This window comes from Cavia porcellus, unplaced genomic scaffold (genome assembly GCF_034190915.1).
Source record: "Cavia porcellus strain 051 isolate PalLab524CR breed Dunkin Hartley unplaced genomic scaffold, mCavPor4.1 scaffold_15, whole genome shotgun sequence".
In the NCBI taxonomy this organism is placed as follows: Eukaryota; Metazoa; Chordata; class Mammalia; order Rodentia; family Caviidae; genus Cavia; species Cavia porcellus.
The window spans coordinates 31,173,481-31,245,569 of NW_026947498.1; positions in this window are offsets into that span (position 1 = coordinate 31,173,481).

A 72,089-nucleotide genomic window follows, 5' to 3' on the forward strand; every position below is an offset into this window, starting at 1 on the left:
ATATATTTCACTGATGACACATGCCCTGTTTCCTCTGTATCCTTCACTTCAGCCAAGGCTGTCTGTGACTAGGAGAAAGAAATACTTCACAGCAGCCCAAAAATGGCAGGCTGCTGACAAGGACCATTAACTAATTTAGATTTAAGTTTCTGTGGAATTTGTGGCTGAAACTACCATATAAGTGCCATGGAGTAATAACGGTTTGCTTTTCTCAGTCTCCACTTCTGTCTATGCCTCATATTTGTTCTGTATGGGACTTAATGCAGTGGAAAATTTGTGTGTGTGTGTGTGTGTGTGTGTGTGTGTGTGTGTGTGTGTGTGTTTATTGCTTTTGAGAACACATGATATGGCTTGAATAAAATATAGGTTTTATATTATGCAGCAAGGAGAATGTTGTATTACATTTACAGCATTAAAAAATCAGGAAAAATGTGTTATTATTGGTTACATGGTTCTTCTATGATATTATTTGGTGTGATGCTATTCACATGAATTGCTCTGACAGTTTTTATATCTTGTCATTGCATGCTGATGGCAGTGTGCAAATAGGTTTGCCACATAGGAATTACCTGTCCCACAAGTTCATTTTCAATGGCATTCTAAAAATCAACCATCCTTGCAGGAGTTAAGAAAGATTTATAGAACCATTGCAATGCAAATCTTCAGAAGTAAAGTTGAAAAACACTGACAGTGTTTTACAAAGTACTCTCTCTCTCTCTCTCTCTCTCTCTCTCTATATATATATATATATATATATATGACATATATATATATATATGACCAATAGAATATAATTGAATTTTAGATTAAAGAATTATACATAAAAATATGAAAATACTCTTATGATGAAATAAAATTTTAAATTATATTCATATATTTTTAGATCAAAGTACTGGAGCAATCATGATAAGCTTCTAAATTTGAAATAAAGCAAGATTTTTTTCCCATGGTGTAAATACCAACATATTATTCAACAGAAAATACTTAAAAGTATCTGAATGTGGATTACTTAAAAAAAAAAAAAGGAAAACAAATAATGAAACTTCAGCATCACTAAGCCCACATTTGTTTGGTTATCAATAATAAAAACTGTATCTGAAGGAAAATTAAAGTTAATACTGTGATTGAACATGAAGATACTATGGAATATGATATGTATATACATTGTTATAAATTCAGCATTCCTTATCCACAGATTCTGTATCATCAAGTTTAACCCAACATGGTTAGAAAATATTTGGAAATAAGTGTAACATATTGAATAGGTACATAGCTTTTATATTATTATTCTCCTAACAATACAATATAGTTATTTGCATAACATGTATAGCAATCTAAAAAGCTTTCGAATGGGAACATCTAGATTTGTTAATTAAAAATGAAACATTAAATTTCATTAGGGATATAATTTGAGATCAGCACTTTATAATTTCTAACAGACTGTTAGTCTTGTGAGTGTTGTCCCTAGTTTTAATGTATTTTCTGCACATAATGATAATTTGAATAAAGAATTCAGAAAGTTTCAAAAAACGAGTTAATTCCAAACTTTAAAAAACATTTCCTGTTATTTCTTTTCACAGAACATGTGTAATGATTTTAATTCTTCACCTTCCTGCCATTTCTGTCCTAAACTCATACTGAAAGAATTATAGGCTCCATATCTGAAAATCATTTTGTTATAATATCCAAGTCATGATACTACTTTTTTTCTTAATCTTTGCAGATTAGTTATTTTGAAGAGCAATTTAAAAACTTTGCAGAACTTTATGTTGCCTCGAGGAAAAATTTAAATTTCTTTTTTTTTTAAAGGTTATTATGAATAAAATTTTTGTGTTCATTTTCTCTTTTGAGCACCTGTGATCTGGTCTCGGTTAATCTCTTTTACTTTTTATCAACACTCTAATTCTTAATATATTGAACATTTATTTACTATTATGTGACCCACACTATACAAAGACAAAATCATGTGAATTCAAGTAAAACTCCGTTTCTATTTACTTTGTATATTTATTCAGGTCATATTTTATTTTATTCTTTTCACTTTCAGACTAGGAAAATGTAATATAATTTTCATAAATGTTTTTGGAAGCCATTTTTGAACATCAAATTAAGAAATTAATAATGTTTTCTTTGAATTTCCAGAACATTTTCCCAGAACATTGATATAATCCTAATTATCATGAGATGTAGTTAGCTCCATGTATTCATTATCTTTAATTTTGATGTCATTTAAATCAGTGATCAAATTTTGTTCTACTTGTATTAACAGATAAAATTTAGTTTTCTTACTTTGTAACATATTCAGTAATTGATTAAATTAAATTTCATTTAAGTACTATAACCACGCTTGCTTATGATTTAATTAATGTCTCCCCTGGGGCGGTGAAAATTGTAAAATATTAAGGTATGTACATGTGTTATGTGTGTTAGGTACATGTATCAACACACCAAGAGGGATATTATCATTATGTGTTAAACACAGGTACTAATCTCACGTTTTATAAAAAATAACTTCCATTAGATGGAAATATAGATAGATATCTCTTTTCACTCATAAAAAGGTTTGGAAACGTATATCTAACCAAGAATTTAGCTTTATATTTGTTTAATAATAACCTTACCTTTTATAAAATATCTATACATTAAATGCATACAGGAGATAACTTAGTTATAAAAACCATCCTCAAATACAATTATTTATTAAACATAATTAATAAATCAAAATAGATATAATAGTAGGGGGAACAGAGTTGCCAACCAACACAGTGCCCTTAGCACTGAAAAGACCAATAGCCAGAGCTGATGTGTTACTCTACCACAGAAACTGAGTCACAGACAGCTTTGGAAATCAGTGTTGGAGAGACTGAAATTAAATTGAGATCCACTGGGAAACACATATCAGACCAAAAAGATCGCAGTGTCTGTTTCGACAGAAAAGGTTCGAACGTTTTATTTATCACAATAGGCAGTCCACAATAAGAAGACATCTCATCTAGTGATATATTTGAGCTCTAGCACTGCTGTCTATGTTTAGCATAAATTAGTGGTTTGAAGAAGTTTAGGTCAATATTCATCTGCACTAAAACATTATCTTCTTTGTTTTGGCCAAAGAATTTCTCGAGTGATTTTAGAGAGTAATCATATGACATTTGATGTTACCATTGTTGCTGAACTTACCACTATAGCCAATGTAAGCTAGTAGTGGCTGACAATTTGGCCTTCTCTCTGTCAATATCTGGGTTTGTTGGTGTCCCAGGATCAAGGGAAAGCAAGGCAACAGTAGAACACTGTGGCCTTTCAACTCTTTTAAGGCAAATCAAAGAGCCACACGTGGTAGAGAATGAAATACTACGTAGTGGAAATCTATAAAAAGATAGTAGAGACATTAAGAATCCATATGAATACTAAGAGGAAATGATCCAAAATTTTACAGAAATATAATTCAAAATGCCCTGAGTGGATTTGGAAATAAGTGAAAAACCAAAACAAAATTGTTCAACAAACAAATGACAAATTCATCAAATATACAGAGACATGAAAAAGTACATATGGGCAGAAAACCTCCCCAACAAAAACTGTATAAAATTCATGAAGTGAAGATATAATCAATGTAAAGGCAGAGTATCAAACACTGAGCATTATGAAATAAGAGTTATGAAAATGGTAAATTATGAAGTACTCAAACACCACACACAAACATAAAAGAAAAAGATGATCCAGCAGATACTAATAAACTCAAATATGCTATATGTGATGAAACTAGAAAATTAAAACTCAAGTGCACTGAAAACATCAAGCAAATCCAATCTGTACACAATGAAACATGACAGAAAGCAAAAAAAGAAAAAGAAACAACTGAAACAATAAACAATTAGCACATCTGAGTAATATGTCTGAATGTTAATAGTCTCTACCCTCCATTTTAAAAACAAAAAGTTTATAGACAATTAAAAAAATGAATCAAATTTGTTAATTTAAAGAAACTCATCTAATCCAAATGACATTTGTAGACTAAAAATCAAAGCTAGGAAAATAATAAACCATGCATAAGGAACACTAAAGCAAACAAGAGTAGTGATTTTAATGTTAAATAGGATAAACTTCAAGTTACAACTAATTAAAAGTTACAAAGAACACCATCACTACATTTTAGCAATTAGAACACCCCAAGAAGAAATAATACTGAAACATATTTATGCACCAAAAACTAGAGCACATATTTTCAAAAAATAAATATTCTTAACATAGAATATCAAATAAATTCTGACACAATCATACTGGTGATTATAAAAGTCCACTCTCATGAGAAGATCAATTAAGCAAAATAATCAATAAAGAACTATCAGAGCTGAATCACACACTTTGAAATAATAGATACCTACAAAATATTCTGCCTCAGTACAACAGAGTATACATTCCTTTCTAGAGCACATAGTACCTTCCATTAAATAGAACTCACACTGAATATAAAAGAATTGAAATCACTCACATGTACTTTCAGACCACTGTGAATGAAAATATATATCAATGACAGAAGATATCATGGAAAATATAAAAACTTCTACAAAAGTAATAACAAATTCCTGAACAACACAGATTATAGAAGAAATCAAGGAAGGCTTTTAATTTTTTTTCTGTAAGTTAATTAAAATGATTGTAATATTGGCTAATTTCTCTGGGAAGGTATAAAAGCAGTCCTAAGAGGCATGTTCAATGCAATTAATTCTCACATAGAGACAACAGAGTGAGCTGTAATAAAGCACCTTATAAGGAATAATAAAGTACTTGAGAAATAATAACAATTCTGGACAAAACTGAAATTAAAGAGAAAAAGTATAAAGATTAGAGAATAAATCAATGATATTCAAATTAAAATAAGACACAAATAATCAGTGCATTTAGGTAAAATGAAATAGATAAACCCTTAGCCAAACTGACTAAGAAAAAGAAAGACTCAGGGAAATTCAATTAGAAATGAAAAAAAAAACATGAAACCACAAAAGACATTGTGAAATATAGAAGATAGTAACTATTATGAAAAACCATATTCCAACAGAGTAAAACATTTTGAAGAAATGAGCAGGTTCCTGGACTCCCACAAATTACCAAAACTAACTCAAGAGGACAAAATGCTGAGCAAACCAAAAACAAGCAATGAACTTAGAAAGTGATAAAGAATCTACTAATTGTAAAAGCCCAGGACCTGATGCAAAGACTGCTGAATTTTACAAACTTTTAACAGTGGCATAACATCCATATTTCTTAAGCTTTTCAAAGAAATTGAAAAAGATGGCATTGCATCTAAATCCACTGGAAGCTAACATCTCTCCAAGTCTTAATCAGCATATGGTCTAACTAAAGGAAAATATTATAGATAAAATTTCTTAATGATCATAGATGTCAAAATCCTAAGAAAGCCTTAGTGATAAGAATGTAATATCTCATCATGGCCTTGTAGTTTTCATCACAGAGACTCAAAAATTGTTCAAATACGCCAATGAATAAATGCAATAACTCACAAAAACAGAAGAAAGGTCAAAAGGCACATGATCATACCATTAGATACAAAAATACTTTTGACAAAATCCAACAGCCTTTCATGATAAAGAAGTCTGAAGAAAATAAACGTAGAAGGCTCATCTATGAATTGATATAAGCTATTTTCAATAAACCAATAGGCAAAATTATGTTAGATGAGCCAAACTAAAAACATGCATTCTAAAACCAGGCACAATATGAGAAACCCCAATATCAAAACTTCTATTCAACGAAGTACTCAATGTTTTAACGAGTAATTAGGCAAGAGAAATAAATATAAGAGGTACATATAGGAAAAAATAAGTCAAATCATCATTATTTGCTATCATGACATGATACTCTACATGAAAACTGAAATAATTGCATTTCTAAAATAGCACTATTAGTAACCAAATTCAGCAATGTAGCACACAATCAACACAGAAGAATCAGTAGCATTTTCTGTATACCAATAACAAATTCGATGAGAAGAAAATTATGAAAGCAACACCATACATGGTAGCATCAAGAAAAATGAAATACTTTACAATTAGTTTAACCTAGGTAGAGAAGGGCCTATACCAAAAAACTGCAGTATTCTGAAAAAGGAGATTAAAGGCCATCAAAAGATCGGAAGACATCTCCTGCTCATAGATAGGCAGAACTAATATTAACAAAACGATTGTACTCTGAATTTTTTTTTACAGATTCAAGCAGTCCCAATTAAAATGCCACCAGTGTTCTTCAAAGATCTAGAGACATTAACTCTAAAATTCATATAAAACTAGAGTCGATCCAAATATGAAAAATGTTCTTGAGAAACCAGAGCAAAGCAGGCAGGATGCATCACACTGCCTGAACTTCATGCTATACTACACAGCAACAGTTATAAACACAGCATGTTACTGGAACAGAAACAGATATATGGATCATTGGAGTAGCCTAGAGGAAATGGAAACATTCCTGGACAAATTCAGCTTTTTGATCCTTTACAAAGGTGCCAAAAGCTCATGTTGTGGTAAAGATAATCAATTCAAAAATGGTTCTGGGAAACCTGGATATCTCTTTGCAGGTCAAAACTGGACCCATATCTTTCACCATCTATTAAACTAAATCCATATGGATCAAAGATCTAAACATTAAAACAGAAACAGTGATATTGCTACAAGAAAATAGACAAAACACTTGAAGGCATGGGTGTACAAAATGATTTCCTAAGCAGAACGTCTACTGAACAAGTATAATAGCATGAATCAACAAATTTATTTTTTTACTTATTTTTTACAACAGATTTATTTTTTACTTATTTTTGAAGCAGAGCCTCACCATGCAGTTAGGCTGGCCTTGAGCGCACTTGGTAGTCCAGGTTGGTCTTAAACTCACCACAATCCCCCTGCTTCAACCTTCCAAGTCTGGGATTACAGGTGTGTGCCACCATGCCCAGCAAAAAAAAGAGATTAATCAAATAAATATCATTTTAAAGCAAAGGAAGCAATTAGAAGAGTGAAGAGGAAACCTATAGAGTAGGAAAACTTTTTTCTAGCTACTCCTCAGACAGAATAATGTTTTCAAGAATTTATACACAACCCTGCAAAATTATACTACGTCAAATAAGACTCAATCAAGAAATAAACAGGTGAAATTAACAGATACTTCTCAAACGAAGAAATACAAATGGCCAACAAAGATGTGAAAAAGTGATCAAAATCTTTGGACCTTACAGAAATGAAAATTCAAATAAAGTAAGATTCCACCTTACGCCTGAAAGAATGGATGTGATCAAGAAATTATAAAATAACAAATGCTGGCACTACTGAGGTGTAAAAGGCACTCTCCCACGTTGTTGGTAGGAATGTAAACTGGCACAACCATTAGGAAAATGACTACAGAGAGTCCTCAAACAACCAGTTAGAACTTTCACATGTTCCTGGCTAAATTCCTTCTAGTTATCTTCTCCAAAGATCTACAAACGTCATACTACGGCAATATGTACATGCTAATGTTTACTGCACCACAACTCGTAATAGCTAAGTATTGAAGGATGCCTGAATACCCATCAACAGATGTTTGGATAAAGAAAATGTGATTTCTATGACTAATGAAACGCTATTCAGCTACAAAGTACAAATTTGAAACATTTATAGGAAAGTAGATGCACCTGTAAAATACAATGTTGAGGTAAATTTAATGTCGAGGTAAAGTTTGCATATTGTATGCTCTCATTTGAGCCAGCAAAGTAATAAAATCACAGTAAAACAAATAGAGACAAGAAGGGTAAAAATAGAAAAATGGAAAGGGATTATGGATACTGAGGGAAACAGGAGGTCAAAGGGAGGTGAAAAAAAGTGGAAAAATACATCATGTGCAAAAGTTTAACAATTTCAATTGGAATACTTTATTACATAAATGTAAGTATAATAACATGTAAGCAAAATGGGAAAACTGGGTTTAGAGGAGCTGGGTGTGAAGGGGATTAAAAATAATTCAGATGTATTACATGCATGTACTTTTCCCCTACATAGTTGTAAATTACATTTACTACAAATGGCATTAATTAATATTAAAAAAATAATCAATTCACTATATTTATTTCTAGTTGTAGTTCTGACATCGCTCTTTTCCTCCTCTGTTTTATTCATTCTTCTACCAATACCACTGATTTTCTGTAGCCAACACTACAGCTTACCATAATCAGCTTTTTTAGCAATTAATATATAAAAAGTTAATCTTATTTTACTTACAGGTTTGTATTATTGCAATGCTGTCATTTTTATAATGATGAATAAATTTTTGGATGAAAATTCTCTTCAAGTTTCTCTTAACCTATATATTCTATGTACATGATACTTGCAGGTATCCCAAGATAAATAATGACAATTTTCCCTCCTAATTAAAACTCACACGCACAAAAGATAGGAAAAGAGATAGTAAGAGAGGGAAAGAAGAAAAAAGAAACTTGGATAACAATTAGAATAGTTCAGAATTGAATATAGTTCATAATTAAATTTAAAATTTTCAATGCTAGCTAGAGAAAACTATGAAAAATCAGAAGGAAATTAAAAAATATTCAATTGATAACTGCGAAGAAAACATGACCAGTGAAGAGTTAGAGGAGCAACTAATATGGTCTACAGAATTCACTGATCAACACAAAAGAATTCTACCAATTATCAATAATTGAATGTACACTTGAGGTTAATATTGACTATGTATAATTTTTATTTTTCTGTTCAACATCAAAATCATACACTGTGTGATAAACCCTGCAGTGAAAATAATTTAAATACAAAATTTCATGTAATTTATGTATTGTTTTCCATATACATGGCAGTGATTTAGGTCCTCAAGGTTTATAAAAAAGTTAGGGAATATCATATCTATCCAAGATCTTGGTGCTGTTGGGGAGAGATAAATAAACAATAAACAAATACATATAATTAATTGCTCGGCTTATGCATAAGTTGTAAAGAAAGCAGAAGTGAATGATAGTTTGTACTGATAAAGTGTTGCTTTACCTGTACAACTTAGGGAAAACTTTTCAAAGTATACTCAACAAATAGGAAGTTGCCAGTAAATGGCAAATTGAAAACATAACAGATATAAATGCAGTGATAGAACTGATTGCCATAGTAAGAAATAAGAATCAAGACAGTGTGATTGAATTGGTGTGATATTCATATCAGGTGAAAATGGTAGGCACACAGGCTAAGAGTTCACCTGTGAGGGATGTGGGGCTTCCTAATACATCTTTGATTTTTTGAAGGTTCAATGGGAAGATTTTGGAAGATCAGAAACCAAAGACCAACTTTACAGTGTAAAAAAACAAAATTGACTTATTTTTCAGTAAAGAAGAATGACTAAAGAGACAAAGTTAGAATTGTTCACCATGTATGAAGAGCTCTTGTGGTACAGGTGGGACTGTGGACATAAAAGGAAGAAGTCATTAATCATGAGTTTAATAAGGAGGAACATATGAAGGAAGAAATTAAAAAATAAATATTTGGAAGTCGGTTCAGAAAAATAAATGAATAAAAGATTTTCTATAAGACACAAGAATTAGATATTAGAATACACTGATAAATTTAGCATTATGTTCTCAAGTTGCACCTATTTACTTAAGAATTCCTCAACTTTGTCTTTGTTTATGACATAGTAGAACTCAGCTGCATAAAATGCCACAGTTTCCTTATCTGTTCACATGGTGACATATGCTGGCAGATATGCTGTTTTATGATGCACCAAATATAAATTGTGCTGCAATCAACATGGATATACACATAACCACACAATATAATAATTTAAACCTTTTGGGAACAAATCTAGAGGGGGGATAATATACAAATGTAATTATTGCATTTTTTTAAATATGAAAAACTAAAGTATATACAAATAAAGAATGACATGGATGATAGTAAGAGGAGAGAGAGTCAAATGTTTTCCAAAATTATCTATTCAGTTTTTTCAAAAATATTGAAAATATATTTGCTAATTTATTTCACTAGTTTCTCTTAGCTCATTGAAAAACATGTTTTGAACTAACATTTGCTTGATTCTTTTTATAAGAATATTTTTCTGCTCCTGTCTTGTATTCTGAGAAATTATTAACTATTATTATTCTCTTATTATTTTTTCGGAAATAAAATAAGAGACACACAAAAGAATAAGTTGATTCAAATGAAAAACTGGAAATAAGAAAATTATTCTTTGAAATAACACAATGTTATTCCTTAAACGCTATTATAATTAAGAGATTTGAAGTATATAAAGCATTGGGGTTGTTTGCTGGCCTCTTGCAAGTAATTATCAAATATGTTATTATAACATATGAATTTTATTTATTACAGTATTTAAAATTTTCAAATCTTTACACTGTTATTTTTACTTGTATGTAGGTCAATGCATCTTTTACCCTTCTTTTAGCATCATAATATCAAAATGTTTAATTTCATCCATTACTAAATTGGTTCTTTTTCAAAAAAATTTAAGTATGGTTTTGTTAGTTATCAGCTTTTCTGAAAATATGTTTATTTTTTAATAATTAGGGTATGAGTTTTAACCCATCTTTGATTGCTATAGCTGAATACAAGTATCATAGATTAATTTACAAAACAAAATACAAGACTTTGCCCTTTAAACTGAAAAGTTCAAGTTCAAAGACTGATTCTGGTGAAGGCTTACTTGCAACAGGAAATTCTTTGTAGATTTCTCAAGTAGAGCATGGTACAGGCCTACATGTTAATACACAGAGATATACTGGATTTTATTAAAGACTCAGGCTGGAGATAATCCATTATTTCATTATTCTATGAACAAAATAAATTATTCATGAAACTAAAGCCTATTCACTGCTTAAAACCCCTACTTTTCTTCACTTTTTAAAACATCACCAGGGAAATTACAGTTTATCATCATTTTTGGTGGTGATATTCAAATCATAAAATATGTCCATTAGAGTTCTCCAGGTTTCAATTCCAAATTTATTATTGTGTATTACATTAATTACTATTATTAATATATTATTATTTCCTTTCAAGATTTCCTAATTCTAGTCATTCCAACTTTTATATTTAATGCTATATTAAATATTGAAGAATTACCTATTTGCTTGATAACTTCAGAGTTCATTACAGCTCTTTGAAAGTCTGATTTTGATGTTTGATTGGCTTGAATAATTTTTCCTGAAGATTTTTATGTCATTTTAAATGGAAAGGTCGTATGAAGGAATGTCATTCTATTGTACAAAAATATTCATTTATCTTTGATGAAATGTGGCTATTTAGTCAGTGGTACCTTACGTATTTAGCTTGCACAGTTTATTTAATCGTCTATGACACATGGCAACTGGAAAGCCTGACTGAATAAATTCACTTCCTTCCTTATAGACAGTTTAATTTGTTCTCTATATTGGAGCACTCCTCAGCAGCTTGTACTGTGACTTTAACCATGCAAATATGAAGCTATTCAGCTAACTTACAAACAGGTATTCTAGAAGTGTAAGTGCTCCAGAAGTTAGTACCTGGCAGCAAAGCTACTTTGGTGAGGAAGAAAGAAGTTGTGGAGGTCAATCAGTTTCAGAACAGGGAAAAGGTGGTGCAAGGAGAGAGGTTCAGGGTCACAAAGCAGTGTCCCATCAGCTGACACTCAGTGGACTTGCAGTTAGAGTATCATTTACAGAAAAACAAAGGAGATGAGAGGAAAGCAACACATTTCAGGTGGACAGAAAAAACATCAGTAGGTGTAGTTTTCATATTTGCCATTCAGAAATGTGATTGAGCTCTTTTTTACTTATTTGATGAGTTTGATCAAGTTCTAGGTTCTTAACACAGAAAAGCAGGGTCACATGTGATTGTGGAAATGGCTGTACATGCACAGTTTATTATAGTTTTAAGCCTGAACTGATTGAGTCACCTGATAAATTCTATGGTGTAAAGTTTCATATTAAGGTTAGTAAATACTGATGTGATCACAGCAGAGATTGCCAAGATTTTATATTAGATGATACTACACGTGGTTAACTGAAAAATACTGCCTACTGTTTTGGAAGATTTGTACATTAAGGTGGTTCTCATACCTAGGAACTGTAAAGTTAAATCTAAACATGTGGTCATTAGTAATAATTTTAATTTTAGAGTATGCATAATCCTTTTCTGGAAAAAAAGGAAATTTGTTCTGGGAACATTGTGATATGAAAGGTTTATGAAACTTCATTCTACTTCTTCAAAACAGGAAGATAAAATTTGATTCTTCACTGATTGTAAAAGAGGTTAGTTTCTTTAGTAGTCATTATTATCATTTGTTGTTAATTTTTTGAGCCACGAGTCAAGTGGCTCAAATTGTGTCAAGTTCAAGAAATTGTGCTTTTGCTTTACTGAAGGTTTAAATATTACTTTAGCCTTGTTTGTTTTCACAATATAATGAAAACAAAAAGCAAACAACAGTAACAACAAAAATAGTTTAAAAGTTATATATGCATATCTGAGAAACATTTTGATTTACCATCTCACACCTTGTGGGTGCTGGCCTATGGGATCAGCCACAGACACAAGTTTATGAGTGGCATGACTTTTATAATACTCCCAGGACAGGAAAACATCAGCTCAAGGCTGAAAACCAGCAACAAAAAAATTACACATCTGGGTGTAAAATTGTTATGTTTCTTGCTATTTATTTATAATGTCTTGAATCATGGATTGTGTTATTGCTACACTGGCTTGCTGTACTAATAAATACAGAACTTTCCAGTTTCCCAGCACTTTTTCCTTCTTGTGGGAGAATCCCCATTTCCTCTTGCTTAGAAATTCTTTTTTATTGTTCATCATACCTCATACATCAGTTTGCAGGTGAGCTCTTGAAAAGCTCATCAATTACTACTACCCCACCACTTCCACAAACCTATGCTACTTTTAAACTTTTTATTTTGGAATAAATTATTTAGTCAGATGAGTTATAAGAACTACTGTAGAGAGCTAACATATCTTTTATTTAGATTCCTACAGCATAGCTGTAGGAGTTATATTTAATTGTTAATGTGATTGACTTAAGAGTCACCTATGAGATGACTAAAGCACACTTCTGTGTTTATTAGTGATCCAGGACCCTGGTCTATATGGCTGGTTCCTGGCTCCTGCCTCTCTGCTGCTGTGTTTCTAACCCTCATGGAGTGAGCAGCTTTGCATTATTATACCCTTCACCCATGATGGATTTTTTGTTTTTGTTTTTGTTTTTTTTTTTTGTTGTTGTTGTTGTTGTTTTGTTTCTTTTTGCTCAGGTGACTATGGATGAAACTTCAGAAACCACAAGTAAAATAAACCATTTTATCCTTTAAATTGATCCGTCAGGCAGTATCTTACTAAATGTATTTCATCATCAGAACTAGCATATTGACACAAAGCAATTCATTGATGTTAAATACACTATTAAATACAAATTTTGCTTGTATTTAATATTGTTTTATATGTTGCCTTACACAATTTATTACATTTGTGTGTTTGAGCAATGACTACAGTAAAAGTATTGTGATTAGCACGTTTCATTCTCTTGTGTTGTCCTTTTACATTCACAGCCATCTTATTCTCTCTTTACATTTTTTTATTCTGAGCTACATTCCTAGAATATATATTATTTTTCACTTGACAATGTCTTGCTACATCCCTAGTCAGACTCAACTGAAAGTTGTGATTCTTCGTTTTCACCCTTGCACCGTGCTGTGATTATAGTCCTGAGCCACCAGGCAGAGCTCTGTTACTAGGCCTACATCACTAAAGGCTACTAATTTTGTATAAGCCACTAATTTTGTATAAGTTTCTGAAAATCTGTCATTTCCAACATATTATACAAGTATCAAATCTGTTGGGATTAATAGCCACTCTTTATCATGCAAAAAACAATCACACTCGAGATTTACTTACATTTTTGTGTAATTCCTTTTCTTTGCTTGGTAGTATTCAATGTTTTCAAGCATAGATAGTATGGGGATGATAGGTGAATCCTGTGGGAAGAGATGGATCACTGGGGGTGATATAGAACATGCTCTTCTGTGACAAAGATTTTCTTCTTCTATGAGTTTATATTTATAGATACATTTAACATATATCCAGTCATTGAAAAATTTTTATTGAAAGCATTGGAATAAGGCAGTTTGTGAGAACTTTGTTAGTAATGAGACTATAGGTTTACTGGCTTAGTGCATTTTTTAACAATAACCTCTTCTGATCTTTACGGTATCTCCAAAATCTACAATGCATTATTTTGTACCACTATATTTTAACATGTACTATTAACATTATTTTTTGAAAAATTTTGCTAGACTATTTTTTTTTCAAATAAATAATTTCTCAGTTAAAAAAAAACTATTTTTAATTTCTATATATAAGCAAAATTCAATGCTATAGGCTGAGGTCTACAGGTTTAAAGCTTTGTTTTTTTCTGTTTTATGAATATAATGCTAAATTTTTTCTAAGCACTATTTTACATGTGATCCATGACATTGATATGTCATGATTTCTAATTAGTTAAAAATCTTTTCCTTTGTGCAGTTAATTTTAGGATCATTTCATAGTCTCTGAAAATTTCTCTATTTTTATTTGATCGTTATTGTTACTTTTCTTATCCAAGTAATTAAAAATATACAAATTTGCATTTTCAAAATGTTTGAGAATATATCATAGGTCAAATCTTAGCTCTAGAGTCAAGGACAACATTTTAAACAACTATATTATAAGAGTAAAAAAGAATTTAATAAATTTTAATAGATAATTTAAAAATTAATAAGAAAATATTACTTAATCCACAGTCCCTATTTGTGACACATCAAATATCTGAACAGCATCTAGTCCTAATCAACATTTATGCTAAAAAGATAAAGTGAAGATCTTGTGTTGACTTGTAATTATTTTCAACCTGAAAAAATCACTAGCCTTCTACTGGAATTTACTACTTGTTTTTTGCTGTTGTTGTTGTTGTTTTTTGTTTGTTTGTTTACTTGATTCTTGTTTTGTTAGTTTTATGTTTTGTATTTAAGTATCCCCCCAAATCCTCATACAGTCATGGAGGAGACTAAATCCAAAATTTGTGATTAGTTTGTTGTCTATCGCTGGGATTGGCAATGTAAGCACTGCATACACACAGGGGTGGGTAGCTGACACACAATATAAGAGAAGGAAGGAGGAGTGCATTTCTCTTTTTTCCCTTTTTGCTGCTGTCACTTGTGGTCACCATGAACTTCTACCCCATAGCTATGCCACCTTGCCTTGCACCTAGCTGAGTATACACCAAAATCTCCAAAAACTTAAAGCTAAATAAACATTTGTTTCCTTCAGTTTGGGTCTTTACGTATTTTGTCTCAGTAAGGAAAGAAAAATAACCAGGAAACATAGGAAAATTTATTTGCAGGCCATTCTCATATTTGTCATATCATTTAGGTTTAAATCTCTACAATTTATCAGGAATGCTAAAGAAATGATATCAAGTGTAAAATTAATCAACACAAAAGCTCATCAAGATGGATTACATTAAATTCATTCATTAAAGTATGATGTAATTATGGTAAAATACTATTTTATCTTTATAATTAATTAGAAGGTCATGTGAAAAATTGTAAATATGCCATCTCATCCGACTTGCACAAAACATTTTCAAACTATTGATGGAATTATGAGCTAATTATTAAGCAACTTTGCTAAAAGAGGTGACTTACATCATGGTTTAACTTATTCTATGATTAATAGTAGAATTTTACCATTTAGTCTCTCTGTAGTTGTATTATATCAATTTATATCTATGGATCTATTGTAACTACAGTAGGTAGTCTTATAATCACTACCTCATAGAAACATTTTTTATTCAAAGAGTTGTAATGCTTTATTATTAACCAAATTCAGTTTTGTGGGCAGAATTTTTCCAAATAAAAATTCACTCTAATTTCAGACTTTTTTTTTTTTTTTATTTTTCCGGTTGTCTATAAAATCAACCAAGAACTTTTTCTTCTGGTATAACAAAACATGTTAGAATCATCTTGCCTGTCTTTGTCCTACCTTTGAATTCAATTGTGTGGTGCTTAATTTAATAAGATCACTTGGTTGAGCTGTAGTTTTCAGTTTTCCTTCTCAAGGGTTAGTAAAGTAGTTGCTAAAAATGTGTTTTAAAAATGTGATCAACGTTTACTTCCGCCCACTTGAAGTAAAGTCTTTTATTCTCCATGAAATGAGTGAGTGTTCACCAATCAACTTAAATTTTGTCTCCCTTATTGCCTTTAGACTAAAAACTACAAGAGAACATATCTTGATCTCTATCTGCTGTGAAAACTTTAAGCAATTCATTTCTAACAATTATGAGTCAATTTCTTAAACATATATTGCCATATCTGAATCTGTTTGTCAATGTATTTATGTATGCATTTGCATCTGTATGTCTGTCAGAATTTGTATATTTTATTTCTCTTAGTAGTCTCGATTAATACAAGTTCCTTTTCAAGGTTTTTATTCATTTTAGTTAAAATTGTTAGCTAAAAATCAATATCTGTGTGCTAGGTATTGTTACTACAGTTTTTAATATTACTTATCTTTTCATGTGTCAGAATAAGTATAAATATATATATATATAGTTATTTAATATACCAGCACACACATTTATATAATTCCCGTTCAACATTTTGAGATTTATTTTTCTTGGATAAAAGACCTTGATTTCTGCTATTTCCAATTGTCATGTTTTTCTTCAGTGTTAAAAGCCGCAATAGTACATTCAAAATGCTAGCCCACGTTTAGCATTGTTACATAACATTAATGCAAAATAAAATATAATTGAATAACTATAATAAAAGTTTGTATAAATTTTTATCATGTTTACCTTTAGGATATGTAAGTAGGATAAAACTTGTCTTACATTGGTTTTTGGCCTTCAGTGTGACTATAGTCAATTGATGTTTGAACTGTTTTTCCTCAGTCATTGCCTGTTCTTTATAAATGTTGAATATGAATCCATTGTGCTTTCTCTTTTAGAATTATTTAAAAATGTCTTCAGAATTTTTGTGTATTCTTCAAGTGAAAAAAAAAAACTAATAGATGTGTCTTTATGGCTCTCAATTTCCATTGATTTTTCTTTGTACTAACAAAATATTGAGTCACAATGAGAAAATACTTCCCTAGTTTAGGTTATATAAGGATTTACCAATGTTGGTTCAATTCCCTAACAATTTTACTTTAAATAATATATATATATATATATTTAGCTGATTATAGTGTCACACACATATAATCCCAACACTTGGGAGGTTGAGACAGGAGGATCATTACAACTTTGAGGCCAATATGAGACACAAAATGAGTACAAGACAAGCTTGAATTTCATAGAAAAACAATCCTGTCACTGAAAGACAAAAATACACACTTTTAAAAACTTTTTTTTGTAATTTATTGTTGTGCATAGTGTATGGATTCTTTAAATTTTTAAAGTGTCAGACTGGCTACCATACCACAATTATGGAAAATTTCCTTTCATGAAATTATTTTCAGTGATATTTTTACATAATGAAAATTCTGTATATAATTGCAATCTATTTTTAAATTTATGTTTTACTGTCTATTCATGTACCAATATTTTACTTATAATACAAAACATACTCTAACATATGAAAATAATTTAAAACATTTCTTATGTATTATCTTTTTAATAATTATTGTTGTCTTCTTGTATTAGTATAAACGTGTTAGGCCCACAAAATAACAGGCAATTATTTTTAATGGAATTGTTATAAATCTATAGTGTAGTTAGTACAGACATCATTTTACAATTGAGTAGTCTAACAAAAATATTTTCTATTAATTCTAAAACTTTGAGAGTTTTTAAAGATCTTCCTCTTAAATATTTTCCATATTTTGGGTTTTACTTTATATATTTATTGTCTATCTATATTCATCTGCTCTTTCTAGTTCTAGTGTAATTGAGCTTTCCCTACTATTATGTTTTATAAAAGATTATTTCTGTATGTTAATGTTATACTCTGCCATAATAACAAATGTTTTGTTTTTAGAAAAAAATATTGAGGCTTGGGATATAGCTCAGCAACGAGTGTGTTTCTGGAAAGCGCTAGGTCCTGAGTTTGATTCCCAGAACAACACCAACAAGAACAACAACAACAAGTGAAATTGTTTAGGTGGTAATTTTAATTTATCACATTATTATAGGCTCGGACAAAATTCATGCAGTTAGTTAATGCCTAATTATTTGATTGTCCTTAAAATATATTTAATAATATTATGAGCATTAAATCTTCCTCTGTAGTTTCAGTCTTTCAGTAGATAGGCTTATACTTTGGAAGGAAATACAAACTAAATTAGGTTTTAGATAAATATTGTTAGAACAAATAGTTATTTAAAAACTGAAAAGCCTATCAATACCAACGAGTAAAAGTACATAAAACATTTTCAGTGAAGACAGACTTTCTTAGAAATCACATTAAAAATGTAAAGTTTAACCCCTAATGAATATCTACCATTGCATTCAGTACTTTTAATAAATGCTTTAAAATTATGTATTTCTAGAATTCTTAGGCACAGAGAATGGAGGATTTTTAACAAAGATGAGAATGGAAAATATGGATTAAAGTATTCCACCAGCTGAACTGAGTTTTCTTTGTAGAATATTAAAATCAATACTTATTGAACAACAAAAAGAAGGCATTGCTTCTACCTATGATACCAAAAAATGAAAAACTCCATCAAACCAGTCTAGTATTAAAAACAAAAACAAAAACAAAAAAAAAAAAAAACAAAAAACTACTTCTGTACCTTCTCTGTACAATTTGAGAACACAACTCTTTTTCCACATTTTAGATAGATCAATGACTCACTTACTCAAATGTCTTTCTGAGATTAAACAGAAAATCTAACCAAAACCCATTATTGACTCCAGAAACAAGTCATGTTGTCTGAGTAGGAACCATCTGAGAAATGTGGCAAAAATCCATGCATGTAATTAAATCATTGCATTATTGGTGATTAAGATATATTAGTGTCACACATTTTTTTCATATTCACTGGACCTGGATATAGATTGATAAGTGCTGCTTTTATGATCTGACATATTTATGAGTTTTATGCTATGTTCAAAATTATGTGGATAGCCACAGATTGTTTGTCAGTCTTTTACAGGAAATAGTTGACAATTAAAACTGTATTCGGTAAAAGTCACAGTTGTGGGTCTCATTATAACCATGGTGTCTATGCATGGAAGGAATTTAATAAGTAATCCAATTATGATATTTCTTGTTTATCTTGATAAGTAATATGATGAATATTTTATTCTCAAAACAATATAATTAAAGAAACTGAAATAAGATAGCATGTGATATATAGATGATTGTGTTTTCATGAAGAAATTGATATTGAAATTGAATGAAACTGTTAATTTGATACATTGTCGGTGATTATAGGTCAGACAACAGAAAATCTTCAGGGAAACAGAATATGTCACTCCAAAATAGAATATTTGAGCATAAATATTATTTTGTACTGAAGACAATGAAGAAAAACCACATAAAGTCTATTGTGCCTTTGTGATTGGTTCATTATATACTGCTTGGATTGATGGTGTCCGTGCTACACCTACATAGGGGTGGAGCCAGGATGTGATGTAATGGCAGGAAGAAGGTGTGTCTTGCTCTCTTTGCAATTTCTGCCTTGCTGTTTGCAGCTGCCATGAATTGTGGTTCCTCCATGCCACCCTTCCTTGGTGACAACTGAGTATGGGCTGAAACCTCAAAAAAACTGTAAGAAATAAACCTTTCCTTTCCCAACTTGGTGCATCAGGTGTTTTGACTCAGAGATGAATAAAAAGTAATTAAGTATATAAGCATAGTTTTATATTAAATATTAGTGTATACAGTATATTGATTTTTCCTTATGACTACAATTTCCAAATGTAATTATTAATATGTAGATTTTCTTGTTTTATTTTTCTTCATCAAGGTCACCTAAAAATACAGGTATTTTAGACTTGGTAACTATAATTATACATATGTAAAGAAACCATCACTATGCTATATGCACAATATAGATCAAAATGAAAACCATAAAGATTCAGTAAATCTACTTGCTGCATTTACTTTCATAGAGTTAATAAAATCTTGTAGTAAGACTATCAATCAAGGTGGATGTTGTAGTGTTTCCACAATTGTTAATTTCATGTACAAATGATTCAACCTCAAATTAGCTGTAAAATCTATGCCCTGTTTAGATGGTCTAGAATTCTGTCCTTTGGTTGCTAACAGATATTATGAAATTGGAAAAGACTCAGTTGCTCTAAAAATACTTTTGAGGAATCTGTATACTGATTTCCATAGTGGTTGACCATTCTACACTCCCACCAACAGTGGAGAAGGGCTCCTTTTTCCCCAAGCCATCTATTTCCATTCTGAATATTTTCCAAAAGGAATTTTAAAAACATCTTACTACAGCAATATATGTGCACTCATGTTTATAGCATCAAAAATTACAATAGCTAAATCTTGGAAACAACTCAAATGTCCATCAACCATGGAATAAAAAAAAAAAAAGTGTGGTATATTAATACAACAAATACTACTCAGCTATACAATAGGGTCTGACCTAGATCCTCAGTCTCCCAAACAAGTGTATGGTGAAGGCTTAAATAAATGAGACAAGTGGTATGATTTTAGGGCTCTAGGAAGTCAAAATCCTTTTGCTGGGCTTGAGACTCTGAGGGCTAAGAAAAAGACTTCTCTGGACCTCCAATTTTAATTAGGTCCAACAACATAGGGCAGGGATCCTGAGGAAAGCGCAGGCAATGAGCAGGATTTTGGGAGTCCCTTCAAGGATGTCTCCAAGTAATAAATCATGTCAATTTATTAGAACTATCTTATCATGAAGACGTGGTAGAAGTGAGACTTGTAGGAGTAATTCCTGCAGCTGCAGTCTCTATGTACTTTATTGAAGTTTGAGCCAAGTGTCCACAGCTGTGGCCTTTTCTTGCCTTTGAAGTATCTCTGGCTTCACAGGCCACTACAGGCCTCAGCCAGGACCAGTGATTCATACAGGTTCACTTACTATGAATCAGCTCCCATTGCCAGGCAGGGGGCCGAGGCCTAGGACAGACTCACAGGTAAACATAGAAAGCCAATTAGTTAATTTTAAATCCTGCTTAGATCCACTTCATAGTGGTCTCCAACACTATAAGAATAAACTAGAGGTTTTTATAGGCAAATAGATTCATTTTGAGACTGTACTCATAAGTGAAATAAATCAGACTCACATATATAACCACTGTATTTTCTCTCAAGGTTAAGAAATAAAAGAGTAACTAAGTTCCACAGTGAAAAATAGCTATTGTGAAATGGGGAGAAAGTACTGAAAAGGAAAGAACATCTGGGATGAGGAAAGGAGAAAAGAATATATATCCTAAAATATTTATGCTATCAATTTGTTTTAGTTCATTGAAAAGAATGACTTGTGCTTACATTGTTTCATCAATTTTTATGCCTCGCTCTTAGTAACTACTTTGAAGATAATTTATCATATAATTAACAACTGTTGTTAATCTTGTATTATTTTATAAATCCATATTCTTATTTTTTTTTCTTTTTTTTTTTTACAAGTTATACAGATTTACAGAATAAAAAAATGCGCAGTAGGAAATCACTAGTTAATGGATTACATATTGCCATCTTAGAAATAATTGTTCAAGTCACAAAATTAAAGCTTGTAGAGTGGACATTCCACCAATGATACTGCAAACAGTTCTGTTCAATGATCCAATAAAACTCTGTGATATCATTTTCTCTCTTGTATTTTTAAATATACATGCAGTTATATAGTTTAGAGCACTTTCTTTTCCTCTCTTTTGTACAGTGACTATTACACATTTTGGGTTTCATTGCTCCCACGGTTCTTGTGCTGGATAGTATCAGGTTCGAAAGTTTAGGCATCAGCTGAGAAGATAATGAGATTCATTATAACGCCCATTCTCGTTGACTTTTATCTACTTTTGAAGACCTACAATGTCTCCAATGTTTTGGTTTTGTCGGTTTTATTCTTTACGGTTTTTTTTCTTTTTAAAATAAAATGTTTTATTTAGACAAAACAAGAGGCTGTGGAAATCTTTTTAACTTTTTCTTCCATGATATTATGGCACATTAAGTTTATAATTTAAATTGCAGTTGTCATCTCAAAATTTTATATTTGGAAAATATTATACATTAAAATGTACTGTGGAGTGTTACTTAGTTGTGAATTCCAACATTTATAAGGTGACAGAGCTCTCACCTCCATCTCCTTGAGAGAAGAATGAAAGTTGAAAACAATACTAGTCTCCTTGAGTTTCTAACAAAGAAAGAACAATACAGCTTTGAGAAAGGAATGATGAGAGTCCAAGTCAAAAATGTGAAAAGCATCCATCCATTTTATGAAACTCCTCCAACTACTATTGGAACACATTTAAAATTCATTGTCTACTAGGAAAGGCTATAGAAATCAATGTAAAAACCTAAAACTTACAGACAAGATTGATCGCAGTTGAAATCTCATCCAGATCGTTTCTCGTGGCATATAAAATGTTCCTATAATGTAGCTTGTTTACTTTATTTAATGGTATTTATTTCTTATCCTCATGTGAGGTTTTGAAAAGTTATTTTTTATGTACACAGCATTAAGGAATATCATAATATAAAGTGAAATAAATCAGACACATTAACTTAAATATAGCATGGTTTCTCTTGTATGATGTAATACACATCTTAAATGAAAAGCAAACTGAAAGATAATGATAAGAAGGCCGATAGGTCTGCATTAAAAAAGAATGAAACCAAGGATGGAGAAAGGAGAAGGAAATGAGATGATAAAAGGAATTAAGATACGTTATGTACATGTTTCAACTTCCCACTAAGAAATGTAAATATTGTGTAGTGAAAACATGTGGTAATAAAAATAATGTTGTATAATATTTGAGGATTTTTATAAATAAGTAGTACTGATTCCAAATAGAATCCTATTGCCAGTGGACGTGATGACTTCATTATGAAATATGTATTTATGCACTTCATGGGAGAAAAAAGTGGCATCTTATAAATCCTCTAACATATATTGATGTGATATTTTCCTAGGTACCTTTCTTTTATGGAACTCAAGGTTACCCTAAACTATGTTGCACCAGAAATTTTTCCTATGTACAGATTTGAAATTGAAATTTATTAATTAAGACAAACAAACAATAAAAATCATGTATTCACAGGGACAAACAATATAAAAGTTTAAAAGTTTTCAAAAACAGAATGAGAAACAATTTGGGAAATTTTCTTGACTTGTAAGCAAGAAAATAAAATACATTGGCACTTGGGTCCCATCCACACATGAAAATATTCTGAGAGCTCAGATTTCATTCTTGGAGAAACTAAAAATAAATTGATTTCAAAAGAGACAAATGCAAAATATGATCTGTTATTTATACCAAATTTCAGGGAAAATTAATATGAAAAAGAAGTTATTTTGCTTCTCATGAATACAGGGCAATCTTCATTACTAAAACAATATATGCATCCCCAATGAAAACAATTTATATATTTTTAGATATAATTCATGTTTCTATATGGTACAAGAAACTAAATGACAACAATTCAACAAATTATAGAAACATTGTGTATGTCATTTTATGTGATTATAAAATGTTATATTTTTATCACTGTAAACTATTTTTCTAACATTTTCAAATGTAAAATTGTATTACCCTATCACTCCAATTTTGCAAACTGATTATAAACCAGCATGAAAAAAACTTGTATTTTAAAAATAAAAATAATAATAAATTAGATCTTTGAATTCTTCATAAGATCAAATTTAATGCAATTAATTTTAGAATTACTAGGTATTAAGTACAGTCTCTTAGGCTTTTCTAAGGTGTAAATATAATGAAACAACAACTCTGCGGGATTCTTTTTATTCAAGATTGTTATATAGTTGTTGCATTTAAAACTGAATGCTGCATTTGCTTTCTTTAATAAATTTGTACTCTTTTGGTGTCTGTTTTCAAAGAATGCAATGATTTAATTATCCAATTGTTAATTTTCAAGCATTTGCCCAAATAAAAATCAACTACAATTATACAAGAACAAGTGCATACATATTCAAAGAGCAAGAGAGAATTTTAAATATTCATCTACAAATTGTAATCAAAGATTGTATAAAATTTGGCCAAGGGAGTAAAAGTATGGATTTTTAATAAAATCATAATATCCAAAGGTGATTTCTGATAATTACTCAATGTTTAAGAGATACACTCCAAGGCAGCAGATTTCTACTCAGAAGTATAACATACAATTATAAAAGCCATTGCATATTTCACAATTCCATAATGTTTTTATAAATAAGGTAACTTTTCATAAGCTTGACTTTGAAAGGAGGAAATTTATTTATGTACATTGATGTAAAAATCTTTCTATGATCTCTTCCTCTTTCTTTCCTTCACCCTTCATTCTTCTTTTCTTGTTGTTCTTCACTCATTGTGGCTTCTTAAAGAAGCAAAGCCAATACAATGGGTCTTTCTTTCCAGAGTTTTTGTTATGGTTGAGAAAAATCATGTTATGTGATTTATATCCTAAATATTTATTTTGATGAAATAAACTTTACAGATAAAATAGAATAAAATATGTTAATTAATAATAGTATTGGTTTTTTATGTTAACTCAAAATGAATACATAATGTATCAAAGTACATCTGACACATAGTAGACATTTTAGAGTATTATGTATACATATGATACATAATATGTATCATATATATTTTGGGTTGAATATTTTTGGGTTGAATATTTTCTTGTTGCTATATATATACATTTGTAGAGACTTTCACTTATTTTAGTCTTTAGTGTAACCTCCCTGAGTTGTACAAAGTTCCTGAAATGCAAATATTTCTATTGTATTTGAAATTTCCTAGCCATTAAGGCTTAATTTTTTTGCCCTGCATTAAATTGGTTTAAATTCTTCCCTGCTTAGTTAATATCTATTAGAGTTGTAGAGAAATTAATAAGTTTTAATTATAACACACAAAGTAGCATTTTATATGCAGCAGTTGCCCAAAGTATATATGGGTAAGTAAATAAATGAATATAAGATATTTTGTATTTAATAGTACATAAAGACACTAATAATGAGAAATGTTTTCTATATCTTTCCAGAAAATTGTAATAGAAATAAAATTGTGCATGTGAAATAGACTTTTACAATCAAAGAGTCAGGATATCAACTGTGCTTCAATTTCATTATCTTTTTGGCTGACTTTTTTTTTTTTTAACTTTCAATGTCACTGAATTTTATATTGTCATTTTTTGTAAGAATGGGACCAATTTTAACATTGTAAGTGGAACCGATTTTAATGTAATATCCACTTTCTGGTAGTTATATTTATTCTCTTGTTTTTCTTCTTTATTTGAAAAAATGATTGTGTGAGTCATATATATTCTTAAGAATTGAAATTTTCAACACTGAAATTGTTCATGTAGTTGTAAATGTGATTGTTTCTAAAGTATACTCAATTGAAGTTTAAATCAAATGCACTCTGTTGGGTATATAATATTACTACCCCTTACAGTAGAATATAAAATTTGTGAAACATTATGTGACTTAAACAGTATCAAACTCAGTTCCACAGAAATCAATTGGTAAGTAATCATATAGATTTCACTCATGTGATGAATTTAAAACTTTAGTTTGATACAAGTAAAACTTGAATAATTTTATGTCCACAAATGAACTCATATTTATAATATTGACAAGGTGTTATTTTTAATCCAAATGTTTTACATCTCCAAATATGAAATATTCAGTAGTATAAAATGAAATTTCTCTGTCACATCCCTATGGGGAACTGATGCAAATACCCTGTTGGTACAATTATAAATTCTGGAAATTTAGTCTACTATTTGAAGTGATACCTTAAGATGAAATTTACGTTTTATATGTGTGTATGTTATAAATATTTGTAAAAAGTGCAAGTGTAAGAGATTAGCAGTATGAAAAATTGATAAACTACTATTAGACAAGAAAAGCTATGATTTACAATGTCTGACCATTTTTCTGAGAGATTTAGATGTTTTGCTATGAAGCCTAAATTGTTGTATTTTTAGGTTAAACTTATTATAGAAACATTTAATGGCTACATAAAATCTACTGAATATACTCCTGCTGGCTTAAGCCACCAGTAGTACAACGATGACTGTTTCATTCAGTGGTTTGTACTATTGGTGACAAAAACAGATCTATTTGCTTTTATTAATCTTTTTACTAATAAAGTTATTAAAATTCTACAAATAGACCTTATCTAATTAGTTGCTGGTATGTGAATAATTATTGCCAAAATATAATAATTCTGAATTTGAATTATTTATACTATACATAGCCATTAAAATAATCATCATAATAACCAAAAAATTCATTTCATTAAATTAAAAGAAATTTACTTATATTTTTGAGTAGTTTATTCTGAAGTTTAAGTTGAATTTTAACATGGAAACCCTACAAGTAACTTTTTTGCTTGTGTATACAATACACACTTGCAGATGCTGTACAAAAATTTATCTGTGTTACATTTTTTGTATGCAATTTACATGGCTTTTTAAAGGAACTACTGTATGATGATCTCTGCTCTTTTAAATTAAAGGGTTTCTTTGCATCATTGTAATCAAAGATCCTCTGAAAAGTGGTACAAGCTGCAGATGCCACAGACTTACATGAAACACAGGTGGTTCAAGTCTGCAGGAATAATGAATCCAAATCAGAGAAGCCCCGTAATGAGGTTATGCATGCTTTTACTTAATTTGTATAATTAAATGGAACTACCTAATACATTGTTTTAAGCCATCTGGAAACTATATACTCTTTTATATTTTACTTTGAATACAAAAATAGTTATTTATGAAATAAGTCAGTCTAATAAGAAACCTATATGAAAGAAAATATTAGTTGATTCTTCACTAGTTATGAATTAAATGCAATAAAATGTAGCATAAGATTTAAGTTCAATTATGCCTATTTAAATAATAAAAATGAAATATTGGCAGAAAGAGACTTGTATCATCTATAACACTGGCAATTATCAAATGAATTTAAAAATATTAAGTAGTTTATTCTAACACATAATTAGAGAATGCAATTATATCTCTTTTAAATACTTAATTCCTAACAATTATTTTTACTGATTTTGCAACATGTCCTATATTTTTAGGTTTTCAGTAGTTGTCATTTGACTAATAATAGTGCAAGTCATGGAAATATTTGAAGCTATAGTATATGAAGTTTTATCCAAATATTTCAAGGAAAAAGACAGACACTATGGTAACTACTATTAAGTTGGATTATTTGGTGGTGAAGCACTAGGTTGCTGAAACAGTCATGCTTTGACCTGTATTGTTATACTGTTATGTCCTGTTTTATCTCAATCTCTCCCTTATTCTTTAAAAAAATTATTTAGTTATTTCTTATGTTTGTTTTAATTAAGGGGAAAAATTTAAAAAATTAGCAGGATATATAATAGTAACTTTTTTATTTCCTATTAACTTGTTTTGAAGTCCTGTAATACTCCCACGATCTTGTTTTGACTGATTAGACTCTGTTCCATTCTGTATGATAGTATCAAGTTTGAGGGTATAGGCAACTACTTTGAAGGCAATAAGATTCACTAAGATGCCCATTCTGGTTTGACTATTGTCTCCTTTGGAAGTCCTGTAATGTTTACAATGCCTAAGTTTTATTGGTCTTGTTCTCTACTGTTTTGTTCAACTTTATAATATCTAATGAGATAGACAATTCTTTTTAAGGAAACAAGAGACATCGTTGATAACCATTGTTGATAACCTTGTACTCTGTTCTACATCATGTGCTATGTCTATCCTTGGTTTTGACTGACAGCTTTGTTTTGCCATATTTGACATTATTCTCTCCCCCCCAAAAAAGTAATAAGAACTAAGGAGTAATAAAATCCAAAATGTGTAAATTTTGTTGTAAAAGAAGAGAGGGGAAAAATAAGAGCTCTAACGGATATAACAGCAAGTGTGTTTAGGGGTGTTAAATAGCTGACTATATTAATGTTTTTGGATCATTGAACACAGCTGTTTGCAGTCTCACTGTTTGAATGTCCACTTTGTATTCATTGATACTGTGATTTGAGCAACTATTTCTAAGATGATAATATGTAATCTATTAACAGGTGATTTCTTACTGTTTTTTTTTTTTTTTGTAGTTCTGTATTACGTGTACCCTTACACCGCTTTGTTTTGTTTTGTGTTTTTCTCTTTTTCCTTTTAAATAAAATAAAAAAAAGAAAAGAAAAGAAACTCATGCTCCATGCTGATGATAATATTGAAATTATTTTGGTACTTTCCTATTTAAAAAACAGTTGTAGAATATGTAGTTCATTAGAAAAAAAAAAACTGAATTACTTCTCAGATTTTGACTAAGATCAAGTTCATTATAAAAGCTTAAGGAAATATTACCCACAATATTCTTTAAAACTACTTCAGGGGCCTGGGGATTTAGCTCAGCAACATAAGCGGCTGCCTTGCAAACAGGCAGTCCTGAGTTCGATCCCCGGTACCGATAAAAAGAAAAAAGACAAAAACAAAACAAAACAAAACAAAACAAAACAAACAAACCAAAAAAAACCTACTTCAGAAGAGTCAGTATATATATTTTCTCCCCAAATTATCAGTATCATTGAAGATGTTTGAATAATTAATTTATTTTAACTTTGTATTTTCCTCTATATTTAAAGAAAAGTTTCATTAATTTTTCATATTTTTCTATATATTTCTTTTTAAAAATATATTAGCAATATCTCTAGCAGTGGGGTTTAGGTAACTATATACAATATATGTAACACCATTGCTGTTCTTTCCTTGTCATTTAAAAAATGTATAACATGTTAAATATAACACATTCTATTTACTATAGCCATGTTTCTTTTAGCAGGTTAAAAAGTTAACTTTATGTATGTGTTTTATGCAATACAAATTACGTATTCCTATATTATTGTGGATGAAATGATCAGATGTAAAGGTCAAAAACAATAGTACAATCTAGACTAAAGTAAGCATTATTTTGTGAAAGCCTATGAAATACTAAGTAATATTTCAAATCAAATAAGTTTTTAAGTGATTATATTACAAAATGTACAATCCTAAACATGTTCTTTAAAATTGACAGAAACAGAAGGGAACTTTTCATAGGGTCAGTATTATAAAGTTAATTCCTCTTTCATTTCCTGAAAAGTAATAATAATTACATTTGAGTTAATCTGTATGGAATATAATTAGCAGTCTAACATTTCAGATAATCACTTGAATCTGTAAATAAACAAAATTATTTACTATTAGATTAATGGGGTCAAATTGTCTTCTACCAATGTGTCTGAAGAATATCATTGAATTACATGCTACTTTTATTTATAACCTCAATCAGTAATACACAGAAATGATGATTTTGTTATTTTCATATTCATATATAAAATATGTATGAATATTTGCCCATAAGTGTCAATGTATCATCATTAAATAAAACCTAAGCCTAAACCTAATAAAATATTAATAAAATTCATAAAAAAACAGAGATTGTATACGCACATAAAGTATGTGGAAAGTATAATATTTGTGAAATAAATTACAAGGTATTAACAGAAAGCAATAACTTTTAATAACTGAATTTTAGTAGATGTTAATAAAATTTGTTGCATAATCTTGACAGACTCTGGTGTCTAATTTTTCAGATGCACAAAAGAAATTTCATTAATAAATAGTTTAATTGCAACTTCTCTATAAAAATTTTGTAATTTACTCTATTTGAGATTTATTTTAGTAAAGTTTTTAGTTTGGTATCACAAATATTATTAGGTTTAAGTATTTTTTAAATTCATAATTCAGTTTTATTTTGTTTAATATTTTCTTTGCTCTACATTATTTTTTGAAGAGTAACTATAAATATCTCCATTTATTTACTTGGCACTTTCATCCCTTATATATAATTAAAAAGTGAATAATAAATAATTTTCTGTAAAGACATCACAAAAGAAAATAGTTAAGTTGTGGTTTACATTTATTGCTCTCCCACCCTCAAAGTCTCCACTGTTCCTGTGTAGGCTTTTGCAGTGACACTGGGTAATGTGGGATTATAGCTGACTAGCTGTTAGTGAATGGGAGCTTCAAAAGCGAGTCACTGAAGGATGACCTGGAAGGGGTCATTTGGGAGCCAAAAGTGGGAGATGGGCCACCAATGAAAGCCACTTTCCACTTCTGTCCCACTTAGTTTGCCAACACTCATGTAAGTCTCTGAATACACTTTGACAGATGATCCAAAAATACACCTGAATACACTAATAATACACTAATACTTCTGATGTCTCCTGATTTCATTAAGTTGATAGTTGGTAATTATCCATTACAAAGTTTACCATAACCTCAAATAAATTTTAAAAATGGTAATTTTAAATCTTTGTAAATGTATGCATTATTGAAAGAATAACACCTATACTAAGAAAGAAACAGGAAGTGGTTAATTTTAGTTTAGAGCATTTGAATGCTAGAAGTAAATTATGTAACTGCTACTTGAAATTTTAACCTGATACTTTTTATACTAATTTTTAAGGAAATATAATATATTTGAATGGTACTCTACTAAAAGGACTCACTACAAATAATTAAGATATACTCAAAAACTGAAACCTCATACTAAAATTATTAATAAAATATTTTAACTCCCTGGTCAAACTCTGGAGTGTTTAAATTTGAAGCAAGAAGATTGAATATCTATTGCCAATTTCCCCAACACATATTTTTATATGTGATTTTTTTTAAAAAATTGAGAATATTTGGCCATAAATAAAGTCAATTCTACCAATTGATTATGTATTTAAGTAAACTAATTAACTGGAAAAATGTTTTATTTTTATTACATTTTATTACACAGTTTAATGCAGACATTTAATTGATGCATAATCATTATGCATACTTATGGAGAATACTGTGATATTTTGATATGTATGTACAATATATAATGATCGAATTTGAATAACATACCTGCCAACTCAAATATTTATCATTAATTTTAACATAATGCTATGGATTAAAAACTGGTGGTCACCTTAACACTGGTGGAATTAAATCATCATGCTGCTGAGCATAAATGTTTCACCTGAGGAAATTTGCCAGCATAAATAGAGATATGCAGAAGGAGAAGGTAGGTGTTAATGCATTGAGGAATTGAGGTATTGAGGCATTGTGGGTTCTCCTAGAGATCTGGTCCTCACATTGAGCATTGCTTTCTGGCTCCAGAGGAGAAGACCTGTGTCACTTGCTCTCCAGGATGAACTTGCCACATTGGCTTCCTGGCATGTACTCAACTGTGTTTGTCATCTGAGAAGCTTGGGGCCTCGATTTCGCGGGATGGTTGTGGTGCTTTTCAGGACAGCCCTGGCCTTTGCTGTAAGTCTGATATCTTGGCTCCAGTGTAGGACCCTCAGTCCACCAGCATAGCTCATTCACCCTGCTGGCATGGACTTTCTGGCTTCCACTGATGACCTTTGGGCTTTTCCATCACGGATCTGTAAAAGAGAGTGTCGTGAGTCCTTCTTTTGATCATGGACCTCCAGTTGAACTTATGGGAGGCATTTTCATGGGCTCTGGTTTTTCATCTGGACTCATGTGGGACATTGTTGTGGGATTCAGCCCTTGGCTGAATATTCTATGTTTTTGTTGTTGTGGATAAATTTCCTGAATTTTCTTGTGTTAACTCTACGTGACTATCATAAAAGTAGTATTATAAACTCCATGTCTTGATTCTAATTGTTTTCTGCACAACCCCTGATTACAACACATACGATCCTTCAGTTTAGTCCATGTTGCCTCAAATAACAGAATTTCATTTTATGATATATATATATATATATATATATATATATACATATACATATATATGTATAGTTATACATGTTCCATTTTCGTAATACATTCATCAGACAATAAACACTTCAGTTGATTCCAAATCTTGGTTACTGTAAATAGCTCTGTAGTAAACAAGCATGTAAGTGTAGCATCTTCTTTTGCAGACTGAATTACTTCTGTTTAGTCCTACATTGAGGACTGGGATTTCAGGATCCTATAGAAGTTGCATTTTCATTTCTTTGAGAAAATTTAACCCCGTTTTATGTAACAGCTATTATAATTTATATTTCCACATCATATAAATATTCTGTTTATCTTCATCCTCACCAGAATATTTAGATAATAAACATTGTAACTGCGGTGAGATAATATCTCATCTCATAGTTTTCATTACCATTTTCATCATTGTTCATGATGTTGAGCACTGTTTTTTATACTTGATGATTATTTCTGTGTCTTCCTTTGATATTTAGATCATTTATCAATTTAAAATATAATTATTTGGTTTTGGTTCTACAGTTGAATTGTTGAGTTTCTTATGTCTTCCTGATGTTAATCTTTTTCAGATTAATAGTTTGCAAACATTTCCTGTTGTGTAGGTTGTCATTTTCCTCTGCGTAATATTTTTTAATGTGTAGAAAATTTTTAGTTCTATCAATGGATACGTTTTTATGAAAAATATTTAATTTTGACAAATGATAGACAAACCTATTGCCTTTGTATGTTAAAATTCACTTTTTTTCTGTTAGTATTTTGTAGAACATGTCATTTGATGGAAGAAGTTTTAACAGCGAGTGTATTACACAGTACATTGAAATCAAAATCATGGAATAACGTGGGTATGCAAACACATTTCATTCTAGAGAGTAATTTTGGTATTTTTATATAAATGATAATATCACAAGAATACTGTGGAGGATATAGTATAAATAAAGGAGAGAAAAAGAATGCAAAACATATTGTTTATTAAATGATCCTAAACCATGCAGGAACCACTGTCAAGTCTTTTAGAAAAGAATAAAATGATTCAAACAAATAGTTTTTGAGAGAAATAGCATATTGTGAAGCAAGTTGCAAGGGCCAGGGTTTTAGCTCCGCAATATAAGCGCCTGCCTTGAAAGCATATGATCTTGACTTTGAATCCACGGTACAAAAAAAAAAAAAAAGTACCCTATGAAACAAGTAGCAGTTTCAGAAAATAACTAGCTGTATTAGGTCTAACTACAAACAACACACTATGTTAGAGTGAAGTAATTTGAATGGTTTTAATTATTCACATTTTCTTGTCATGTTTATGGTTTTATGTTACTTTTACTCTATATTTATTTGATTTACTTACTCATAAGCACAAAAAAATCTGTTGCCCTACTTAGCAGGCTAAAGCCATTTGTGATTTATGGGACAAAAGGGGAGGTTTATTATTATCTTTTGCTCACGCACTTTCACCTCCCTTGGCACTTGATTCATTAGATACCTGTATGGCCTTGAAAATTACTTTCAAATCTTTCAAAGTTAATTGAGCTCTGACCTAAAGTCCCAAGCATCTGTACTTTTGTTCTTTACTGAAATCAAATATAAAACAGTGAATCGTATTGTCTTCTCTACTGTTAATAGGCTTTGAAATCTGCTATATAATTACTACACTGTATATGAGGATAAAATTAACTTGACGGAAAACATTTTTTTGTTTTGATGAAAATAGACTATATTTTATTTAAAAAGATAAAAGCATAAGACAACAACTGAGAAAAACACAGAACATGGTAATTATATAAAGATGTAAACCATTTCCTCAGAGAATAAATGGATATCTTTTCAGATAAAATAATTAAAAATAGAAAAGCATCAGGTGTACAGCAGTAAAAAGAGAGTAACAAACAAAGCACTGAGTGAGTCAAATGTACTTTGCAATTTTATACAAATAAATTAGAAATTCTAGAAAATCAGTGATAGTCATAAAAAAGAATTTTACAAAGAATAAGTAACTTTAAAAAATCTAAACATAACTATCAATACCAAAACATAAATATCAGCAATAGTCAGATATCATCAACTATTAATTTACAGAAAGAGGATATAACTAATTAGGGCTTAAAAAGGTTAATGAAAATTATGATATAAAAAATTCACTGAGATATGTCAAGTTATTTTGGCTTTCAAAGGATGTATAATAAGATGGCTGGAATTATACTACATTTACATGTATAATAAAGGAATCTAATCAATAACTATAATAAATATTTAGAATATTATGATATAATGTAATAAAGACAAATAATCAATTGCTATTATTTCAATGAAACAATATTATCTGTTTAATAATGATCTATTTTTAAATTCATTATGAAATATTTTCCTGCAAAATTTAAAAATATTACAATTTACCAGTATTAAACACAATAGAAATAAGTTAATAAAGTTGTGTAATAAAACTGAATATAAGAATATTTTATGCAAATTTTTTATGATTTAGTGGTATACACGTTTCTATAGTAAACTATTGATTACAATTGAAACTGTGTTTCATGTAATATAGGAAATTCATATAATGTAGACTGTATTGATGTGAATCTCATGTATAATCCAATTTCTGGAATAAAATACACTAAATTTAAGAGTATTTAAATATGAAATAGCTGTTACAAAGTATTAGAAATTAATCAGGACCCCTACAATGAACAGTTTTAAATATTTCTAAGAGTATCAATGAAATAAATAAGGTGAATTACATGGCTACAAATAAGAATTTAAACTCATATATATGCCATATTACTCTGAAAAGCTCTAAAAAATCAAACACTGAAGAGTGATTCTAAAAATCTTGAAGATTTATTGAGCTAGTACAAAAAAATGAATAAAGTATTCTAAAGTTTTAAATAAAATAGTAATCATAATTTTTTAAAAATCATAGAAAATGTGGAAAAAGTTATTCTTAAAAATCACTTCTTTGAATTTTAAATTATATAACTAAAACAATTACTTGTAGTAGGCCAATTAGGGGAACACAAAAGCTAAAAATAAAGTAAAATGTATGTAACACAGTATTCTATTGAAGTTCTACTAATAACTGATTAGTAAAGATTAGTAATTTTTAATTCAAATATGGGAAAGTTTAAAATGTGGACATATCTCAATAACTTAGGGTAAAGCATTAAATTATTTAAATATTGGCTATTTCACTAAGATCTGAAAATATATGAGCAAAGAACAATGTGTAAGACATTGATATATTAAAGAAATCAAGTTGTCTTAAAATAAAGGATGTTTATTTTTATGTACATTACAACAAAATAGACTGAGAAAAACAAAACCTTAAAGAATAATAAAAAAATGCATTACAAAACAAAAAAAGTTTAAGACTCATAAAGAAGAGTAAAGATAATTGCTTTAATATCTGAAAACCTCCTAGTGTCAGTATGAAAAATGTTTACAATCTTGAAGTGAAATTAATTCAAACTAGGAGTGGAGAAAGTAAAATATAAATGTCTCACAAATATGAAAAATGTCATATTGAGAAGTCAAAGGAAGCTTGAATTCACAAATATGAAAACAGTATTTCATCTTTAAAATTTGCAAATATTAAGTGGTTGACAAATCATTTGGTTGGAGTAGGTTTCATGTAGCTTAACTTCAATATTATTGAGGAAAAAGAAATTATACACAGATATGGAAATTTTTAGAAATATTTATCAAATTTGTAATTATAACTAGGGAATTTTCTTACCAAAATGATCATTGACGGACTTCCGGAGAACATGGCAGACAGATAGCAGCAGCTACAGAGGCTCTCTGAAAGACCCAGCTTAGAATTCAGGAATGGTGCTGAGTAAGGAATCATAAGCAAGAGAAGATATGCCCTGGTGACCCAAGAATGAACTGGGCTGAGAGAAACCAACTGGGAATGCAATCCTGGTGCTATAACAGGAACAGATAAAGCTTCAGCATGGAAGCTGGAGCCCACGCCATTGGAAGCCGCAATTTGGGTTTCCCGCCGCTGCGGCTGCGTGTGCATCGGCTCGACAGGGAGAGAGACACGCGGAAGCTCTGAGAACAGGAATCGGTGAACAGAGTTGAGAGCAGGATGGGCTGGGAGCCATGCATCCACCTCTGGTGAGTGAGGGAAAACTGGGACTCTACCACGGTCTAGGAGACTCCAACATAGGACATTCTGGGACCAGGCAGACTTGCGGGAACAGGGCGCTGCAGTGACTTGAGTCACCAATACCCCTCTCAAGCGGGATTGGTGAGCAGTACCTAGCCCTCCTGACGCTGCTGGCTGAGACCCAGTAGGCTAGTACAGCCCACTTACCAGCACCTGAAGGTGACCTGGAGGGGCGGGCCTGCATAGGCTGCCTGGTCTGCAACTTCCTGGTGTGCTGTAGTGGGCGAGAACATCTAGCTGGGGCAATTCAATCAGACTGTGACTGACAGGGAAGGAAGCTGGGCCTCCTATATACACTTGCATATATAAGGAACAAAGAATATGGGAAGAGGCAGCAGCAAGAAAGGGTCCTCGGCCCCCAATCCTGAGAAAGAGGCAACAGCAGACACAGCACCAATAGACATACAGCGCTATCTCGAGAGCCTTATAGACAAGTTCAGAAATGAAGTTATGAATGACCTGAAGCTAGACATAAGCAGAATAGTTAGAGAAATGCCAAGCACCACCCAAGAAAAAACAGATGGTGAAATGGAAGAACAGAAAAAGAGGGGAGAATTGTTTAATGGAGAAAATAGAGAAAGCATAGAATACGTGAAGCAGGTTCAAAGAGATTACCAAGAAACTAAAAAGTCTATCCAAAACTGGCATAACAGCTTGAACTGGAGGGCAGATTTGTAATATGGGAGCATGAAATGAAAAACTTTTTAAAAATAACAAAGAAACAAACAGCAATAATACAAAGACTGTATTAGACTGTAGAAGACGATAAGAGGGTCTGTAACTTAAGAATTAAGAACATAAAAGAAGAAGTAGGGACACAAACAAATGAACTACAAAAGCTACTTACAGAAATAATCCAGGAGAATTTTCCTAATTTAGCAAAAGGTAAAGATACTCAGTTGTATGAAGCATACAGGACCCCAGCCACAACCCAAACAGAGCAACACCCAGGCATATAATAATTAAAATTCCAGAAATCCAATACAAGAACAGAATACTAAAAGCTGTCAGGGACAAGAAACAGATCACTTACAAGGGAACACCCATCAGAATTACAGCAGACTTCTAGGTAGAAACCATCAAATCACGAAGAGCGTGGGGGGAAATAATTCAAGCTTTGAAAGATAATAATCCCCAGCCAAGATTGACATATCCTGCACAACTATCCCTGGAAATTGATAGAAAAACAAGGTGCTTCCAGGATAAAGAAGAACTAGGGGAATATGCAACCACCAATTCAACTCTACAGAGAATAGTGCAAGATATTCTAAAAAAGAAAAAAACGAAGAATCCAGAAGTAGAGACAGAGAGGCCACAATGAATGGAACAGAAAACAAAATGAAGAAGACAAACTGACAACTAATGACAGAAAAAGAGCTCAACAGAAATGAGGCAGAGAAGATTGGATGATAGGAAAGGCTATTTTGGAGAAATGACGTCTTAAGAGGTAATACTGATTTAGTGTCATCTTGTTTTGAAGTCTCATCAAGCTTTTGTTCTTCTGTCTCCATTGTTCTAAACAGGTGGTATCTTATTGGATTTTATTATATATGATAGTATAAGCAAAACCTTTTATAGACAAGGAGATTATACAGAAACCATTGTTCATTTTCTGTTAGTTGATTCTAAATACCCTGTAATACTGTCATTCTCTTAAATGGTTTTACATTATTTTGATATACTTGATGCTGCAGTATACGAAGTTATACTCAAAGATTTCAAGGAAAGAGACATAATGGTAACTACTTTTATGTCGGGATAATCTTGTGGTGAAACACTATTTTGCTTAAATGGTTTATTTTTGATCTGCGCTGATTTGCTGTTATGCCCTCTTTTATCTCAATCTCCATTTTATTATATATTTTTTATCCTTTTAATTAAGGGAAAATAAATTTAAAAATAGCAGGATATATTATAGTAACCCACTTTGACTTTCCATTATCTTGATTTAAAGCCCTATGTTGCTCTCACCATCTTGTTTTGACTGATGTTCCTCTATTCTGTTTTGCCTGATAGTACCAGGTTCGAAAGTTTAGGCAACAGCTGTGAAGATAGTGGGATTCATTATGACGTCCATTCTGGTTGACTATTATCTCCTTTTGAAGACCTATAATGTCTCCAATGTTTTTGTTTTGTTGGTTTTGTTCTTTACTGCTTTGTTCAATTTTATTATAACTAATGATATAGGCAATTCTATTAGAGATAGCGGGAGGCATTATGGTAACCATTGTTGATCACCTAGTATTATGCTTTTACATTATCTATTACGTCCACACTTTTGATTTGACTGACTGTTCTGTTATGTCACATTTGGTTCTACTCTCTTTCAAAAAAATAATAAGAACTGTGGGAGCAACAAAACCCAAAATGTGTAATTGTCATTGTACACAAGAGAGGAAAAGAAAGTGCTCTAAATGATATAACTGCATGTATATTTAAGTGTATAAGATAGATAATGATATTACTGAGTTTTGTTGAATCATGGAACAGAACTGTTTGCAGTCTCACTGTTAGAATGTCCACTTTATAAGCTTTAATTTTGTAACTTGAACAATTATTTCTAAGATGACAAAATGTAATCCATTAACTAGTGATTTCCTACTGTTTATTTCTTTCTGTAAATCTGTATAACTTGTACCCTTTCTCTGTTTTTTTTTCTTTTTCTCCTTAAATAAAAAGAAAAAAAAAAAAGAAAAAAAATGATTATTGAGTTAAAATTGTTACCTGGGTCATGACACTAGTTTAGGGTGGTATTTACACATGATTTTCCATTGGTGTTTATAATTACTGCAGGCCTGTGAGTGCAGGCAATAGCAGTTTTGTGATCTAAACTGGTTCTTTTAGAAAGCTTGTTTATTTCACATTCTTGGAAAATAGAAATGAGATCTTCTAAAGAAAATGTATTTTGTTACAAAGTCAATTATCTCACCTTATTCCTGGCAAGACCCCTAGTAGAAGACAGAAACATCAGAAAATATTGAACACTGTATATACTGTGCTTCATCCTATATATTCCTGCCTATGGTAGAGCTTAATTCATACAGTAGGAGTTTCAGGAGGCTAACAACAATGAACAATAAAATAATCAAAATAGTATTATTAACAATAACAAAATTTTGTGAATGTGTTCTCTCTCAAAATATCTCGTTGGACTGAATGCTTACTTCCTGTGATGATAGGAGATGCTACAATGTTTGCACAATGAGATACATTGAGATAAATGATGTAGGCACTGTAATACAGTCATAGCATTAGATGACTATGATTCTTCTGACATTAGGTCACAAGGTGAATTTTCTGCTTTGATTGAATTTGGACACTATATATATATATATATATATATAGAAAGGATACATTACAGCAAAAGACAAATTGCTATAAATCTCCCTCAAAATGATCTACCTCTTTTGGACATCTTTCCCATTGCTCTTTCCACCTTCTAAAGAAGTTTTATAAGCAGTTCCTGCCAGTGATTACAATGTCTTGGCTTCAAAAATGTCACTAGTTGTTTCAAAGAGTTGACTTTTAGTAGCCATTGTGATTTGGCAATGAATTAGAAGTCACATGATGTAAGATGGAGTAAATAAGTGAGTGGAATTTTCATGGTTTGTCAGTGGCCTCTAGGCCTCATGCATTTGCAATGTGCATTTGTGATTGGTTCATTTTCTAGCACTTGGATTGATGGTGTCAATGCTACGCCCATTAGGGGCAGAGATAGCATACAATGTAATGGTAGAAAGAAGGTGTGTCTCTTTCTCTTGCCATTTCCACTTTGCTGTTTTCAGCCACAATGAACTGTAGCCCTACCATGCCACCCTGCCTTGGAGCCAACTGAGTATGGACAAAAACCTTCAAAAACTATAAGAAATAAAACTTTCCTTTCCCAACTTTGGGCATCAGGTATTTTGTATCCACAACAAGTTAAAAGTAACTAACACAGAATTATACCATGATGATTCTATGAATCTATATTTTTGGGGATGATAGAATTCACCAGTTTGTGATTTTACATCTTAGAGACAATCACAAAACAGAACTTCTAAAACTATTTCAGCAAATGACAAGAATAATGGAATAAATGTGATTGAATAAAAAGGGTGCATTTGGATAGAGATTAATGGCAACATATCTATTGTATTAATGATATTTTGCTCATGTATATTTCATCTAATTTTGGATGTATGCATTTATTACATTAATATGATTCAGCGTAAATTTTGTTATGCATGCATTTACTGTAGAATGATTATTCAAACCACTATTAATTTAGCCCATTACCTATCTTTGTCCTTAGCAGAAGCATATTATATACATTACTAGGATCTACAAAATGGTGGCATGATAAATTATAAATCAGGAAGTAAAGTGAATTTGAAAGTAGTAGTAAAGTCATTGACTTGTTTGCAATGTAAAATTCTATATAGGCCTAAATGCAAGCACTAGATATAAAATAAGTTAATTAAGATATGTCCAAAATTTTAATAATGTTGTTGCAAAGAAAGATAGAGCTATATTTGCATATATATATATATATATATATATATATATATATATATATATAAAGGGGTTTGTTTATAAACTGTTTTAAATAGGGTCTTGCCATCTACTGCAGGAGAGTCTTGAACTCCCTATATTTCTGTATAAAATCTGTGATTCTCCTGGATCAATTTCAAGAGAGCTGGAATTACAGGGATGCCTCACTCTACTAAGATCCCCAAAATACATACTTCTATTTTAAAAAGTAACACAAAACATGTATAAACTTTGATGCAATGTATGCAAATTAGAAAAGAGAAAAATATACATGTAGTAAAAGCAGCTAAAATTGCTATTATATGTTCTATTATATTTTCCTAGGACATGATTGCTTACTACTTTTTAAATATTGTGCAGTGTTTATTTAAACCAAAACAAAGTAGTAAATTAATAAATGAAAACTAATTTTACATTCCTTTATCTGGCAACCTTCCCATTACTGCAATAAAATACCCAACCTCTACTAAGTAAAGGAGGAATGATTTGATTTGTCTCCATTTCTTAAGATTCAGTACATTGCTGTATGTTTCCAACATAGAAACATCATAGTGGGCAAGCAGAGCTGTGCAATTCGTGATGGCTAGGAAGAAATTTCAGAGAAAGAGTGCCAGGGAAAAAAGGACAAAGAACCAGATATAGATTCCAAGATTCTTTATTACCAAAGAATGTGCTTTACTAATCTATGTGGCTCCAAAGTTGACCATCACAATCACAATTAGCATACTAGACTACCAATTATTCAGTTATTAAGTTTAACCATTATAGTTAACCTATCAGAAAAATACTAATTATGCTCTTCTTTACTTCTCACTCTTAGATTTATTAAAAACTATGCATTGTACTATATATGCATAGTACTATTCATGAATGCACAATTTTTTGGCACACAATTTGAATCACCAATAAAAGTGTTTGGCAAAATTTTAGCTTCATTTGTAAACTCTGCCCTGAGTGACAAACATGACCATGGTCATATTTTTTGCACAAAAACAAACATGGATATCTTTTTCAAAATTTGAAAAAAAATTTTTTTTTCAATTGAAATTGTATGTGTAGTCTTTTGTGGGGAAATTTTAACAATTAGGAAGGGAAGGATACATTTATCAATATATTCAAACCTTATATATACTTAATAGTGGCTGTCATAAACTCATGAAAAATAAGTAAAGTATTTTTATTATGTTAGCATTATACTGGATTAGTTTGAATACAAGCATACTTTAGATAAAACATATTATTCACAAAGATATTCCTGAACCAACACAGAAACCTAACCCATCTAGGTGTAAATGATATAATAGAGATACATGAGACTTGCTTATTATCTAAGTGATCAGATATAATAATACAAGTTCACAGAACGAAGGACGCTTTGTAAATGTGAGAAAAGAAGATTTTCTAACACTTGTGGATGAGTAAAATATATGTCAAAATCCTTTAGAAATAGACAAAAGTAAATAAATTGAATAGACTTTGAAGACACAGCTGTTGTATTTATAAGGAGACTTGAGATGAGTACAGTTTCCATGCATGAATCTCTCATTGTATAATTGAATTTTTGGATGGATGAAGAACTAAAGAAGACAATAGATGCAAGAAGAAATGAAGAGAGGACATTTGATGGTTAAACTGTTAGCAAAAAATGACATGTGACTTGTTTCTATGATAAGAGCCAAAATGAGTTTGTTATAAATCTAAAAGCAACTAAAATCAAAACCAAAAACCAACAAACAAAACATTACTCAGCCATTGAATCTTAAAAAAGTTAAGTTAGAAAACACAGAGAAGGACTGGCAATAGAATGGTTTCAAGTTATTTTTGAGCAGTGGTTTTTCCCCCTAAACCTCAGCATATCCATACAACTGTGTACAACAAAGAACATTTTCTCTGTACAAGGTGAAAGAAAAGGTGTATTTTTAAAATTTTTTCTAGCTACTTCTTGACGTTACTAACATTAATGCATGAAAGATTTCAGCATTATATTTTAAGAAGACAAAATGTTCAATTTGTCTAGTGTTTTTTATTTACAAAACAAGAATCAATCAATGATATTATATCAATTAAATGTTTCTTCACAGCCAAGACAGCAGCTAATAGAAGGAAGAGACAAACTCAAGAGGGAAAAATTTATACTACTCCTTAGAGGATAAATATCTAGAATATACAAAAAAACTCAAACAAAACAAAACACTAGATCACACAGAAACAAAATTCCTAACCAAAACAATAGGCTTTTGAAATTAACAGACATTTCTCAAAAGAGGAAGTAATATATGGCAATAAGTAGATGAAAAAACATACTCTTTTTGGCCATTAGAGAAATGCAAATCAAAACACAGAGACACTTGCTTACTCTAGTTACAATGGCTATTATCATGGAGTGGAAAACACCAGACATTGATAAGGTTGTACGAACAAAAGGAAAGATCCCTTCTACAGTGAGATGGATAGAACTGTACAAAGAACTCTGAGTCCCAAAATATAAATAATTTAAAGAGAAAAAAGTAACTGCTAGGGAATGAAGTTGGACTCTGCAGAGATGGGAAGGAGAATATGGGGGAGAAGGAGCTGGGGGCTTGTAGAAATTATAAGGATAAACCAAGTACATATTGTATCAAAATCACATATTAATGAAAAGAAATGAACTACAGTGGCTTGTCAAATCATATACGCTTTACAAAAGTTTTGAGTTTTTACAATATTTTATACATTTGTGGTATTAGATGTTTAATAGTTCTAAAATTTCTTCAAAGTTTAAGTAATATTAAGTTTATAAATGTATTTATATCAACCAATTAAAATAGAGCTTTGAAAAGAGACATGATGAGCTACCTTGAGAACTCAATTTGACAACAAAAAATATACATAAAATAAATTTTAAACACATACATTTACACAAATACTGAAACACATAAAAATAAACACAACTTACAAAACTTATAGCTCTAATTAAAAATTAGTTAAGTCTGGCATAAACTCATAAATGCAAAAATGATAGCATGGTGTAATAGACTTTTTTCTTGTCTCTTCCCCAGTTTTGGATTTTTCATTGGTATTGGTTTTTGTCAATTAGACTAAGTTACAGTTATCGACCAGTATTTGCAGAGAAGAGTTTTAATGTTCTTTGGTCAGGTGTATGATCTAATGGAGGATTTCAATAGTGTCACACAGCCATTCGAACAGTTCCAAAATTTATTAGAGTAGTGCAGTCTATATAAAATGAACATTTTCAGTATGACCATTTGGAAGCTCCAATAGACCCCCAAGACTTTTCAGGAGTGATTAGGCTTTTGTTCCAGTTACTGGGAATTTTTTTTTTTTTTTTTGGTTACTAAGGATTTGATGACCTGGATTGGGAAAGGCAGTCTATTGATTAAATAAAGGGCTACAGGAAGTAGGAGCATTGTAGAGAAAAACATAGCAAAGATTAAAGGAAGTTAAAGGAAAAGTCAAAGGAAGTAAAGACAAACAAAAAAATAACAAAATTATAAAACAAATACAGAGAATAGAGGTGATGGGAAAAGAGGGATATATAATTAACCAGCTTTGAAAATACTCAAATTTCTTAAACAGACTATTCAAGTCTCAAAATAACCTGCATAATTTACCAAAAAAAAAAAAATGTTAGTATAAAGTCAGAGCATGCTGTTACATCAGTAAGGAAGGAGAAAGTTACTGCTGAGTTGAATTGAAAGACATCTGGAAAAGATGGATTAAGTAGAAAAATGACGGAATGGGGCAAAAGTTTTGTTTGAAAGTGTGTTGTAAAGTCCTTGCTTGGTCCCCAAAGGAGATTCTCACACAATACTCTGTCAAGAACTAAGCACTTCCTCTGACCTGTAACCATGAAGTCACGTAAAAGAAGGCAGCCTCCTATTGTGAAAGGGTTGGCAGGGAAAAGTTGAGGGGAAAAAGATCAGAGCTAAGAGTTAACACAACAAATACTTGGGGAAATAAATGCATCAAGTATAAACTCGTCTCCCAGGACATATTTTAGGCTCTACTCTCTTAGTTTTCCATGTTTCTAAGTTTTCTAAATTTTCATCAACTTCCAAAACTGCCATCAAATTATAAATGTTTAATGAATTAATCCACTGATGAAATTAGATTTCTCACAATCAAATCACTTTACTCCAGCTCATCAGTCAGTAACGAAGTTTTGCAGATGATTTTTTGCAGACATTTTAAATCCAGAGCATAACACCATGCGTACATGCTTCCGGAGTGTGCCTACTTAATGCTAAGACTTGGCTCATGCAAAAATGATGTAACGAATATGGAAAAACTTGAACACAGTATATCACGGAATATATCATATTTGACACACAAAGGCAGGAAAGAAACATATTTAAAATATTAATTGAACAGATTTGAATTGAACAGTTTAGAAAATATCACATATTTTTGGTGAGGTCCAATATTTCAAAAGTATACATTTTGTTTCATGACTGAAATAACAAGAAATAAAATGTATTGACTTAAAGCTGTTAATTGTACAGATTAAAAAAAGTCCGTGAGTTACAGTGTTAAAGGACGAATAAATCTTATGTTCCATTTTTCCAAATACCATGTTGGATAATTTCACAAAGTACCTTTATGCGTGTTTCATGATCATCAATTTAATCACTTATACATTTCTCCAGAATTTTGTTAGTTTTAAGTTTTAAGAGGGGATAGGGGCTGGGGATTTAGCTCAGTGGCATAAGCGCCTGCCTTGCAAGCAGGCAGTCATAAGTTTGATCCCTGGTACCGATAAAAACAAAAAAGACAAAAAAAAAAAAAAAAAAAAAAAAAAAGTTTGAAGAGGGGGAGAAAGTGCCAGTGACTAATTTATTTCTGGCATTACGGGCATATCCTGGATAGGAAGGAATTAGATCACTTACTGGGGGTCTGTTTCTGGCTGACTGCCTCTGCTATTGACTGCCACAGTCTCAGGAACTTGATAGCAATACTTTTTCTTTATGGATTCAGCCACGCCCATTATCTTCTCTTAGGAAATCCTCTCAGGAGACATGACCATAACATTTTTCAAACTCTCTAGAATCATTAGCACACTATCTCTTTCACCTCTCTCTTATTTCCTAGCTTCAGAAATTCAATTCACTTTTCTGTAAGATGTTAAAACTCTGAGAATGTGGTTAGTTCTCAGTACTTCCTCTTTCTGAATGTTTTTGTGGCATAACAGAATCTACCCATTAGCTTCTAATTTCTTTACATAGTAAAGGAATTCCGGATAATATTCATTATTCATACAGTAGGAATAAAGGACCTCTTATGTAACTTTTTAGGAAATATTTATCCAGTGACTAATCAGATGCGTAATGCCAATTTAAATATACAGAATTCTATAAATTACACCTTATTGTTCACATAAATGGAAACCTAAAATTTTAGGTACTTAGTTTTAACATGAAATGTTTTAGTTATGTAATGAATGAGATGATTAAGATGGCTTGATTGTGACTGAAGATTTTTGGAAATAGAAACAACTTGACAATTTAAGAAATTAGTTTAGCATGAAAAGAAAAAATCAAAACAACAAATAAAGTTCCTCCTCCAATTATTCTGAATACTACCTACTCTCTTTCCAAATATAATTTTCATAAAGAACATTTCATGCAATGAATCTGCAAAAACTTATTACCAGTTTTTCTTTCCTTTTGTAGAAGTAGTTATATTTGTATAAAAATTATAATGGAAAAATAATGTAATCTATATCAATATTGTCAATTCTCTATGATTACCATCAAACTTTAATAATCTATTATTAATGTAAAACAAACATTTCTATAAAGTTTGAAAACAAAATTTTACAAGAGTTAAAAATTTACTACAAAGTTTGTGCAGTCTGCTGATTAATGGCAATTTATAATAAATGGTCATAATTTTCAATCATAAAAATAAGAAAAACAAGTTAAATAGGGCACTAATTAGTTATAAGATAATAGAGTAGTAAAACTACTCTTATTAGAATATGTATAGTTTTACATTGTTTAAACTGAACTATTCAAGTATTCTAGATGTGTTCCTATTAAAAGGTGACTTTCTCAAATGTTATGATTTGTGGAATCTTCAAAAAGTTGGCCATTGACTACACAAATATGTTGAAATTTAAGAAAAACAGAAAAATGTATAAATTACCTCCAGTCTAACAATAGTAGAAATAGAAATATTCTCATTCCAAAACATGAAAAATATATCTATAATGTAAACTTATTAAGAATAATACTGTGGTCCTTATACAGGAAGAATTCAACACATAAATAACAAATTAGCAAGCAGTCACTTAAGAAAATAAATATGCTGACTTTGATTACCTTCCTCTTCTGGTGTTTTACAGAATAAGACTGATTGAATCCAAAAGGCAGTAATACGATAAAAAAATTCATTGATATATCTCGTGATGATTTTCCTATTTGGTAATGTAAAGATAAATTATTATGGATCATTCTGTAAATACAAATATTTTAATTTATTTTAGAAAGCAGCTAAAATTTCCCCTCTGCTTGATTAATTGTAGATACTCTATATGACTAAAGTCTCCTGAACTTTTATAGAGCAATTGCTAAAATCTGAAATTATAAATTCATTCTCTGCATCTTTAAGATATAAATATTTTCAAAATCTTTTTGTGAACTTTAGAACACATGGATGTCTTTCTTAAGGAACTGGAAGCCATTCGTTTAAAACTGTACCATACATATATATGATTGATATATGTGATATATAGAAATTTTAAATTATATATAAAATTACCAACAAAATAATTTATAATGATATATTAAATTATAATATATACACATATTATATGTGTCTTAATTTTTTATAAAATTAAATATAAGGAATTCTTTAAAAATAAGTGACTAATAGTATCTCTACTCCTAGTAATACTTAATGTGTGTGATTTTCCAGCCCCTCAAAGTGGCATAATAGTTTTGCTACCTGTGAAAAATCATTTTTAAGGATAAGAATATACTAATACTTTAATTACAATTATACCATTAATCATATCATTTTTCTCCACTGCTGCAACAGACTCTTCATATACTACAATGCCAAATATCATGTGTTTAATGTTTTTAATTATCAGTCAGCAGACTTTACAGAAAACATCTCAAGTTTATTATATATCAGTACTATTGTCAAATTTTCTTATTAATTTTTTAAAGCTTTGGAAGATGTGCTTCACTAGAATGTGCCTTTATATAATATTCATTAATGTTTTAGCAATTTTCATATAAAACATATAGTAGATAAATGTTTTCTTTACAGAACACTTATACAAAGACAGAAATTAATATTCTACAATCTGTCTTTTGTACTGATGCATACTTTTGCTTCTTTGTGCTATATTTAAACCATCCCACTCGCTTACTCTTTAAATTCAGAGACAGGTATTTACCCAGGATTCTAAAGCAGCATTCCCATTGAAAATTTCAAAAAAAAAAAAAAAAAAAGTTTAAGAGGGTTTTAAATTAAAAAGATAGTATTTTTAGGAAATCAGAAGCAAACTTGAAAAAAACTTCGTGGTTTTGTTTTTCCAATTTCTTTGATTGTATACAAATAAAACAAAAATTAAGACAAGTATTTATTTTCAAAGAATATTGAATAGTTAGTAATTTGATATTCACAGAGATAAATAGAATCTTTCAGCTACTATTGACTAGTGTTCCACATGAGGTGCATCAGCATTGGTTGAAAACCAAAATGTTTGTGTCAACAAAATTATGAAAATAAATCACACCAAAATTTTGATAATCATAAAAGCACACTGACTTACTATATCTCATAAAGTTATCGACATACTCAAAGTTTAAAATATAAATTCTATGCTAGATATTATATCCTAAAATGAATATATATTCATTTTATGTCCTAATTTCCAAATTATATCCTAAATTAATAATTTTTTTTCTTCAACTATACATTGTTTGGCTTTGGCAATTATCTAGGTTATGTTTCTCTTATTGCTCAGACAAAATACCCAGCCTCCAAAATTAGAGAAAAAAAGTTTATTTACCTTACAGCATTTGAAGATTTCAGTACATACTTAGCTGTAGCCAATGCAGGATAGTGTAAGGAAGAGGCAGACATTCATTGCACAGCAAGCCACAAGAGCAAAAGAGCAATAAAGGAAAAACACACCTCCTTCCCTGCCTTACATTTTATGCTGGCTACCCACCCCTGGGTGGGTGCAGCACTCACACTGCAAATCCAAGTGCTAGACACAGAACTAACAACAAAGGCTAGAGTCAGGCATCTCCATGACTACATAAGATTTGGGGGGGGGGGGGCATTTAAACAAACCAAAGAGCAGTGTATAGAGTTGTCTATTCAAAGTTAATGGCCTACTTTTCTTCCAGATATTCCAATGTCTAAATTACTTTTCTCTCTTTGTTAAGACAGGATACCCAACAACAAATTTTAAGGGGGAAATATTTACTTAACTCACAATTTGTTTAAGTTTCAGTCATAGACCAGCCATATTAGATAGGCTGGTTCCAATGGTGGCATGGCAAACAGGCATTATACAGGAAAAACAGTTTGTATTGTGCAGAAGATACCAAAGCAACAAGAGACAAGACAAGTCTCTTTCTGCTTTTGCATACAGGCTATTGAAGTTAAGGCTGTGTCTGAATCAATGGAATGATTCAGTAATCAAACATCTTTAATCCTAATATTCTTAATCCTGGTATTGCAACATCAATCAATCACAAACTCTAGATTCAGTCACCTCTAAGAAAGTCCCACTTATGACGACTACATGAGGCTTTGTGGGGACATCTAGTCACAAGCCATAACATTACTAAAAGTTTAAATAGTCTTTCCTTTTTGAATAATACATTATAATATGAGTTTTTACCCATCCTCAAAATATGGACAAACTTTGATACATCATCTTTATATATAAAATTATCCACTTCCAAGTGTCAAATATATTTATACATGAGGCTGAGACCTGAGATATGGTTCTGATATGTCACAGACTTAAGCTCTAGAAGTTGAAGTACTTTTATGCTTGTTTTGCACTATTAACTTATGATTCCCCAATTTTTGATATCTCAGGATGGATCAAAATGCAACATGTGTGATTAGAACTAATATAAATGAAATCAGATTTTTTTAAAAAGTACTTATTTATGCATGATTATTGTAGGGTTATCTGAAAGATCTGGCAACAACATAACTATCAATTAAAAATGGATATATATATATATATATATATATATATATATATTCAATAGAATATTTTTCAGCCATGAATAGGAAAGAAATCATGTTACCTCAAGGGAATAAAATGGATGTAGTTGTAGGACATCTTCTTAGATAAAAAATCCAGTTTCAGAAAGATAAGTTCTATATGTTTTCCCTTGAGAAGAAATAAACAACACAAACATGTAGTATGAAAGAGAAAATGAAAGAAAGGGGAGGGAAAGTAGTCAGGGGAATAGGACATAGAGGTAAAGATAGGAGAGGCAAAAAGAAAAGTAATACAGCTATGATAAAATCAGAAGTGACATATAAAATTAATATAGTGAAACACTTTAATTCATGTATTTAATATGCACTAATAATTAGAATTTCACAGATTTTCCTTCCGACATCGTGAGCCTTACTATTCTACAATATTTTTATAATTTCATACCTGTTAATGTAAGTAAATACATGACTTTTCATGAAAAAAGCCTATTCCTCTATTTATACCTTCTATGATTATGTACCTATGATTTGTCTATTTACAAAACAATCAACAAGAAAAGTAATTAGTCTTAAAACAAAATTTTAATTAGCAGTATCATTCATTGCTTAGTTTATTTGGATCAATATACTGTTTTCTACACCTTTATATCCGTTGTTTCAGTCTGTATTTGTATAATTTATCACATAATTCAATATCTCCTCATAATACACAAATTTTATTTCATATTTTAAAGCTACATTTAAAATAGTTTTAAATGTATTTCTATATTTATATTTACTTTTAGATCTTCTTTATATTGACATTTTAAATTCAATTTCAAATTCATTTTGCAACACTACCAATCAATGATCTAAGTACTTTCATTGAAGACTCAAATTATTAAAATATTTGTTGGAGCTATTGAAATGAACAATAAAAGACATGAACAGCACTGAGAACGTCAATTTTCTAAAGTCTTCAGGTTAATTCTTATCCTAACGCAACACTAATGTCTGCCTTTTACAGTTTCTCCTAGCAACATTGAACAATATTCACATTTACTAAACTACTCTCACTTGATTTCAAATATCATCATTTCTCATTTTTGAGTGGAGAAACAGGTGTCAGGTTTTTTTTTTCTCACTTTAATCATATATTTTATAAATTCTTGCCAAATCAGTTTCTCACTGTGTATATAATCATAAAATGGCATCATAGATTTAAAATGGAAGCACATTTCAGGTATGTATGAATGATATAAAATAGTACTAGGTGACTCAAGGAGAGGAAAAAAGCTAGCTCCACTTTAAAGCATGTCAAGAGATCATTAAATGGAAAAAGCTCATGCTATTATACCTACCTGTGCTTCTTGTAATCCTGACTGTCATGTGTCAGTTGATACCGCTACAGAAAAAATTATTATCCACTTGAAGTTTCAATTTTCGAATCTATGTAAAGGTAATATTGATACTACCTACTTTTGGAAGATAAGAACACTTATGTATATACTTATACTAGTACTTCAAAAGTTTATATATTGTATTTTATTTTTATTCATGCATTTTATAACCTCATTATATATCATAGATGATATATTAATAAAGACATTTTACTATATTGATTACATCAACATTGATAATCAATTTAAAGCAAAATTGACATAGTAACAAGTATCTCATTTAAACTATAATTATAATTGTATTGAATGCTTATCCTGTAATTTGTTTTAGTTTTCCTTTAATATCATTAAATTATGAAATATTCTCATAGTTAGCCAAACTGAGCAAAATATGTCATACAAACTTTTTTTACCATTTCATTTTAATTCCTACTTGATTCACCCAAAGAAAAATATTTTTAATCATAAAAACAGAAACCCCACAAAATTAGTGCCCTATTGCATTTAAATTACCTGTGTATGTACTTTATTTTCATCTTGAAATCATGAAATGTAGCAAATGTAGTATTGAAAATGGTTGTAATAATGATGATAAATTTTAAATGACTTTAAAATAGCAAAACGGTAATTTAATTTGAAAGACTAAATTAACATTAATGTCAACTAATTTAATTTAATTACAGATAAGTTTGTCTTAGTCATTTTCTCATTACCATAGTACAATATCAAACACTACATTTTGCAGAAGAAAAGTTGATTTTGGCTTACCTTTTTAGTCCATAGTTGATTCTCTGCAAAACAAAAGTATTGTGACTGAAAGGCCTGGGTAGAGGTTTCCACGTAGCATGGCTGATAAAGAGACTGAGATGGGAGGAACGGGATAGAAGTCAGACCCTTTCAGCTCTGACCCACAGAAACTCATTCACAACCAGGATGCAGCCCATCAGGTATGCTGATGTAGGAAATGTGTTCATCCGTGACACTAGAAATGCTGTACAGCAGAGTTTATGCTACAACATCAAATTCCCCCTGCATTTTTTAAATCTTGTGAATTCTTTCCTCACAATATTACAATCTTTATGAAATGAGCATTTTAAAAACTCTAGTGAATTTTGTTTCAAGGATTATCACCACTAATAAAATCTTGTAGTCAATATTAAGTTGTTTAAAATATATATCTCATTCTTTGATGAACCAAAAGCAAATGTGTTCTAGTTTAGTAGGAAAATAATCATAGAATATTCCACAATTGTTTTCCATTATAAGTAGTTTCAATAGATAGTATCATTAATTAGATAACAAGTTATATATCTTCATAAGGGCTTGGTATCTGCCATTAATTTAAGTATGGAATAAGCTGTTATACAGAGTCAACGTGGTTCTGAGGGTGGAAGTGGCACCTGAGGATTGTTGCTGGAAAGACATAAAAAGCTGCAGGGTAAACTACATCTGTTAATTTTTCTGGAGAACTCACAGTTCAATCTCCTGTATCATCTCTGCTGTTCTCCTTTTCAGAGGAGCTTGGATCCTGTGGTTGCTGGCGGTGGGTGTTGTTTTCCACAGAGCTGCAGTCTGTGCCTCCAGTGATGCCTGTTAATCCCAGGACAGTCCTTCTGCCTACTGGTGCAGATCGTTCAGCCTGCTGGCGCAGACTTTGTAGCTTCTGTCACTGGCCTTTGAGGCATCCTAGTACAGATTCTTGAGGAGCAGATCCTTTGTACTGACTTGCATAGAATAATGTCATAGGATCCAGAGCCTTGGCTAGTTTCTTTGGATCTCTAGAGCATAGACAGATCAATTGCACACCTCTGTATTTGCCTTTTTTAGGTAAATATTGTAAAATAACCCAATAAATTATAAGGCCTGTATTAAAATCATTCCCTTGGAAAATATAACCATTACTACGTATTTTTTTTAAAATTTTTGCTCACACATGCAATGTAGTTTGCATAGAAAGAATATCAAAATTTGGATGTCTTATATGAATCATTTGCTGTAAGATAAATTAACTCTTAATGACGTATCATTTAAACGTTTATCAGTATTTCTTATCCATTGTCACATACTTCATTTTGTCTTCTCAATTTCTGTCCTATTTCTCTATAGGCATTTTGTTATTTAACCTCTGTGCAATTATTTTTCCACGATTCCAATTTAATTGCTCTGTCAAAGTCAACATTATCCTCCAATTCACTTAATGAAATGAACATTTAAAAAAATAAGTAAGTTTCTTAATATTTGTCATTTGTTTGTTCTGGATACTTTTAGAACATTTGATGTGAAAGATATAATGCCACTATTACGCTTTTCTGTACATGCACTAATAGGATGATTTGTGACTTAAATTGCAGTTGTGTCTCAGATCCTCTTCTTGACCTTCCATCTTTTTATGCCCCTATGGTTATTTTATTTTCTCCTCAGAGTAGAAGAACAATAAATCTCTGCCTAGACCATGGATCTTCCTGAGTAATCATCAGTGTATAATTCCTGGTTATCTACAATAACAAGAGCCAAATAGAAATTCTACATTTATTGCCTCAGTCTTTCTTTCTCTTAATCTTTGTCTCCATTATAATTTTTGCATATTAAAGTGAAAAGCTAAGTGTTATCATTGAGTGCTCTTTTTCTTATGCTTCGTATTCATTCCATCACAGAAATATGTAGTATGTTTCATACAACAATATTTAATTCTACTATTAAAACCAGACGTGTACTATTTTGATGAAACTCTTAAAAATTCTGTGTTCTTCAATCTATTCATTTCATTTTCAGAGACTGAAACAATGCCACTCCACTATTTTAAATACTGAATTTTCATTTATTGTATTTTCTCTTTGTGCTTAATCCCTTTTAAACAGTACTTACAAACTAGAGTTAATGCTTTTTTGAAGAGAATATTCTTTCTTTTTAATTGAACTGGGTCTTGCTGTGTTATTCAGGTTGGCCTTGTATTCACAAATTTCTTGCCTCAGCTTCCCAACATTGGGATGTAAGGTGAGCACACCAGACCTGGCAGTAAATCTAATATTTTCCACACATTATTTGTTGTCCTCCAGCTATTACATTTTCAGGTCCTGGCATCAGTTCACGCAATTGCCTCAATACCATGTATAATTTTGATTTGTTTTGTCTTAATATAATTTTCCAAATGATTGCATCTTTAATTACTTTGCAAATGTATAACTTTAGACTTTATTATCTTAATGCTGACTATCATCATTTCTTCTCTGTGTTGCTACAGAGATAAATATATAAACTACCTTTATTAATGGTATCTGCATAGGCTTCAGGAAAAGGAATTCTGTTGCACACAGATTTGATAGCAGTACTCTCCCAAAATCATTGCATTCAAAAGTTCTGTACAGTTCACCAATGAAGTCCCAAATCTTTATCAAAATTTACAGTTTTTGGGGAGCACTACTGTTAGGTGTTAGATGCATGTGGTCATTTAAACTTTTTTTTTATGGATTTAAGCATATTAACAATTGATGACTGCTGGAAATTTCCACAAATTTATCTTTCTTTGCTTGTGTCCCAACTTTTGGAATATCTCTTTACCTCAGCCAACAACTTACTCATTAACCTGTTCTTAGATTTAACTAAAATAATCTCATTGCTGCTAAACCTAAACCGGGTTTAATTAAACTCAAGTTTATTTTTTAAAAACATTACTATTTCAGGTATTTCTCCATCATCAAGGGTTAAATAATGCATTTGTGTCATCCTAGTGAGTTATTTAATCCTTGAAGATGGAGAAAAAACAAAATTATTAAGTACTTTCCAAGCACTTATCATAGACCTTAATGTGGACAAGCCAGTCCAATGAATATTTTTATAGTAAATGAATATTTTCAGATACTTACATTTAGCACACCTCATTTACTCACATTTAAGTCCATACAAAATTAATATGATAAATTCATTGCAGGAATGCATTTTATAATTGGTGAAAGTAAACTTCATATTCACATTTACCAGATTCCACCATGTTAGGGTCTACTTACCATGAAATTGCCTGTCCTCTGAATCTTTCATGTCATCTTTGTATTACTGGAAATGAACTAATTTCAGTTTTCTTAATTGTTCTGTGGTCACACTGATTTATATATGTAAAGGGAGTTCTTTGGAATATGATATTTATCTTTTTTGTATGCTATGATGATTTTTATTTTATTCAATATAGTGAATGTGCCCTCATTTGTTATAAAACCTCTTGTTAAAATTTTGATTGAATATACTTTATAAATGTCTCATATACTCATATCCAAAAGGCACTTAATAAACCATTTTGCTGTGGATTTTCATATATTTTCAATAGACTAACTTTGTGAAGCCAGACGTCCTGCATTTGTAATACACAGCTTTTGCTATTTTCTGAAAACAAATGAGCACTCAATAAAATTTATTAACTGACTAGTATTTGCTGTGTGCTAGGATTATTGAATGCACACATCTTATTATGTTTTTATAGAATGTTTATGGTCAACTATTTATAGCATGTTTATGGTGAAATCTATGTCATGTCTTTATAGAATGTTTATGGGCAAAGAATCTCATATGTTCTTGGTAAGTTCACCGCACTGACCCATCCCTCATTAGACATATTGATATCCATTTTTGCACCAATTTTAAGAGATATTTGAAAATTTCAAGGTGTAGTACAAGCACAATTATTTGTTTGTATTGTACATATTGTATAATAGTTTGACTTCAAACTTCTCTGGGACTGGAGCTTGGCTCTATTAACTTTATAACCACAACATCTACCAGTTTCTTTCCATATGGTTTACTTACTATATTTGACGCTTAATTGAAAGTGTTTGTTCTTTTTCTTAAATGATACAACACAAAGAAATTTAGCAAAATACTCTGTCTCTCCATAGTAAGAAATTTTAGACATGCAATTGAAAAATCAAAATAAAACCTTTTTTAAAATAAAAACAAAGTATCTTTGATTCTGTCTGTATGTAATTATAATATAATGATGTCATATGAAGTGTGATCTAATAGAACAAAGAAACTAAACATGGAATATTCAATTGTAGCTTTTAATACTAGCACAGACTATGAGAATTAGTCTTCTTGATTTTAAATATCTGAGTGTTTCTTGCTATAAAGTGAATAATAATATAGATTTCTGACAAGCATTTTCCTACTAGTTGTAATACATATACATGTTATGAAAATTTATTAAATTATGTATATAAGCACAAGTAGCTTACAAGTCTCAGCGATACGGAAGCATGGAAAAAGCTTTGCAGGAACATAGTGAAAAATTTTTCACATTTTCCTTATTGTTAAATTTTCTTCCCTGTAGTTTGTCACTAGGTGTTCACACACACAATGAAATAAAAAGAAGCTATTCTTTGTCTCCTGAATATTTCTCTTATATTTGTCTTAAAGAGCACCCTATTTATAGTGCTAGTGCCAGCAGTAAAGTGAGATGCCCTTTTACCTGAAAGGTTTTTAGTCCAAGTAGAAGACTAAAAGAAAATTTCGCCTTAGAGAATAATTTCAGAGTAAACTTTTCTACAGCTACTCCCTGGAGATTAAGTTTAGAAATACACTGAACACGAACATCTCTGCAGAAAATTGTGTAGGTTGGCACAATTCTCCACTATAGGGTATAACTATATTTGTTTTTCTTCTATTTTTATAAGAAGACAGTTTTAAATGACTGTGCTTTAATTGGAATATTTTAGAGATTGAGAAGAAAGTTCAGCTACTACTGGATATAATTGCTCCCAAATGTAGGCTATGTAAAAAAAAAAATGTTACTCTCAGGACAAATTGCTTTTCTGTATATAATTCATTACAGGCATGTTTTCATTGTTGCTTCAGCAAAAATAATGATAAATCAATAATTCTATTATCAATATTTCATAGCAGGATATAAAAACACCAGAAACAAGTATTTAATATTAATATATAATATTTTAAATCGTAATGCCTTCTATTTTCTGTATTTTCAAGAAATTATTAAGTACAAATTAAAATGTATAACATTTCTATGTTTTAATGATGTAAGAAATGAGTTTGGTAAGTCTAAGATAGTGTAAGCAGGTACAATATTGTTAAAGACAATGGCAAAGCCAATCAAAAGGTAAAAGTAAAAGACTGTGTTTCATGAAAAGCAAAGATTTTTTAAATAAACTGAGGTAGTCTGTAGACCTTCTTGGATATATTTTTGGTACTTACAAGTACATACCTTTTTAATTATAATTTATTAAATATAACTAAAAGAAAATAGGGATTGAGGTATGCCTTCCAGGCTTACCTACATATCTTTCTTACAAAAGAATACCATTAGTGTACTTCTCACCGAAGATACACTTAGAAAGTATGATATGTGCAAATACCACAAGGAATTTGAAAACTTTATAAATAAATGTTCTAAATGCAACAGTATTAACCCCTTGCATCACTCATTATTTCAAATACTTTTTGAGTATGCTCTTTTTAAAAAGTTTTATATTCATAATTAATATTTTACAATGATAATTTAATAAGTAACTAATGAACATACATTAATACACATTTTCATATTTCTGGGGCCAATGTATACAGCCATATAATCTATACTGTAATCAAGATTACAAAATCTCTATGGTCTCAGCAGATTGCATTGGGTTAATTGGAACAAAGCCTTGGAAGAGGCATTCACAGGTGATTTTGGAAACTATATGTTAGTTAGTTTTTTCCTATGTAAATTTCATGGAAAGTGAATAGTAAAAATGTTCTTCTGTATGAAATTTTTGGCTGAAAAAACACCTAAGGAATTCATTTTTCTTACTAAATTTTTCAGTGAATTATAAACATTATTTCATTATATGGTTTTCAAATAATTATATACAGGTAGATGAACAGTTTCATTAATTCTAGTTTCTAACTTATAAATTGTTCTATAATTTTATGTGGATATTTTGTTAACATACATTTTTATTTTCTTGAATAAAATTATGAAATTACTATGTGTCAGGGCAGGACTAGTAGGAAAAACAGATAAACTGTTGGAGATTTCACTTTTTATTTCCATTTATAAAGTCTACTAACTAAAGTTGTATCATCTGCTTTGGAATATTATGTGTTTTTAGCTGTGGGATACTTATTTGCTAAATTAAATAGGAACTTTGAGATAAAGAAAATGCAAAGGCTGGAGAATTGGAATATAAATTACCAAACTGAATAATGGGTTCAGGATGCAAAATAAATAGTAACATAAATCATACTCATTCAATAGACATGGAATTAATATTTTACATATCAAAATACTATTAAAGTAAGATATCATATTTGAAATGTATCGATTTAAATGAGACTAAAATGAAATATGCAAGAGCTTGCCAGTTGACTTAAAGGTGATTTACATGTTGTTAAAACTTGAATAAAAATTTTAATCTATTTATTGCAAAAATTGATATCTATTTACTAAAAGTCCATATCTGTTATATAGAATTTAAATATCTATGGGTTAAAAAGGAAGTAGTATGCCATAGTAAAGTAGTGCATACCCTAAATTACAGATAATAGGAAAACTGAATCATGGGATTCCTAGTTTGAAGGTAGCTTGGCAAATTTTCAGATGCCTATCTCAAGAAATAAAATAAAGAAAGAAAAAGAAGAAATAGTACTATGGTTTAATACTCTCTATGTTGAACCCCCAATACATAAAAATGGAAGAAGTATGAGATAAATACAAAGAATTTAAAGATTTATTGAAATATATACAACATTGATATATTTATACACTTACATGTAACAGTACATTTAATCATGGAAAATATTTTTCAAGGTTGTAACAATGCAGTGTGTTTAGAACAATTTTTAAAAATAATGTGTTTAAAGCCTCAACTAGATTTCTATTGTCATATTACCAAATATATACAAACAAAGAAATATTTGGAAGAAACACTTGAAACTTATTAGGACAATAAATTGTGATGACATCATTTTGAACTTGTTTACTTCCTTTTTCAAAATATTTACACCAACTCATGAATTATTTTAATTATTTAAATGATTTTTAAATAATTATAAATTTTGTGTTGCATAATCTCCTTATTACCTGTATTTCCTGTAAGCTCTGTATGACTTTTTATTTGCATAGCTTCTAATTCATGAAATCACATCTGTTTTTCACTCCTATTATTTAAATTTCCACTTTGGTTTTAGTATTAGTTTTGTGATTTGGAAAAGATTTGGAAGATTTTATATCTAATAATTGTTTCACTTTTCTAAATCTTTGCCTCCCCCACTAATATTTACATCAATTATCAGGAAATGGCATAAAATACTACTCAAATCATAAACATAGCCTAAAATAATCTACAAGTAACTTTTATCATACCATAAATAGAAAGGTAAAATGGTCTCTTGTCATGATAGATTGTTTCTGAAGCTAACATTATTCTCCAGGCATATTATTTCAAACTTTATTCATTTCAATTATTGAAATATTTTACATAAAATAGATTTCCAACCCGATCTCATCTATTAGAAATATTTGACAATACTGAGTATGGAAAGCTTGAAAATAAATAACAAATACAATGGTTTGATTATTTTTCCAACTATATTTCATTTTACACTAGAGAGATATCTTTTCTTTCTTTGCCATTTATGGAACTGGGAAGAAACTGACACTTTACTCACTCCATAACTGATTCTGATTAACTTCAATGAAACCTGAGAAATGCATCTATCTTGTGGTTAATTGATTATGAAAACTGAGCCTCAACATATCCATTAGTCAAAATTGTTTGGGACTAATGTATGAATGCAATCAAAATTTATATGTTGACATCCTAGTTCCCAAGTGAAAGTATTAAAATATTTGGAAATTTGGCAAACAGGGTGGAACCCTTATGACAGCACTTACTACACCCACAGAGAGACCTCCAAAATTACTTTGTACTGCTGCATTGTGAACATTGAGCAAGAACACATTTTCCTTCAGGGACTGGATTTTCTTCAGACATTGAATCTGACAGTCTAACCAATGAATTTCTGCTGGCTATAAGTGATCTGGCTTACAGTACACTGTTACAGTATTTTGAAGTAACTAAGACATTCAGGGATTATTTAGTCAGAAAGATCTGGAGTGAACCAAGGTGAAGAAACAACTCTCATGAAGCCTTACATGAAAGCCTCTCTATCTTCCTCAGGTTATGCAAGAAGATTCGTGATACAGCATATGGAAGAAGCCAGAGTGCTAACAAAAATATGAGATAGTGGGGAGGACTGACCAGTCTTTTTTTGTTTGTTTGTTTGTTTGTTTGAGCAGTCTTAACAAATCTACAATTGATACCGACACTCCATCTGAAGTCATAATTGCATAAAATAGATTACAAGTTGTATGTTGCTTCTACTGGATTTTCAATGTTCATAGCCCATAGCATCCATTATATATCATCATTTAGTATGAATATTTACAGTCCCACATGAAAGAGTATCCATATGCAATTTTTCCTTTTGTATGAGTTTTATCTATCAATATATCCTGTATTCTAAGAATTTTGACTTAACACATTTTGGTTTGGATAAATAGAAATACTGTCCTTCAAATATTGAACCTCAAAAGTTAGTGTTTGGGCAAAGTTAGTAGGTGGACAAAAGCAAATGTCTTATATGTTTTCCTTAGAGGAAATATTTGAAATAAGAGGTTAATAATACCTGATAAATTTTAAAAGTATCAAATAAAGGCCATTTTAATAATTGTGTACCCAGTTTCGACGTGACTGGAAAAGAGTTTATTTTGCCACACAGCTTCAAAGGTACATTTGAAGTAAATGTGAAATATATTGGGTCATGGAATCAATTACCTCCACAATTCAAAGTAGACAAAAATGTAATAAGATAAACTTTGACCCTAATCACTGAATTTATGTCAATTCTTCTCTAACTCAATTTGTAACCAGAATCATGGAAAGAATCAAGTTCATGAACTGAGATACAATTTATTAAATGAAGATTATTAAATTAAAAGTATTTTGGACAACAGATATTCAACTTATTAATTTTAAAATTTATATTAAAATTATGCTATAAAACGACAGAAATTTTTTGTATATGCTTTTTAACACAACATGTTTTCAAGAAGGAAATTGGTTGACTTTCATTTTAACACTATGAAACATTTGATTAAATAATAATTAGAAAAATTATCAATTATACCTCAAAAAGCATAAAATATTTATATTGTTTTTTCTATAGAAAATGAGAAAAGTAAATAAATCTAGTTGGTCCAACATTTCCATTTTGAATTGATAAATAAGTTAAACATAATAGTGAAAAATCTCATTCATTAATTTTTACCTGATTAGAAAACATAAAATAAGCTAAAGATCTTTCTTTCTCTTTCCTTATATGAATAAAGCTTAGATATAAAACATTTTGCCTTTCATCCATCCCAGTGTATCTGTTAAAAAAAAACTGTTCACATTTATATTCTTCCCTTTTTTAATGGAATGAAATCTTTGAAAATTATATATGTAACATGCTTAGTAATTGATTAACAAAACATTGTGACATATAACCTGTTAAATGACACAGCCTCATTTTCAAATGAAAAAAAAAAAAACTTTCCTCAAAAAATAAGAAAACTGAGTTTTCTAATTTTGGAATTCTTACTTTTTTAAGTTCTTTATATATTCTATATATTAGTCCTTTGAGGAAAAGGTGATAATATTTTTTTCATGCTGTGGGTTGTCTCTTCATTTGGTAGATGATTTCTTTTGCTGTGCAAAGACTTTTATTATGATAAGATATCAGTTGTTGATTCTCTGTAATATTTCCAGTATGATTGAAATTAGGTTCCTAAATATTTTTAGTATGTCAATGTCTTTATGATTGAGTAGTGCTCCACTGTGTTAAAAAAAAATCTTCATTTTCTGTTCATCTATTGATGGAAGTTTGTGCGCTTTCCAAGATTTAGCCATTACAAACTGTGCCATTATAAATGTGGATGTTCACATAACACTGTGGTGTGATGCTTTTAATTATTTCGAGAAGATATCAAGAAGAGGAATAGCTCAGTCAAATGGAAGCTCTCATCCTAGTTTTTGTGAAGAATCTCCACATTGATTTCCACAGAAGTTGCACCAATCTACATGCCAACTGACAGTTAAGGAGGATTCCATTTTACCTGCAATCCTGCTAGCATTTGTAATGATTGACTTAATAATAGTAGTTCTTTCTGGGGTGAGAAGAAATCTCAGAATTGTTTTATTTTGCTTTTCTTGAATAACCAAATAATCAACAGTTTTCCATATATGGCTTTGTCATATCTACATCTTTATCTGAAGATCGTCTGTTTCAGATATCCATGCTTGGATTGGATCATTAAATATGAGTCTCTGATTTTTTATTCTTCATATATTCTAGAGAGCAGTTCTTTGAAGAACAATTGGTAATAATCTTTTTTCGACCCTATAAGTTGTATTCTCACTCAGTTGTTGATTTGTATTTCTGTGCAAGATATTAACAATATGAGGTTCCAGTTACTGATTCTTTGTGATAGTTTCTGTGTTATTGAGTTCTGTTCATAAATTCTTTGCCATGTCTACAAGCATTCTACCTATTCTCCATTCCAGAAGACTTAGTGTTTCTGGTTAGGATTTACATCTTTGATTCATTTCAATTTTAGTGTAGTGTACAGTGGAAGATAAGGGTCTAGCTTTAAGCTTTGACATGTGGAATGTAAGTTTTTCCATCATCCATTTATTTAAAAAGCTATCTTGTTTTTGGTCAAGGTGTTTGGTTTATTTGTGAAAAAGATAGGATGGCTGCATGCATTTGGAGTTGTTTCTATGTCTTGCATTCTGTTCCACTGAACCTCAGGTCTGTTTTTGTTTATTTTGGGGTTTTTTTCTTGCAAATAATTTGCTGTTTATAACATGGCAGTATTGTAGTATACCTACATGGTATTATGAAAACAATGCTATTTTATTATAGTATCAAAATTATCATAATTTCAAGTCAGTGATTGTGATTCTCTCTGCCTTACTGTTGTTGCTTGGAATTGCTTTTTTTTTTTTTTTTAATGTGCTAGATCTCTTCTGGCTCCAAATGAAATTTAGGGTTATTTTATCTATTTCTGTGATGCATGCTATTCATCAATATTTCATTTCTCTTGATGCTATTGTGAAATGTGTTCTTTGCCTAATTTCTTTCTTAGTTTATTATTGGTGTACAGGAGTGTTACTGATTTTTTAGACCTGCCATTATACCAGCTATACTACTGTTTGCTTATTAAATCTAGGAGTCTTTTGATTGAATATTGGGGACCTTCTTTGTAGAGTATCATGTAATCCACAATATAGATGATTTAAATTCTTCCCTTCATGTTCTTATTCCTTTTATTTATTTCTATTGTCTAATTACTTTGGCTAATATTTCCAAAATTATACTAAATAAGAGCAGTGATAGTAGGTATCTTAGATTTGTTCCTGACTTTAGAAAAAAAAGCTCTCATTTTTTAAACCATTTTATATGATGTCTGTTGGTTTGTCATGTGCAGCTTTCACCATATTGAAGTAAAGACCTATTCCAATTTTCTGTAAGGCTTTTTGAATCATGATTGTATATTAACTTTTCACATGATTTTTCTACAGCTGTTGATATGCCTCTATGGATTTTGTTCTAGGCTCTGTTAATATGCTACATTACATTAATTGATTTGCATGTTTTTAAACATTCTTGCATTCCCAGAATGAATCATCGTTGGTCACGGTGTATCGTGTTCTTGATTTGCTGCCTTTTGTTTGTCAGTATTTTCTTGAGGATTTTTGAAGCTATATTCCTTAAAGAGATTAGCCTGTGGTTTTGCATTTAGGTAGATTTTTCTATGGTTTTGGTATTAGGTACTTGTTTCCTGGAAAATGTTGTGAGTATTGCTTCCCTTTGATTTTGTTAAACAGTTTGAAGAGTGATTGTATGAAATCTCTGAATCTCTCTTAGAAATCAGCAATGGATCCATTATGATTTGGACTTTTCTTGGTTGGTACTTTAAAAATACTTCTTCTATTTCATTGACTGGTTATTGGGTTATTTAGATTTTTTTTATCTTTTTTAGCAGCTTTGAATATGTACACATATCAAGGAATCTGTCCATTTCTTCTTCATTTTACATCCTACTAGAATACAAGTTTCCAATGTATATGTTGATGATCTTATGGTTTTTTGTGTGGTTTGTTGTAATTTCTTCCTTTTCATTCATGGTTGCATGGATTAGAGTCTTTTCTTTCTTTCCTTTTTTTTTGTGATATATATGGGTATGTTTTTTTTTTCCTATTTTATTTAATGTTTCAAAGAACAAACTGATTCATTGATTGTATTTTTCTTAGTCTCAAATGCATTAATTTCTACTCTGTTCTTTACAGTTATTCCCTCATATGCACTTTACTCTAATTAGCACTTCTTTTTCTAAAAATTTTGAAGATAAAGACACAACGATCATAAATATATATGCACCAAATACTAGCACTTCTAACTATATAAAACAAAACTAACAATATAAAACAAACTTTAATGGACATGAACAATCAAATGAGCACTAATGCAATGGTAATGGGGTACTTTATATTTCCACAGATCAACCAGAGGGAAAAAATCAACAAAGCAATATCAGAGCTAAACAAAACTTTACATACATAAACTCAGTAGGTATTTTCAGGTTCCTCCTACAAAATAAAAGAATGCAGATTCTTTCCAGCAGGACATTGGACTTTCTCCAAAATAAATCACAAACTATTTCTACCAATATGCTTATACAGATGAAAATTAATTAAAGGTATGTCATGTACCTTATCAGATTATAGTGAAATTCAATTGAAAATATATGACAAAAGAAAACACGGACGCTTCAGAAACATATGGAAGCCAATTAAACCCATCTTGTACAACTAATAAGTCACAGATGAAATTAAAGAAAAAATTACATAATTTCTAAAATTGAAAAACTATACCAATATAACATACTAGCACTTATAGGATGAAGTGAAAACAGTCCCTAGAAGACATTTATGGAATTGATTTCTAGTGTTAGAAAACCAGAACAAGTTTAAAGAAATAAACTAACGATTAACTGCAAGCTTCTATAGAAAGTAAAGCATTGTGCTAAAACTAAAGTAATACTAAATTTCTTACAAAACATGAAATTATAGTCAGAAAAAGAAAAGCATTGCAAAATAAAAACATGGACAGGGCCATGTATTAGATAGAAATCTGTTATACACATATATGCTTACATTAAAGTATGTTAGGACTTATATGAATAACAAAAATTTATTTAAAACACTATAAAACTTTTATACTGAAAAATTATAAAATTAGGCATTATATTGAGAGAATTATGGATTGCCTAAAAAATTCAAACTGTACCACAATATATTTGGAAAGTAGTATATTTTATTTATTTTTATTTCTATTTTTTGGTATCAGGGATTGAACTCATGTCCCCAAGGAACTGGGTAAATTGACATGTTTGTTGTTGAAAACAGAAAGTTAGGTTTATACATGCCATCACAAATAAACAACAGATCGACTTCAAAAAAGAAGAAAAATAACAAATAATACAATAAACAGACAAAATTTTTGTGTGCTTACTTGATTGAGGATGGAAAATGTAAATGCAATACAATGTTGATAAAAGTCAATATGTAAATTCTTTCCCAATACTTTGCATTATAACAACTGTCACAAACCTTAAGAAAAGAGACAAGCAATACTTGTTTTAACACTTTTCAAATTATATGAGCGAAAAGGCTAATATTTCTAGTATATTAAGAGTCAAAATGTAAAGGTAGAGTTGGGAAGTACTCACTTAAAAGTGAACAAAAGGCAAATCATTGTCAAACAAGTACAGTAAAATATCTTTAAGAGCTTTTAAATTTTTAGTCAAAAGGCAAAGTATTAAAATGTAAAGAACTTCATTCTAAAAGATTAGTTGATCTATTTCTCTGTGACAAAAATAGAATATCTGCTTTCATCAATTTTATACAAATAAGTGTTTTCTTTTTACTTTTTTTTTCTTTTTGTGGATACTGAAAATTAAAGGCAAGACCTCTCACTTGTGAGACAGGTTGTATGCTACAGAGATATTGCGTCAGCCACTTCAATTAGTTTAGAATTCTAGTTACTATTGTGAAACAAAGCTTATACACTACATTTTTACTAAATATAAAATGTAAATATCTAATTTAAAATGACATTATTAGTCCTGTAAATAATTCTATATTCTGCCCCAATTCCTAGAAAAATTAAGGAAATTAAAAACATCAAAAGATTTCTTACTTTTTTTTGTAGTTCTGTATTACTTGTACCCTTATACCGCTTTGTTTTGTTTTGTTTTGTTTTGTTTTTTCTCTTTGGATTTTAAATAAAATTTTTAAAAAGATAGGAAATCAAAACATAAAGATCAGTCATTTTTAAAAAATTTTTATTTAAGGAGAAAAAGAAAAAAAAAGAGTACAAAATTTCAGAAAAAATAAACAGGAAATCACTAGTTAATAGATTACATATTGTTATCTTAGAAATAGTTGTTCAAGTTACAAAATTAAAGCATATAAAGTAGATTTTCAAACAGTGAGACTGCAAACAGTTTAGTTCAATGATCCAACATAACTCAATAATATGGTTATCTATCTTATACACTTAAATATATATGCAGTTATATCCTTTAGAGCACTTTCTTTTCCTTTGTTTTGTACAATGACAATTACACATTTTGGATTTTATTACTCCCACAATTCTTATTCCTTTTTTTGAAGAGAATAAAACTAAATGTGACATAATAGAATGGAGTCAGTCAAATCAAATGGATGGACATAATAGATAATGTAAAAATAAAATATTAGGTGATCAACAATTGTTACCATACTGCCTCTTGTTATCTTAAAAAGAATTGCCTATATCATCAGTTATAATAAAATTGAATAAAACAGTAAAGAATAAAACCAAGGAGACATTACAGGACTTTAAAAGAAGAAAATAGTTAACCAGAATGGGCATCATAATGAATATTATTGTCTTCACGGTTGTTGCCTATACTTTTGAACTTGGTACTATCAAGCAAAGCATCAGTCATTTTTCATACACTAAAAATTGGACAAGCGGAAACTAAAGAACATAATGTCAGGTATATGCAAAAACACTCATATTGAAATACTTAGAAAAAAGACAACAAAGCATACACATTTAAAAATACACCAAAATGATGAAAACAGTGAACACAAAGTGAAAAGTGAGTATATGTATATATATATTATTGTTATATGTTATATATATACTATATTATATAATATATAATATACTACTAATATATATTATGTTATATACTATGTTAATATAATATTATATATATATATATAAAATTCTCAAAGTATTAAAAATTATTGTAAACCAGCTTTATGGCTTATATTTAGATGTTCCATTGAACTGCCATGTATTTATATACTCTTTGGAGAGTAGCTGGATCATAAATGTGTGATACTGCATCATACGTGGGTGACACTGGATTAGTGCACTCTTTCATATATAATGATTTATCCATGATAAATCAGATGAAGGACATATCTAGAACATATCAAGTATTGAAAAAATTATGCCCACTAATTCAAAGATACAGTCTAAAAATGAGCATCTGAAATGAATATGTATTCCTCAAAAATAGAAATACAAATGGCAAAAAGCTGTGAGGAAAAGTTCAACATCATTGTTCATTTTGAGAGATGAAAATGAAAACAACACTGAGAATCAATCTTACTCTGGACAGAGTACCATTAAAGAATCCACTAATCATCATCATCAAAGAATCAACTAATAACAAATGCTGGTGGAGTTGTGGGGGAAAGGAAATTTTTCCCATTATTGGTGGGAATATAGACTGGTGCAACCACTGTGGAAATCAGCTTGGAGATTCCTCAAAAAACTAGGATTAGAGGTTCAACTTGACTCAGCTATTCCTTTTATGGAATAGCTAAAGAAAAACATTACAACAGTGGTACATATGCACTTACATTTATAATGGCACAATTTGTAATAGATAAGTCTTGCAAACAGCTCAAATGACCATCCAGTAAGAAACTAATTAAAAAGATGTGGTCACTGAACCAGTGTGGTTGGTCCTCAGCAGGCCTGCAACAGCCTGCCCGCTCCTGGCTGTGCTTGGTGGATTCTGGAATTCTAAGCAAGCAAACAGGTACCATGGTTCCAGAGGCTGGGCGGCCTGGGTAAGTGTACCCCACAGTTTCCCCCAAGCCCAGCTCACTCGGCCTGGACAGGGAACTTCATGGCTTCCGAGTGCACTGAACCAGTGCAGCGGGTCCTGAGCGGGCCTCAATGGCCTCCTCACTCCTGGCCATGTTTGGCAGACTCTAGAGTTCTAAGCAAGCAAGTGGGCACTATCAGTTCCAGAGGCTGGATTGAGCTTGCCTGCACCACGCCCAGTGACCCTCTGTCAATCCAGGGAACTGGGTGGTGAGAGTCCCAGGAGCTGAGGGCATAGAAGAGGATTTCCAACAGACCGTGGGGAAGCCTTACAATGACATTTGAAACACAGAAATATAGGAAAATGACAAAATGAAAGACCAAATTACAAGCTCAAAACTCCAGTGCATCCCAAGAAATATTAAGAGCTATGTACATAGAAGGAAACATATGCCATACACCTGAAATATTGGACATAATAGCAACTAAAATAAAGAAGCAACTCTGGGAAGCTTTAAAGGAATTCAAACTAGAAATGATCGCCCAGATAAAAGAAGAATTGATGGAAGAAATGAAGGAGATGCTGAACGTATCTGAAGAAGACACAGTTAAAAATTTTGAGGAATTAAACAATAAGATAGAATCTCTGGATGAACAATATAAGAAACAAAAAGAATACATAAAGCAGATGCAAAGAGATATACAGGAAATCAAAAATTGCATTGAAAGCTGTAAAATCCACTGCATGAAAGTGAAGATAGAATTTCAGCTCAAAAAAACTTGTAGCTAGTGAACAGGAAAATAAATATCTTTTAAAAAATAGCACAGAATCAGGAAATAACAATCAACAACTGCAAGATGATGCAAAGAAAAAAAACATAACATTGATAAGGATAAATGAAAAACAAGGGGACCATATAAAGGATGTCAAGAGGCTATTTAGAGAAGTAATAGCTGAAAATTTCCCAAACATGAGATTGGAAACTGACATCAGGATCAGTGAGGCATATAGAACTCCAAAGAGTTATAACCAAAATAAAATTACACGCAGACATGTAATAATCACCATCCCAGAAATCCAACATAAGAATAGATATTAAAAGCTGTCAGAGAGAAAAGACAGATCACTTACAAAGGAAAACCTATTAGAATCACAGCAGAATTCTCAGCACAAACAATAAAGTCAAGAAGAGCATGGAGTGAAGTATTTCAGATACTAAAGGAAAATGATTTCCAATCTAGACTGATTTTACCCTGCAAAGCTGTCCTTCAAAATCGATGGAGAAATAAGAAATTTCCATGACAAAGGAGAGCTGAAGAACTTCATGATCACAAGCCAACCTTGCAAGAATATTGAAAGACAGTTTAGATACACTTAGGGAAAAAAACCACTAAGCAAAGCAGACAATTAAACAGAACAGAAAGATAAAGATGCAACAGCAGAAACATAATATGTCAACAACAACAAAAAATAACAACAGTTATAACCATTAATGTAAATGGTCTCAACTCACCAATTAAAAGAAACAGACTGGCAGAATGGATCAAGAAAAAAAAAAAAATCCAACCATATGTTGTCTACAAGAAAACCATCTAACCCAAAAGGATACTCACAGACTGAAAGTCAAAGGATGGAAAACAATACTTCATGCAACAGGAACCCAAACAATAGCAGAAGCAGCTATTCTCTTAGCAGACAATGTGAAATTTAAACCAATAATGATCAGAAGAGATAAAGAAGGTCACTACACACTGGTTAGGGGAAAACTTCAAGTGGAAGAGATTACAATTTGAAATATATATGCACCAAATTCCAGAGCACCCAGTTATATAAAACAAATATTAACAGAAATGAAAAACCAAACTATCAGTAACACAATTATTACAGGAGACCTTAACACACCATTGACACCAATGGACAGATAAACCAGACAGAAAATCATAAAGAAATAACAGAACTGAATCACATCTGTGAACAAAAGGACTTGATAGACATGCACAGAGTGTTCCATCCATCAACATCAGAATACACATTCTTATCAGCAGTACATGTGTCATTCTCTTTAAAACACCATATGATAGCTCACAGAACATATTTAAATAAATGCAAAAGATTGTAAATTACCCCTTGCATGTTATCAGATCATAGTGTTATGAAATTAGAAATTAATGATAAGAAACACTGCAAATATCCCACAAACACATGGAAACTGAGTAACACACTCTTGAGTAATCAGTGAGTCACAGGGGAAAAAAAGAAGAAATTAAGCAATACCTACAAGCAAATAAAATACAAATACAATTTACCAGATTCTGTGGGATGCAATAAAAGCTGTCCTCAGAGGAAAATTTATTGCACTGATCTCCCACATCAGGAAAACAGAACGAATAAAAAAGAAGAAAAAAAAAACTGATGTTACACCGCAAACATCTAGAAAAAGAAGAGTAAGTCAAGCCCAAAGCCAAAAGAAGGGAGGAAGTTCCAAAAATCCGAGCAGAAATTAATGCAATAGAGACTAAGAAAATAATGAAAAGAATCAATGAATCAAAGAGTTGGTTCTTTGAAAGAATAAATAAAATTGAGAAGCCCCTATCCAACCTTATTAAAAAAGGGGAAGAAAAAGCTCAAATTCATGCAATAGGGAATGAAACTGCAAAATCATCACAGACTCTGTGGAAATACAGAAGATCATCAACACTTATTTTGAAAAGCTTTACTTTCGAAAGTTTGATGTCACAAAAGTAAAAGACAGATTCGTAGAAACATATGAAGTACCAAAGTTAGGTCAAGAAGATGTAAAACTTCTGAATAACACAATTTCTATTAATGAAATTGAAAATGTCATTAAATCCTTACCTGCAAAGTAGAGCCCAGACCAGATGGATTCACTGCAGAATTCTACAAGAAATACAAAGAAGACTTAATGCCAACACTCCTCAAACCTTTCAACAAAACTGAAAGGGAAGCAATCCTCCCTAAGTTATTCCTGGAAGCAAATATTACTTTAGTTCCAAAACATGAGAAAGACCCAACTAAAAAAGAGGAATATAGACCAGTCTCCCTAATGAAAACAGATGCAAAAATCCTCAATAAAATATTGGCAAATAGGATGCAGCAAATCATCAAGAAGATTATACACCACGACCAAGTGGGATTCATCCCAGGAATGCAAGGATGGTTCAACACACATAAATCAATAAATGTAATCCACCATATCAATAAAGCCAAAACTAAGTATCATATGATCATTTCTATAGATGCAGAAAAAGCTTTTGTTATGGTCCAACCCTCATTCATGGCAAGAATCTTATAGAGAATCAGAATAGATGGTCTTTATCTCAATATAATAAAGGCCATATATGACAAACCAACACCCAGTATTATACTAAATGGCCAAAAATTGAAGGTCTTTACTTTAAAATCAGGCAAAAAACAAGGATATTCCTTATCACTGATCCTATTTGATATAGTACTGGAAATAAAAGCCAAAGCAATTAGACAAGACAGAGAAATAAAAGGCGTAAAGATAGGAAAATAAATTAAATTATTATTGTTTTCAGATGACATGACACTCTACATAGAGACACCAAAAAACTCCATTGATAGACTCCTAGATATAATAAATAAATTCAGCAATGTAGCTGTATACAAAATCAA